The sequence below is a fragment of the Neofelis nebulosa genome, chromosome 15, assembly GCF_028018385.1.
Source record: "Neofelis nebulosa isolate mNeoNeb1 chromosome 15, mNeoNeb1.pri, whole genome shotgun sequence".
NCBI lineage: Eukaryota > Metazoa > Chordata > Mammalia > Carnivora > Felidae > Neofelis > Neofelis nebulosa.
Window position 1 is genome coordinate 20,449,004 of NC_080796.1, and position 72,089 is coordinate 20,521,092.

A 72,089-nucleotide genomic window follows, 5' to 3' on the forward strand; every position below is an offset into this window, starting at 1 on the left:
AGGACTTGCTATGCTTTCCTTGCTTGGAAATGGGCCGAATCGGCTCACCTCTCACCCTGCACTGGCTCGGAGCCTGTGAACAGGAAAGGAGGTAGGTAAGGGCACCATCAGGCGGGAGGCAAAAGATCTGATGAGTGTTTCATCAAAATAGTGTTTTTCCTAGTTACAACGATCTCTAAGGCTTAATTCCTTCACACAGGGCATTTTCCGGTCCCAATTCCCATTGACTTGGTTTTGTGAGAAAACCAAGTGATGCATACCCATCAGACAAGCAGGATTTATTTCCAGGACAGATTAGAGAAAGTAGATCTTATGCTAATCACTGATAAAGTAAAGCTTTAAACTTCCTCCTATTACATTTAGATTTCTCGAAATCCACACCCGTTTTGCATACAGATTCAAAACCCAGTTATTGGCTAGGAGGCACTCAATAAATGCTGATTGCCTGCACTTTTATTAACTGCAGTGAACAGTAGCAAGGATCTCCTGAGGCCAATAGGAGACTCAGAATGGTAAGCACGTGAGTTAGGCTAATTAGGCTAAGTGAGTCTGGGATAACTTGAGTTATTTTCACTTGTGAGCGCAGGTCTTTCTTCCCACAGACCCATGGCTCTGCCACAGGTTCTCTTCATGAGCGTGGGTGTTACGGCTCAACCCGGGGAGACTCGTAGCTCCTGAGAGATAGCAGATGGCAAGTTTCCTCCTCACGCCTCTCGTTCTTCTTCTCTCTTCCTCTGAAGGCGCCAGAGTTCAAGAGGTTGCTGTAGAGCTCCACTCGGACCAGTCTTCTGCACTGAGGTACAGCTATTCACGATGTTCTCGTTTGTTTGCTTATTATTTTTTATGTTGAGAGAGAGAGGACGTGTGAGCAGGAGAGAGGGGCAGAGGGAAGAGAGAGAGAGAGAGAGAGAGAGAGAGAGAGAGAGAGAGAGAGAATCTTAAGCAGGCTCCACGCTCAGCGCAGAGCCTGACGCCAGGCTCAATGCCAAGACCTTGGGATCATGACCTGAGCTAAAATCAAGAGTTGGATGCTCAACTGACTGAGCCACCCAGGCGTGCCCCGAACATTCTAATAGAGGTGATTTAATGTTGGTTTTGCACCAATCCCAGAGAGCAAGAGGGACCCTAAGGGGTGGCAATAGGTAGGATCTTGCTCTCTGGGCCAGGCTAATACCAGCCCATGGGTACATGTGAGTATAACTGTACTGATTTGAAATTACTGATATACTTCGTTCCCTTTGGCAAATAGCCACTGCCCTGAGCTCTGGAGGGTCCCCACCCTGGTCCTGGGCCTAGTATTCCCAAATATTTAAAAATATTTTGAATATTGCCTTGCCCAAGCTGGTGCTTTCAATGCTTTTCAACTAGTGACTGAGTTGTATTAAAAAAATTTCATTGAGGGGTGCCTGGCTGGACATGTGACTCATGATCTTAGGATTGTGAGTTCGAGTCCCACATTGGGCATACAGTTTACTTAAAATTTATTTTTTTAATTTTTAAAAAAAGGTTTGTAGTTGAGAGACAGTGTGTGTGCGCGCGCGTGCGCGTGGGTGCACGAGCAGGGGAGGGGCAGAGAAGGCAGACAGATGATCCAAGCAGGCTCTGCACTGACAGCACAGAGCCCGGTGCAGGGCTCGAACTCACAAACCAGGAGATCATGACCTGAGCTGAAGTCGGACGGACGCTCAACTGACTGAACCACCCAGGTGCCCCTAAAATTTTTTTCATTGAGTTTGCAGGTCATACCAAGATGGATAGAGTATTGAGGGGACAGGTTTGTCAATTGTATGGGATGGATGGCCAATAACAAATGGGAAGAGATTTCAAAGGAGTGGGATGGAAATTTGGTAATAATTTCCTTGTGCCTTGACATTTATGACAATCATCATCACTCCTCCTCCTTGATCTCAAGAGTGAGTGGAGACATGAGAAAGAGGAGGCCTGGTATAGAGTAGGTGTTCAATAAATATTTGTGACTGAACGATTGAAAACATGACTGAGTGACAAGTGGAAGTCACTACTGGACATTTGTTTCTCTGAGGGTTAAATAAGATAATCGTCAATGCGACAAATGTGAAACACCTGCTCTTTGGCAGGTTTGGGTGAGGATCCAGGGTTGAATCCAATCAAAGACTATTAATCAATTTAGAAGGGAAACAGAAGGTTGAGAAATGAGAAACTATCTGCAGCAAGGAAATCATGAGCCAGAGAAAAGTATTGTTTTTTTTTTTTTTTTAAAAGGAGATGAAAGTTAATGAACAGAGAATAAAATCAGTAACAGGGCAGTGGCATAAAAAAAAAATAAAGTTAGCATGACACTGGTATTAAGAGGAGTAGAACAGCCAGGCTCTGAGATAATCCTCCTACACCACTGCAGTTTACCAAACTTATATGGGCTCCATCTTTAAAGACAGATGTTGATACCATGTAAATAAATGCCCCAGAAGAATATAGCAGATGAGCAGGGATGGCTTCGTACGGGTGTGTGATGGGAGAACTAAGGGAGATGATTCATTTTCAGAAATACCAAATAAAAAGCTGTGCTGTCTAGTTAACAATAGGTTTACAACCTATTGGAAGTATGTATGAACCCCGCCCCCCCCTCCCCCCACTCAACAATGGAGTCCCAAACCCTTAGACGCTTCACTTCCTGGTTCTTCTTCCCCTCTCTGTTTATGGGCTTATTTTTACGCGCTTTGCATTGAGCATGTGCCAAAGGACAAATGGAGGAGGTAGTGAAAGTCTCTGCGTCCCCTCAAGGAATGTACATGTGTTCCAATCAGACTACTTTTTGCCTTACCTGAACACAGGTGACCGGTTGGGTAAGGCTGTAAGCTCTGTAGTACTCAGCCAATGAGGAAGCAAGGAAGGGACTTGTATGTGAGCAGATAAATTGTCCGCTGTGAGTGCCCCAGTGTGCCTGTCGCTCACACATCTGTTCTGTTTTTAATTTTTTAAATTTACATACAAGTTAGTTACCATACAGTGCAGCAGTGATTTCAGGATTCCTTCATGCCCCTTACCCATCTAGCCCATCCCCCCTCCCACAACCCCTCCGGTAACCCTCAGTTTGTTCTCTATATTTAAGAGTCTCTTGTGTTTTGTCCCCCTCCCTGTTTTTATATTACTTTTGCTTCCCTTCCCTTATATTCATCTGTTTTATATCTTAAAGTCCTCATATGAGTGAAGTCTTTCTTCTGACAAGTTTCACTTAGCATAATACCCTCTAGTTCCATCCACGTAGTTGCAAATGGCAAGATTTCATTCTTTTTGATTGCCAAGTAATACTCCATTGTGTGTGTGTGTGTGTGTGTGTGTGTGTGTGTGTATATATATATATATACACACTACATCTTCTTTATCCATTCATCCATCGATGGACATTTGGGCTCTTTCCATACTTTGGCTATTGTTGATAGTGCTGCTATAAACATGGGGATGTGTGTGCCCCTTCAAACTAGCGCACCTGTATCCCTTGGATAAATACAAGTAGTGCAATTCCTGGGTCGTAGGGTAGTTCTACTTTTAGTTTTTTGAGGCACCTCCATACTGTTTTCCAGAGTGGCTGCACCAGTTTGCATTCCTGCCAGCAATGCAAAAGAGATCCTCTTTGTCTGCATCTCGCTGACATCTGTTGTTGCCTGAGTTGTTAATGTTAGCCATTCCGACAGGTGTAAGGTGGTATCTCATTGTCGTTTTGATTTGTATTTCCCTGATGCTGAGCGATGTGGAGCATTTTTCCATGTGTTGGTTGGCCATCTGGATGTCTTCTTTGGAGAAGTGTCTATTCATGTCTTTTGCCCATTTCTTCACTGGATTATTTGTTTTTTGGGTGTTGAGTTTGATAAATTCTTTATAGATTTTTGGATACTAACCCTTTATCTGATAGGTCATTTGCAAATATCTTCTCCCATTCTGTCGGTTGCCTTTTAGTTTTGCTGATTGTTTCCTTCGCTGTGCAGAAGGTTTTTATTTTGATGAGGTCCCACTAGTTCATTTTTGCCTTTGTTTCCCTTGCCTCTGGAGACGTGTTGAGTAAGAAGTTGCTGCGGGCAAGGTCAGAGAGGTTTTTGCCTGCTTTCTCCTCGAGGATGTTGATGGTGTCCTGTCTTATGTTTAGGTCTTTCATCCATGTTGAGTTTATTTTTGTGTCTGGTGTGAGAAAGTGGTCCAGGTTCATTCTTCTGCATGTCGCTGTCTAGTTTTCCCAGCACCACTTGCCAAAGAGACTGTCTTTATTCCATTGGATATTCTTTCCTGCTTTGTCCAAGATTAGTTGGCCCTACGTTTGTGGGTCCATTTCTGGGTTCTCTATTCTGTTCTATTGATCAGACATCTGCTCTTGCAACAACATTGATCAAAGCTTCACTTCTCTGTACTCCAAATCGCTGTGTCCCTCCTTTGATTGGGTTGACGGGCTTATTTCTCACACGTGACACATGCAGTCACACCATGTGCTCTCGAAGGGCGCTACACTTGGTTAAAAGCTCTGTCACTGTCTTGAAATCCTTAATAATTATCTTTGAACTTGTGCTTGTAAGCGAAGTCCAAATGGGCATGCGTGGATCTCCGCGCCTTGCCATGCATTTGCATACAGCATTCATGACTGGTACTGCCACCTGGCTTCCACAGCACTTCCACCTGCACTTGCTTTGAGTCTCCCTGAACTCCCATTGATGGGGTTGCGGAGTGTGGGGGTCCAGAGCTGACGACCAGGAAATAATTGTTGAGCCATCTTTGGTGCAAAGAGGTGATTTTATTAAAGCATGGGGACAGGACCCGTGGGCAGAAAGAACTGCACTGGGGTTGTGAGGAGTGACTGGTTTATACTATGGAGTTGGGGGAGGTAGAGGCAAAAGGGAGGCCTCCAGAAGGACTTTGATATGCTAAAGAGGACTCCTAAGATACTGGGGGCCTGGCTGTTGTCAAGCTAGGGTTGTTTTTTCTCTAGTAAGGCATTAACATTAAGGCAGTAAGGAGTTCCTGGAGAAACCTTATACTCTGTATTTGCCTCAACTACTTGTCAGTGGGCAGCAGGTTGTAAGGAAAGTTAATTTTGCCTACCATTTCCTTCTTGCCTTTGTTCCCCACATCACTATGGAGAGGAGAGTGATAGCAGGGCTCCAGGCAACTGAGTCTATAGGTTTCTGGAGATTAGACTATTGGTAAGATTGCCTTTTTTCTTGTAATTTACTAAGACATTTATAAACTGACAGCGACACAGGTCCTGCATGACTGTGATCTCTATCAGTTAACCCTTTGTTTTCCCCGTTCCTTTGATGGGCAGCCAGGAGTGCCTGAGGGATGTCATAATAATCTCCCAGTGGTGGTGATGGTGGGGGTGGGGTTGTTAGCTTGCGCTTTGCCCTCAGCCTGCCTTACGATCCCTCATCACTGTTTGTATCCTGGGCCCAGTGGAATTCTGAGCTTGTGTCCAAATCAGCACAGCTACAACAGCAGGGGTGTTGACAGCCCCAGAGGCCACTCTTTCCATTAGAACCAGACCTTGCTTCCAATGCAGAAAGTGGGTAATGGCATTCAAGAGCCTTTCTCTCCTTCTCATACTTTTTTGATTGCCAAGTAATATTCCATCCTGTGTGTGTGTGTGTGTGTGTGTGTGTGTATACACACACACTACATCTTTATCCATTCATCTATCGGACATTTGGGCTCTTTCCATACTTGGGCTATTGTCAATAGTGCTGCTGTAAAGTTTGGGGTGCATGTGTCCCTTTGAAACAGCATACCTGTATCCTTTGGATAAATGCCTAGTAGTGCAATTGCTGGGTCCAGCAGTGCAGAGGTCATGGTGGCTCTGACAAGAGTAAGTTTGGTGGCAGGTGGAAGCAGATGCTCAGCTGTCCTGTTCAAGAGAATGAGTGAAGAACCACAGCAAATATGGGCAAATTCTCCCAAAGACTGTTGCCAGAAAGCGGAGCAAAGGGACGAGGTGGAAGCTGACAGGAGCAGTGGGGAGAAGGGCTGGTTGGGGTTTTTAAGAAGGAAGAAGCAACAGCCAATTTTTATGTTGCTGGGGAGGATCCAAGAGGACACCCTGTCCCTGTCCCTTGTTGCATTGTGCTCGTAGACCCTGCGTGCATCTTGGAAGACTCCTCAGTTGACAGCTAGTCCCCTCACTCAGCACATGGGTAAGCGCACTGCCCGTGGCCCCGCTCAGTTGGCTACTAGTCGGAACCCTTCCTATACCAGCAGCTGAAGAGCAGGCTGACGTTCACCTGCTCCACAGTGCTTTCTAGCACTTAATAGGCATTTTCGAAGTGTGGCTGTTGGATTCAGGTCCTCCGATACGACCTTCCTGACTGGTTCTCTCACACATTGAATTGTATTAAATACTATCGTTTTCAGAATGCACTTGCCAGGGTGCTCCCCGGCTCCCTAACTACAGCACTTTACTTGTGGACACTATAGATCTCCCGGTACAATGTGCCCCCAAATATCACCCCCCTCCCACACAGTTTTGGAATATTAAAAAGAGTAAATTTAGCGGGTAGGTGGATGGAGGTTGAAGAGAATGAACACTACTCTGGTTGTTTCTACCTTTAGAGACCAGCCGGCTGAAGGATACCTCAGGGTTTCTGACCGGGACATTTACGTCTGAGAGAAATTTCTCCTCCGTCCTCTCTTTCAAGTAGACGTGACGGAGGTACATCGTGAGTATTCCACCTCACGATGGAGGTGAGACTCTGTGATTTTACATGGAGAAATTCCTCCTGAACTCCATCGGTAGGTTGTGCATTGGGCATGGTTTTTAGACAACACTTTGTCTCTCATTTTCCCCTCCAGGTACTCTATTGGAAAGCTGGGATGGGTTAAATCAGGGTGATTAGCCAGATGTTATTTTAAATGCTTTGAAGGTAAGGCAAGTAACACATACTGAATAAGCCAAAGTGCTTAATTTTGTTTTCTACGAAATACTTTATTGTTTACTATGGAGGGGCTACAAATACAGATCTGATATGAACACAATGTCCTAAACTGTGTAACATTGGTGAGAATGGTGAGGAAGAACTCAGAAGCTAGAGACCAGGGCACATGGCATTTACATTTGCTCATCTCCACCATACATCTTAAAACATCAAAGGCACTTATCAAAATGGGTAAATAAGAGTGTGGAATTTCAAACAATGATACATACCCAAAGCATAAAAATCAAGTGGTTGAATTTTCTTTTGGGTTGATTTTTAACATTTTACTAACATTTTTGATACACAATTTACTTTGTAGCCTTGAAATCTAATCATTAAGACTTCTTCAAATGAAAACCTGATGGAATACCATAAAACTGGAATTTTTCTATACCCAATTATCAAAGAGCACTAATATTTCCTGGTAAGTCCAAAGGCCACTATTATGCGAATCATGTCCTCTCTATAGTGAGGACTACAGGAGCTGACTCTCACTAGCACACTGGTGTCTTTGTGACTTCCTAGGCACACGATCTAGAAACTGCCATGTACACAACATTGTGCTGGGTGCCATGGAGACACAGAAATATGGTTACCATCTGTGCTCTCACAAGCTTACATTTACCCACTTTAGTATATGTGCTGCCGAAGCGAGCACAACATTTACCCACTTCAAATGGGTCGGTCATGCTTTCAATTCCTACTGCCTTGTTCTAAGCAGTTTCTTCTAATAAAACAGGAACCAAAGAGTTTGTGTCCCCATCCCTTATTCTATTTGATTTTCAGAAAAAGAGTTAAGACCAAATCAAACTTAAAAAGACGGCCCAAGCCCTACATCAGTCCAAAGTGTGGTTCCATTTGCCTACAACATGAAAACAGCAGTGGACAGATTGAGACAGTATCTCAGCTCCACAGGACTGTCTTTACATTGCTTTGTGACAATTTCCTGCACAAATAGAAGCATGCAATGCATTCTACAACAAATGTATAAATGCTTTTGGACTGACTTTGCCCTTACTCCACACTCGCAGAAAAATGGACTTCAATCACATCTCCATGTCAAAACACAAAATTAGACTAGTAAAACAGCAGGTAGCTCTCCTTGACCTAGTGATACTCTGACTCCATACAATTAAGGACCTCTTCTAACGGCATCCCTTCTCAACATGAAAAACTATTTCTTGACTATCTTTCTTAAAAAAATAGTGGTTATTTTTGAGAGAGACAGAGCACGAGTGGGGGAGGGGCAGAGAGAGAGGAAGACACAGAATCCAAAGCAGGCTCCAGGCTCGAGCTGTCAGCACAGAGCCTGACGCGGGTCTCAAACTCATGAACTGTGAGATCAGGACCTGAGCCGAAGTTGGACGTTTAACAGACTAAGCCACCCAGGCACCCCTATTTCGTGCATATCTTCTAATCAGTGTATACACATACAGATGTAGAGTTAAGTGTGGGCAACAACACTGACAAAGCATCAACCGTGTTGAAGAGTGTACTAACAGTGAGAAATTTCTATTTCTTTTTATTCTGGCTTCCTTAATCTATACAAGTATAATTTTCAGGAAATCCCTATGCTATACAGAATTGAAAGATGTCAATTTTTGCTATAAAAATGATTTTCTAATGCAGAGTGATTGTACAGTAAGAATGTAATAAGTGGTCCACAGGAGAGCTAATACAATGTATTTCTATATCTGATGTATACTAATTATTATTCTTCCATTTTAGGTAATGTTCCATTTCCAATATTCAACTTTCTTCTCATCAAGGAACCCCCAAGTTCATGAACTCTAAGTGCAACTTCCAGTGAGCTTTATCAGTATAGAGAAGCCAAAGACCACAGGTATCACTGGGTTATAATCAGAGGGAGTTAATCAGTATTACAATCATGAAATTGCTTCTGGGCGATAGACTTTGGTAATTACACGTAAATCATAAGGGTATGATTCAGGCATTATAAAAATGACCTGATTTCACTAGGTATCAACTAGTATTTATTAAGCTACCTGAATTTTTCTGTTGATTTTTGTTGCTGTTAAATAATGATATTTTTGATAGTGGTAAAACTGCATTTTTCAAGTGCAGGATGATCTGAGCTGAATGAGAAAAAGAATGATTAAGGGAAGAAAGGCAGGCAGGTCTGGCATCAATTTGAACATATTTCGCTTCTGTTTTTGATTTTAAAAAGGCTCACGTGTCTAAGATTACCACAATAAAGTCATAAACATGCCAGCTATTTTCAGAGTCTCAGGATTAATCAGGACCAAGGAAGACAAAATGGTAAACTGTGAACCAGGCCACCACTAGTATGGAGAGCGACACACCTGCCACCAGTATTTTCGGCAGCAACATATTTAAATACAGAGAAAATTAATATATACGCTATTACATAAATCCTCTAAGGTTAAAATTTTTAAAAATAGTTTTATAATTTTATTTTTTATATTTAAGAGTGGCATACTTTATTAAAAGAAAACACTGGAGATGTGGATTCTTTTTGAGAAATAATCACATAGAAACCAGATTTCTACACCTACCCATGGAAAATTAACCACTGATGAATCTAGTTCCAATCCCAAATAAAAGAGACACATACATATGTTAGGAATGATTCTGTCCACTCTGTTAAAACATTTCCATTCCTGAACTATATTAGCTACTAAAATTCTAAGATGCTCATTTTCCTGGATATCCCCTATTTTATTAAAGGATTTAGTATTTATGTTATTTACATTAATTGACATTTACAAAGAGAGACCAGTGACAGTACCCTATAGTATGTAAGACTTTTACCTTTTTTAAAATATTCTTACTGGACTATAAAATTTAGTGATTATATTTACATCTTTGTAACTTGTAGGTGTCTTGAGTATCTCTTTTTTGTTGTCGTTGTCTTAGTGTTTATTTTGTGAGAAAGAGAGTGTGTGCAAAAAAGGGAGAGAGAGAGGATCCCAAGCAGGCTCTGTGATATGAGTGCAGAGCCCAATGCGGGGCTCCATCTCATGACTGTGAGATCAGGACCGAGCTGAAATCGAGTCGGACGCTTAACCGACTGAGCCACTCGGGTGCCCCTTGAGTATCTCCTAATATGCCTCCTCCCTTCATATTTCTTTCCATTTAAACAGAACATTTTGCCTCTTAGTACTGAGCCTATAGAATTAAAACAAAAACAGATTCTGTGTTTCATACATCCTGAATTAAAATGACCAAAGAAATAAAACCTACACAGGACCATTTTTCTTTCCTAAATACTGCTTCTTCTATTAACCCTATCTCAGATTTAGTTACATACATACAGTCAACATATCCATGTGCACCAGTGTCTGCAGAACCTCTAATGTTATGATAAAGCTTCCTCCCTGATAGAGAACTATGTATTTTCACTTTGACTTGTTGGCACATTTTAAAGTTAACAATACAGTTTATTGCTGTAAAAACAGTCTTAGATTAATGATGACTCTAGCTATTAGGTTAGTGACTGATAGATAACTCTCCTGGCTTTTTATAATCATTACTGGTGGCTAATTTGACACTTGATTGTACAACATGCATCTCTCAGGGGATGATCAGGAATGCAAAAGTAGCAAGTTCTAAGACGATTTTGCTACTTTTAGCACTTCTGGCAGAAGGACTAAAGAGGGAAGCTATCAAAGAAAACAAAATTAAGGAATAAGTTACCTGTGGAGTTCATTTACTCACATCAGGATTGTCCCTCCTTATTGCAGGCTAACTGGAAACAGACTGAACCATGCTATTCATGTTCAAACACTCCAATGATGTTCTCCAAAAATTTTATTATCTCCAGTTTTATGGTGCCATACTATGCTTTTCATATTGTTTAAATTTTCCAGTTCCATAATCCAAATGCCAAAAAATTACTACACATTCCCTTATACAGTCAAAAATAGGTTTACTGGAATGTTTTAGTTATAGCTGAAGGCAGCAACATTTACAACATTTAGCTTTTGTTACGCCCATAAACGTGGAAATTGCTCGCAAAGCAACTGTAATGTGTGAAGAATCTTGCAAATACCGATGGAACGACGGTGCATGTCCTAGCACAATGATCTGGTGCTCTCCATGGGCTTCTTTCTGGACTCCCGGTCTGACCCCAGGTCGATGCGATAATGCAGGTCCTTCTACTAACAGTCTGCAGTATCGCCATCACTGTTTAATTATGTATACAAACAATAAACTGGCAAGTATCCGGTTTCAAATTAGATCCTTGGAATATGGCAAAATAGAGGCTGGCTATCTTTGCCTTAAACATAATTTTTAAAGACACATTTTGTTAGAAGGGAAGAAGATAACTGGACATTCTCAATGCTCCAATTTGAAGTGATACTTGCCTCTTAGTTTCTTGAAAAAGAAGTTTTGAAAGTTATATACATGGGTTTCATTTAAATTATGCAGCAATCTTTTATTATTGTTGTCCCAGATCTTGCGTAATGAAGATCTCTGTCACCAAATCAAGTACGGTATTTCATGACTATAAGAACTGCAAAAGAAAGAAATGGGAAAGGAACATATCAAAATCAGATTCACATGCTATGTTAACAACAGTGCTCCTAAATGTAGCTGTGTCCACTTTTGGAAATAGGCAATGAAGAAGAAATTCGAGATGATCTGAGATGAAAGGTAACAAATGAGAATAAGCAAAAACATCATAAAACAAAGTAAATGTCTAACATTGGCCATTTAAAAAATTTATTTATCTATTTATTTTGAGAGGCTTGATCTCCTGACCCTGAGATCATGACCTCAGCTGAAATCAAAAGAGTCGGATGCTTAACCGACTGGTACCCCTGGCATTTTTTTTAAATGATTTTATTTTTAAGTAATCTCCACACCCAATGTGGGGCTCACACTTACAACCCCAAGACTAAGAGTCATATGCTCTACCAACCAAGCCAGCCAGGTACCCCTAATATTGGCATTTTGATCAAGCAGATTATGGCAGTATTACCATAGCAGACAGCTGCTAATTTAAATATTATAAATATTATCCACTTTATAAAAAAGTATATAGGATATATTTGAAAAGCATGTTTAATATATTAACAGTAGCTATCTGTGTAGTAAGATTACAGTTGAGTTTTACTAATGTTTTATTCCATATTTTCCAAATTATCCACCATAAATATATGGTCCATTCTTGGTATCTACAGTAGTTACGTTCTATAAAGTCACCACAAACATCGAATCAGTGAATACTGACTGAATCGTTGTTGGTAGGGAACATGCAGGGTTAAATTCTTGCAAGCTCCTGGTTACATTTCTGTCAACCAATCAATATATAACCTTGTGTTTTCTGTACCTTTTAATATATATTGTTGATTCATTAACATTAAGCTCCTGGCCAACAGCACTATATGACTCATGCCCAAATGAAGTTATCTAACACATTTATTTTCCATAGGGTACATCACAGCCTTCCTGAGGCTGGACAGCACTTCGGCACTACACTTGGGGGCCACTTTGAACAGTGAAATCAACAAGATGCACAAAAATGTGAGAAATGTGGCACTAAATACTTATTTTATGAGCTGAAACTAGAAAGGCAGACCATGGCCTCATTGGACATCAGCTGGGAACGTGCACGTCAGAAGCCTCAAATTTTTCTCTGCTCTCAACACGGCTGCCAATGACTGGGAAAGCACCTCGATACTGATTTCTGGTTTACCAATCAGTGTCACCCAGTGGGTGAATTCCCAAACACAGAATCCACGAATAACGAGGATCAGCAATATTTCTTTGGGACAAACTGTTCTGTTTAAAAGGGGTATCACCATGGAATTTTTCAAGTGGTTATTTTGAGACCCTTTCTAAATCTTCATAAAAATCCCTGTAAACATAGGTAAAGAGGCTTTGGAGAAAAAGAGATAATAAAAATGACCCGACTTTAATAAGAATACAAAGGAAAGGAGAAGACTAATGCTTAAATGCCTGAAATCAAGTTCAAATCCAAAACAAAAAGCAACAAAACAAAAAACTATCATATGGTGAAAATTTATCTGGATTTGTCTTCCAAACATAGTACAAAATACAAGCTTCCATACCTAAAGTTAGTAATAGAAAATGGGTGTAAGAGTAGCCATATCTGGCCTCAAAGAGCTTAGCCCTGTATTTGTGGGTGGGGGTGGGGGGTAGAAAGTTCTCTTTGAGAATCTGATAAAAGATATAGATTCTCTCCCATAAAAATGTACATATGCCAAAATGTAAAACTTTACATACAATTTACAAACATTGTCAGAGCTACAGATCCTAGGTTAAGAGGTCCTGACTTGGGTCAGAAGTCATTACTCAGTCCTGACATTAGTCATACTGGGTCAACTGAAAATAAGTTAAAAGGGAAATTAAAATGAACTCTAAAACAAATAATGCCCCACACAAAATTACTAGTCCAATAAATACTTACTGATAATCACTAGCAAAAGGGTAACAGCAACCAAAGCCATGATGGCTTTTATCTACAACACACAAAAAGGCATAAGATAGATATTAATGTTTGACTTGTTAATAAAGTCAAGATTATCTGCAGTGCTATTTATGATACTAACTCATCAATGAACAGGCTCAATCCTTGAAAGCTTTTCACATTTTTTCTCATGTGAACTTGCTGGCTATTTGCATCTTTTTGTAAATAATCAGAGTTCCCAAATTCAAGCATTTTGCTTGACTGGATTTTGTCCAAGGCTGTACTTACTGCACAGCAAACAGTTAACAATCAAAGCCCTCAAGAGCCTGAACATTTGTCTATGATTTCTCATGCTTCTAATATGAGACCAGGAAAAGTATGAAATTTTAGCAACTCTGTTCAAAAGTGTCAGGATATGGTGAATAACAAAGGCATTTAATACAACTGTTTCACTATATACAAAGCAGCGTTTTTTATGACACTTATACTCAAAGTATATGAGAATTCTGTTGGTCTTTGTTCCCTTACTCTCTTCTTGGCATTTTTTGTCTCCATTCTGAGGAATATAATTTCAATTCTTCATGAATAACCTCATTTAATAAGTGGCTTGCCTAAGGGCACTCCGTGTGCCAGTTTCTCAGTTGAGAGCAGAAACTTTTTTTTTTTTTTTAATTTACATCCAAATTCATTAGCAAGAGCAGAAACCTCTTAAGATTAGTCCACAGTCAGCTGCTTAATATTTTCAGGTCACTTCTCTATAAAATGGTCACATTCCTCATTTAATCCTAACATGCATAAGCTATAAATTGGTTTGATTTTCCTGATGAATTCAAATGAAAGTCTTGTTTTCATCAAACTTTCTCAGATAGTTGATTAAAGATGGTTCATTAATAAAAAAGATGCCCAGCTACTATAAACACATGAAACATTAGGAGTATCAGAAATAGCAACAAGAAGTAGCTATTGTTACGTTCCTGAAACATGTTTCTGGTAACATTTTAGTGGCATTGCACTTATGAGAAAAGCAGAGTGACCAAGAGAAGCCATGGAAGCTCTGCAATTTGGACACCAGGTGCCTATCAACATTATGATAACCAAAAGATGTAGAAATTCTCCCTCCCCACCTGTTGGATTAATTTTGCTCACTTATTTTTAAAGTCAGATTTATTGAAATACACTTTCTCTAGAATAAAATTCACCCTTTAAAGTTCATTCTGATGGGTTTTGACAAAGATATAGTTGTCAGCCACCACCACCAGTCAAACATAAGGTATTTCCACCACTCCAAAATTCCCTCATACCCAGTTATAGTCAGTATCCACCTCCCTGCCCTGAGCCATTGGCAACCTCTGATCTGTGCTCTGTCCCCATATCCCTTTTCTCAGCCTTTCCTAAAGTTAATCGAGAAAATGGCAGTGACATAGGGACCATTCAGAAATATAATTTAAAAATATAATTTCATTTTTCTCCTTAAAAGCATACTGTTCCTCTGATCTTCTGATCTGAAATCCAGTAAGTACAAAACCACAATTTAGATATTTAGATATGGCTAAAAAAAGCTAGTCACAATGCACATTATGATCATCTTTCTGTGGCTACACAAATGGGTCCTGTGTACGTATGGGGAAAGTGAGTGGCTCGTGGACCCTTTGCTCTTCCAAACCAGGTTATAGAACAGAGAATTTCTACGAAAGTGGAAAACTTAAAATGGAAAATTTATTCTTCAAAGGATACAAATTGACAACAAAATTCCAGACAAGGGGAACAATGAAACATGTTCCCTTCCTCAGTTCTATTTGTGAAACTATGACCTAACAGGTAGACAAAAATAAGTAACTCCACAACAATCCTGGGAAGAAATTCTTAGCATATGGCAAAGTCAAGTTTAGAAAGTTATCACTAAACTTGAAAGTGAGAGATTAAAAACAGTGAGTTTATGTCTAAGATTTTCAACAAAGCCAAAAATGACACGTGGAATTGGGAGGAAAAAGAAAACTGCTCGCATGACATGAAATTCACTATAAAATCTTAAGCATTTTCTGTTCAATGATTAGCAGCCATATTTAAGAGGTAAATTCATTCCTATAAAATTTTTGTTAAGAATATATTATTATGTACTGATTTTCATTTTTTTCCCCTTGTTAAACATTTCTCTTTTATTTCTTATTTCTCTGGAATAATAAAGGATAGTGAGATTTTTTTTTAAGCCCCATTTGTCATAATGGATTCTGACATAAACTACTTTTATTTTTCTCAACAGAAAATTCTTTTTCTCTAGCTTCCACTCCATCTTTTAAATATTTCTATATAATGCTAGAAGTGGCTCCAAAAAGGTACTAATAATAAATTAGATGAAAAATTTATATTTCTTATAAGGTAATAAGTCCACAAGAAGCTAAATCATTAATAAAATGTGGGTTACTTTCTGTGACGAAATCCATGGAAACATCCCTTTGGGAACTGCTTGATTCCTTTAGGTATTCCTGTCCCCAAAGCTATCAATTATTCAACAAATATTTACTGACTCCCAGCACATCCCAAGTTCAGGAGATAGAAGAAGCAAGGCAGCGGTGGTCCCTGCCCTCCCCCCAGAGCTTCAAATCTAGAGGCCCTATATTCTTCGAAGACCACCTGAGATGCTGGGCCACTTATCCAATAGCTTCTGACTTACTCTGCATCCACGCCACCACATTTGCCTTCGAAGTTGTTTCGATCTGTTGCTAAAAGCAGTTGCATTATCCGATAAGCTTTCTATATCACATAGAGGATGGAGAGAAGGATTAAACGACATAACAGGATTCTTTTATCTAGTCACACAAAGACAAGAAAATATTAATTTCTACTTCTGCAAATGCATTCCCTTTTAAGCACGAAAACAACATCCTCCCTCTCCTCCACCCACAAACTGGCAATCCGTGTTGGGAGAAAAGAAAGAGCACAAAAAGTACACAAAAGTACAGGTCAGTTTGCTCAGCCCATTTTTACAGTAAGATTAAGAGAAGTCTTCCCAGGGCCCTCAATGTTTTCACATAAACATATGAGTTCTGGTAAGAAAATACTCTTTAAAAATTCAAGTACTTGATACACCTATAGAAAAAAAATCTACATGTGGAGAAGGTTAGATTCTTAGAAGATACAAAAAGAGACTGACTTTGAAGGAAAACAATGAATTTTAAAAGTGGTTAAGTTTTTTGGTTAGACAAGTCTGTCCAGGATTAATCAGGTATTTAGCTATTCATCATTGAAACAATATTTGAATACCTAACATGTGACAGCAACTGTTACAAGAGAGACTAACATTTGGCAGTAAAGAAATGTTGCTGAGTCGCCAGAAAAAGCATAAGATAAAAACATCAGATTAAATTTGACATAAGTGTTGAAAATAAGTGATTAGACTTCCTCCCTGAGAGTATGAGAAACACAAAGCATATCAACATAATAAGGCAAAAAAATTTCTACTCTATTCAACAATAAATTTTAAAAATTTCCATCTTCAACCAAACAAATAATGCAGTAAGATGATTCAAATAAAGGGAGCTAAAATTAAAGTACTAAAATCACAAACTTAAGGACCAAATATCATTGTCCTAAATCAAGATTCCTAAACTTTGGCTAGAGGAATGTGAGGAGAAAAAAACTATCAAAACACAGATTAACAATATCAAGAAATATATGAGGTAGCTGTACCTGATTTGTCCTGTAGTTCATCTAGTCTCTCCCCTCTTTCAATTACCTTTGTAATATTTTCTTGCATGACATCAATAACTTCATCCACCTGATTCTGAACACTAGTTTAAAAGAAAGATTTAAAAATTATTTTTTCTTTTAAGAATTTTATAATTGCTGAAACTTTCATTAGAAAACTTCCATGATAGAAAATAGCAAGTTCTCAGACAATTATTCAACTCAAAACATTTTTATGTAGCAATGCCCTTCCATTTGTGGGCTTGAATACCCAGGCAATTAAAGATAAGTAAAAGTAATATTTAACTTAAAGATGGCTTGTTTTTAGCCCTGTTCCTGCAAATTAAATGTACTGCCAGAATGTCCAGTAATTTTAGAATTTAGTCAAATAGCTTGACTCTAATCCAGTTTAATCTGCTTTTCAACAGGCTACTGGGGCATCACAGACACAGCTATAACGTACTTCTGCTGTGTTTATACACTAAGGCTAACAAAGGAGTTTGCCTAGGATGTTATCAGCTTATAAAAATATTCAGTTTCCAAAATGGAAATGTACACTGATAATCAGGGGCTATAACCATTCACTGCTCATCAGTTTTCTCATAAACAAACAGGGTTTAAGACACTGGCACACCTGGAAAGGTTTTGAAGCGGCCAAGAGAGAGCAGAAAGGAAAAATTGTTTTGCTGTTTTTCAAAATGAAAATATAATTTCCTCCTTTATGTCTGGTGATGAGGGCCTGTTCTAACCAAATTTCAGACTGTCTAATAAAGATTTAATCTTTGGGGTGCCTGGATGGCTCAGTCGGTTGAGCATCCATCCGACTCTTGATTTCTCGGCTCAGGTCATGGTCTCAGGGTCGGGAGATCGAGCCCCGTGTCAGGATTCATCTTCACTGGTTCTTAGCTGCCTGCTCTCACTCAAGAGTAACTTCAAGTACATAAACACAGAAGCATTAAGTAACTTACAGTGTTTAGTTTTCCTCTGTTCTGTTACACAAAAATTACCTTAAATTACTTCTTAAAATTGTCATACCAGTGAAATATTTAAAAGGAGAAATAAAATGAACTCATGGTTCTTACAACTCAAAATATGTTTAAAATGCATTGGATTATATATCTCTTTATATATACTATGTACATACACTATATAGTGTGTATGTGTGTGTGTATATACATATATATTATATATATGGCATATATAAGGACATGTAATTGTTGTTTCTAGTTGGGGAAGAAAGAACTGTGTCAATTATCACAATTTCACAATGTCACAATTGTAAGGTTTTTTAAAAAAAACTCACAATACACCTCTTGTCTCTGTCCTCTATTCCACACTACCCCTCAAACTAACCCATTGAGTCAGGAGTAAGGCATGGATGTGTAATTTTTAAAAAAGAGTTCTATCTCTTCCCTATCACAGAGCTGTATCTTCAAAAAATTTGCTTTAAAATCAAAATGGAGGCCCCATTAGACATAGGTGGGTTCAGAAGTAGTCTCAGATTCAAGTAGCAATTGCTATGTGTGATGACAGTCCTTCCTTCTTATGGTATACCCACTGACTATCCACACACAGACTCAGGGTTCACCACAGCTCCCCAGAGTTCTGTGCCTCAGATTCTACTGAATATTAGACTGAAGCAGATCTAAGCTGGGACAAGCAGAACTCTCTTCTGCCCAAAAAGATCTAACAAGTCCCTGAATCCCTAAGATGTCTTGTTGCAATTCCTAACCATCTAAACAAAGAGCTAAAGATGTTCACCCTATCTAAGAACAATAGCACAAATACTTAAGCAACTAATTAATATATCTAATAATTAATGAGAGCCCACTATGTATTGTTTCAGGCACTGGGAAGACAGTACTGAAGAAAGCAGACAATTCTGGCTCTCATGGAACTTAAGTTCAAATGTGCAAGGAGCGTACTGCACTAACTCTTAGAGCTGTGACACAGCCCGTCCCCATCCCACTTCTCCATTTAGAGCATTTAACACTAAGTGAAAGTACATACCGATTTTCTGCCTTTCCCCCACTAAGCTCGATGAATGCAGAAAACGTGCCTATCTTGTTCACTTTTGCAGCCCTAGTACCAGCCACGGTGCTCAGAGCAGAGTACCCATTCAATGAACATTTGTTGAATAAGCAAACAATTTGAGTATAAATCCTGCAAAAGCATACCCAGTTACCTGAGGAAGATATAATGAGGCAGTATACCTGGAGGTCTTTATTTTTTTTAAATGTTTTTATATTTGACAGAGAGAGAGAGAGAGAGAGAGAAAGAGAGAGAGAGAGAGAGAGAAAGAGAGAGAGAGAGAGAAAGAGAGAGAGAGAGAGAGAGAGAGAGAAAGAGAGAGAGAGAGAGAGAGAGAGAGAGAGAGAGAGGAGAGAGAGAGAGAGAGAGAGAGAAAGAGAGAGAGAGAGAGAGAGAGAGAGAGAGAGAGAGAAAGAGAGAGAGAGAGAAAGAGAGAGAGAGAGAGAGAGAGAGAGAGAGAGAGAGAGAGAGAGAGAGAGAGAGAGAGAGCGAGGGCACGCATGAGTGGGGGAGGGGCAGAGAGAGAGGGAGATACAGAATCTGAAGCAGGCTCCAGGCTCTGAGCTGTCAGCACAGAGCCCAATGCGGGGCTCTAACTCACGAACTGTGAGGTCATGACCTTAGCCAAAGTTGGACGCTCAACCGACTGAGCCACCCAGGCGCCCCTGGAGGTCTCCATTTCACTGTGACAACTGTAACAGAAACACAGCTATTGTTCATCAACGACTAGTTTTGAAATACCCAAGTAGCTATTTTCAACATTTGCAGGAGATGACAACAGCCTAAAGTAAGGCGGTTCTGCAGGGTAGGAATGGACAACATGTGCTGCAGCCCTACACATGATCAGATGATGGCTCCTATAGACATTTAATACACTACACGATTCTAAAGCAAAATAAAGTTCACCATCCACTGGTATAACACTCAATCCAGCTACTATAAAACCCTTATTTAATAATGGACAATCTCATAATTGGGTTTCTGTATTTTAAGATGTTCTCATGCCCAGAACACAACTTCCATAGAAGTTTAGTTCATAGAAGATAAAAAATTATCTATTTGTTTTAATATAAAGGGTAATTTTTTAAAAACAAGCAATAACCTATTTTGCAATTACCTTTTACATTTTCACAGCAGTTAACAGTACTGGGTTCTATTTGTATTTTATGTTGATCCTATCCTCATCATTACACTTCAAATGCCTTCAAAGCAGAGACTGTCCCACTTGTCCTTTTATTTCCTAGGTCATGTGAAATGTGCCCAGTAGGCATTCAACAAATATTTTCGGATCTGAATGAAATATCTCATTCATTCAAAAAACATTTATTAAGGAATTATTATGATACTATTTATTGAGGACACCAATGTGAAGGTTTTAAGTCCAGTCTTTAGAAAGATTACAGTCTACTGGGGAAAACTGGTATCCATGATTATACTACATGTGTTAAGTGCCACAATGGAAGGAAGCCCATGGTACCAGTCATGCAGCCTAGATGAATTCAGCCTGGATCAGAGAGAGATGGCGTCGAGATCCTGGTACTGAGTTTTGAGGGGAGAAGTATGAATTGGGCAGAGTAATGAAAGTGGTTGATGGTAGGAAAGTTCTAGGTAAGAGGAGGGGATATTTCAAGTATCGAGTGATTCACTGGACATTGGTGAAGAAGCTGGGGCAAGAAAAGGGTGCAGGACTTCTAGATTTATAATTTGAGCAACTGAGCGTCCGTAGATGATGAGCATTGACTGAAAGAAAAAATTAAGAACTCAAAGGAAAAGCAAGTTTGTATAGGAGGGTGTGGAGATTTATATCATTTCCAGTTAAAGGAGAGTCGGATGGTAGAAGAAAGGACACAAGAGAGAACATACCCAGGAAAGGATAAAACATGCAGAAAGGAAAAGGTATTTCAACGTTGACTTAAGTCATCCTTAGAGTCTGACACAACTTGTATTCCTGAAACGTCCCTATTCTAATCAACAGGGAAGCTGCGGTGTTGTGGAGTCTGTCACAAACCTCTTGGAGCCTCATATTTTCCCACATGATCGTCTCTCACGTGTGAGAATTAGATGTAATAATGTTTAAACGCTTAGCACAATGCCTAACCCTTACCCTGTGCTTACTGTCAGTGTTCTTCCATTAAGAAGAGAAAAGTGCTCAGCAACACTTTTCCCTTATTTTATAAAGAAAATATTTATTTTTACAGTTAACACCCCCATCTTGTGGCTTTTTAAGGTACTGTTAACAAAAGAAGGTTTAAAGTTATGCTGTATTTTTGCAACTATATTGCTGTTACATCATGGAACATTCCTTGGGGGCCTTTTTATAAAGTTAAACTGATTGGACCAAGACTATAGTTAGGAAATTCTCTACCCAGAACAGAGAATGACTGTAATCCATTAGAGTTGCATTTATAAAGCTATTTAACTTAAAAGCAAAGAAAACATTCCAAAGAGAATCATACATTTTATACAGGCAAGTGATTACTTTAAATCTAACCAGAAAAAAAATCTTCCCTCAAACACTTGAATATTTTTTGTGAAAATAATCTGGTGGCAACATGCCAATCGAATTCAAACAAAGTAATAATGTTGCTGATCCATGAGGTCAAGAAACACCCTGTATTAAAATGTTATAAATTACATGGTGATAACAGCTTAAAGAACTCACCAGCGCTAACAGCGCTAACAATTTTGGTTACTCGACTAATGCCAGGTATCTGTCCATGGGCAAGCTGTCTGGTAGATTGTGCTCTGCCATCTTGGGGCATTCTGGGCACACACATGGAGTCATGCCCTGGTTAAATAAGCATCCATGAGTCTGTGCCCACAAGGTTTAGATGACTGACCACCTTTTAAGTCTGGCAAGATTTTAGCTCTAGAGTGAGAACCATTATACTTACTCAACAATTCCTTACTTTTCTAAAATTCTGTGATCACCAAAGATATTGTGCTAATTAATATGTACATATACATATTCATGTGTGTGTGCCTGGCACTTGTTCACATAGACATATGCTTTGTTTGCAATGCCTATTTGGTACAACCAGCAGCGGTTTGGGGTTCGGCTGGAAAATCATATTCAGAACACTCAATAGGCCATACTCAGTACTAGGCTCACTCTGCAGAAGGATATCAGAGACAAAAGCAAGCATATGGGCAGGACAAAAAACAAGTGTGTCATCAATGGAGTCCTTTTCTCTAGAGCAGCTTAGGTATGAGAACTATGTGGGTGAACAGAAGTCACTCTGGCTCAGTGTAGAGGAACAGCTCTGCCATGGCATCCTGATGACCCTGAATGTTTTGTAGCCCTCCCAGGACATGAGAAGATGAATGGCTTGTGAAGCCATCTCTCACTCATCTCCCTAGAAGATTGTCCACAGACAATTTCTTACCACCTCCCAGGTTCTGATGATGTATGAGGCTTTCTGCAGGGCGTATCTGCCGACTATAAAACCGCCGAGCTACAGTGCAGAACCGGCTCCTCTGTAACAGGGTACCCTGCAACTCCTATTACAGCCATGCGGCCCCTTTTGTTTTGGAATCATCATTTTTGGTGTGTCCGAGAACCCAGAGGGTCTGGCAATTCTTCCTTTTACTGCCTACATGTTATGGACTGCCTGAATCTAAGCAGTCCTTTGTATCTTTACTGGCCAACAGAGACTTGGAGCAGCAGACTCTTCTGCTGGCCTTGAAGGAGCAAGTATCATGGGTTCTCCAACTGCAAGGAAAAGAATCCTGTCAATACTACTTGAGCTCAGTCAGTAAATAGATCACAGCCCTGGCAAAACCTTGATTTCAGGCTTGTGAGACCCTGTGCAGACAGCCCACCTAAGCAGTGACTGAACTCCTGACCCATGGAAAACGTGAGATGATAAATACGTATTGTTTTAGACTGTTAAGTTCAGGGCAATCTGTCAGACAGTAAGAGAAAATGAAAACGTCCTGTCCAGAACTCAGTTTGTTGGAACCTTGGTTCTGATTTCAGAATCCATTAGCTAGGATTAGGTGAAGTGTGGATATTTTTTTCTTCATACCAATGGCTACCTTACTAAAGCCCAAGTATCTTAACAGTAACTTGATTTCCTATCACAGCACCCTTCCCACTATGTGCCAACTATAGCCTGAACTAGAGCAGTGGCTATCCCTCCTGAGATCCTGAATCCATTTAGTTTACTGTCCATAGTTAGTATTCAAAACTTAGTCTGTTTCCAAAGCTGTTTCACTGCTCTGCCCATTCTGTCTCCCTTCTTGTCAGGACTCAGATCCTTCTGACATTAGATACATTTACTACCACATTACCCATCACCCACCACCACCAACATATACAGATAAAGGTTTAAACGGAAAATTAATTACCCATAAAACTTAGATCAATATATGTATTAGAATAAGTAACAGATATGACAACATTCTGGAGGGATACAAAAAACAACTGCACTTCCAAAAACCAAACCTATGATATTACATCTATTATTCTGAAAATGGGACTCAAGCACAGATTTAAACCAAAACTGACCTTGAGATTATGCTAAATAAATGCATCTGACATAAAGTAATCAAGTTAAGAAAACCAACAAACAGGCACCAGATTTCCTTAGCTATGATTCAGAGGTAGCCTTGTGAAAATAGAAAGTTACTGGATTTTTACAATCCTGTAGTTATAGTCAGTCTACATCTGGGCTCAGCAAAGTTTTTTCTGTAAAGGGCCAGACAGACAATAGGTATTTTAGATTCTGTGGGCCATAAGGTCTTTGTCACAGCTACTCAAATCTGCCATGGTAGTTTGAAAGCAGCCACTGGCAATAAGAAAACAGGCATGGCTGTGTTCCGATAAAACTTTATTTAGAAAAACAGGCAGTAACCAGATTTGGCTCCTAGGCTGTAGTTTGCCAACTCTGGGTCCACACAGAAATATGATAAAATCACTTAAACAAATGAGTATCTCAGGAACTTACTGCTTAATTTTATCATTTCTAGGTCCAAATCTTGGTCCAGATGGTCCCCTTCTGAAAACAAAATACCAAGTACATATTAATGAGAGCATTAAAATAAAAAATAGAAAGCACATACACACAATCAGGCTTAATTCTAAACATGGACCAGTAATTTACCCCAAGGAACCACACATAACTGGTATTGCTGGAACGTGATGTGTAATCACATCTGCACTTCACTGGCCACAACTAACCTCATTCTTCTGAATGTTAAAACTTTCACAGAAAATAGAGTTTATATAACCTTAAGTTACACACAGGTTGTTGTAATCACTAAACTCTGAAACATCGTAACAAGAGTGCCAGTGACTATGAATAGCTTTCTGATCAGTTATAGACAGAAAAAGTAAATTCACCTTTGAATTAGGTTATAATAAATGCTGATTATCAAAAATGAATACAGAAAAAAATCCATTCAAAACACTCTTTTTTGTTGCTCATCTTAAATTTATCAACAAAGCTAACGGGAAATTCAGGTCTATGAAAATACCAACATTTCTCAAACTGTTATTTGTTAGTCAAGTGTTGTATCATTTCAACCAATCCATTTTAATATTGGGGAAATAAAAACTTGTGGATAATCCATTTTGAGTAATTAGCATTCCTCTGATGATTGAGAATAAGGTATAAATTATAAAACTTAAAAAAAAATAGAATTGGGGAGACTGGCTCAGTTGGTGGAGCATACGACTCTTGATCTCAGGGTTGTGAGTTTGAGCCCCATGTTAGGCATAGCGCTTACTTAGAAAAAAAAAATTACAAAAAAGAAAAAGATCTCTACCAATTAATCACTAACTCCCCATTCCTCCTCCTCCTAGCCCCTGGCAATCTCCATCCTGCTTTGTGTCTCCATGAATTTGTCTACTCTAGGTACTTCATATAAGTGGAATCATATAAAATTTATCCTTTTGTGAACAGCTTCTTTCACTTAGCATAGGTTCTTGGAGATTCATCCATGTTGTAAACATATGTCAGAATTTCCTCCCCCCCCCCCTTTTTTTAATATTTGGAAAGAGAAGAGAGAGAGAGAGAGAGAGAGAGAGAGAGAGAGAGAGAGAGAGTGTGTGTGTGAGCAGGGGAGGGGCAGAGAGAGAGGGGGAGAGAGAGAATCCCACGCAGGCTCTGCGCACTCTGCACAGAGCCTGATGTGGGACTCGATCTCAAGAAACGTGAGATCATGACCCGAACCAAAATCAAGTCAGACAATTAACTGACTGAGCCACCCAGGCGCCCCAGAACTTCCTTCCTTTTTAAGACTAATATTCTACTATATCCATACACCACACTTTGCTTATCCATTCACCTGCTGATGGACATTTAGGTTGCTCCATCTTTTGGCTCTTGAGAATATTGCTGGGTGTTGATAAACTGCTGGGTGATAAACCTGGATTTTGATTTCTTTTTTAAAAATTTATTTGGTTTGTCTCCTCTTCAACACCCAAACAGACCCACAGTGTGTGGAAGCTGTATTTTGAGCAAGTGTGCTAGCTGCTTGTCAGGCCCTCTGCAAAAGGTACATTATTGGGAGTGGACTTCCAGGGGTACGTTGCAGGTCTGAAGAATTAGTGTTTCTCACAAGGTATCTCGCTGACATTGAGAGAATCATTTATGTAACCTTTTCAATACGAGGCCTTTTCAATACGAGGTCCTTTCTGACGGGTAGCTAGTGCTCTAGGTCTAAGGCTTTTTACCATATTTGCCACTGTGGCAATTAGCTTTGTGACTCTTGGGAAATCTTGTCACATGTAGGAGGTATCTTCCCACATCATCTGACCTTGCCAAAATGATACTATTTCCTATTAATGGATTTGTTTCTTATGTTGTTCACTGCTTCATGGCTGTCAATGATTTTTATAAAATGTTTTTATGTAGGGGAAAAGCCTCTACAAAAATCTTACAAAATTATAACACAAAAGGGAGACAAATGTTTGGGGGAGGAGGGGGCACATCTGCCTACACCAATCTCTAGAGAAAACTCCTGCCACATACGTCCTCCTTCCTGCCTTTGCAAATACAACTTAGGTCTATATGATGACAGCCCTTTCTAATTATAACTGTAGATGACTGATCAGATCAATTAACTGACAAAGTATCAAGGCAATTCAATGGGAAAAGGATAATCTTTTCATCAGCTGGATGGATAGCCACATGCCAAAAAAAATAATAATTATCCTTCACCCTTACCTCAACCATACATAAAAATTTACTTGAAACAGATTATAGAGCTAAATGTGAAAGCCAAAACTAGAAAATTCCTAGAAGAAAACATAGGAGGGGATGCCTGGGTGGCTCAGTCAGTTAAGCATCCGACTCTTGGTTTTGGCTCAGGTCTCAATCTCATGGCTGGTGGGATCAAGCCCCGCACTGGACTCTGTGCTGACAGCACGGAGCCTGCTTCGGATTCTCTCTCTCCTTCTCTCTTTGTCCCTCCCATTTTCATGCATACTCTCTCTCTCAAAACAAACTTTTAAAAAATTAAAATAAAGAAGAAGAAAACATAGGAGAAAATCTTAGTAAACGTGGGTTTGGCAAAGATCTCTTAAATAAGCAAAAACAGTAAAAGAAAAATGTAATAAATTGATTTCATCAAAATCAACACTTTGATCTTCAAAAGATACTGTCATGAAAATGAAAAGATTAAGTCACCAGATGAAAAGTAAATGTCTGTAAAACACATCTGACAAAGAACTTGTATCCCGAATACATAAACAACTACATAAAAAGACAAAAGATTTTAACATGTACTTAATCCAAGATATGGGGGTGACAAATACACAAAAAAGAGGTCCAACGTAACTTGTCATTAGGGAAATGCAAATTGAAACGATAGTGAGATACCACCACACATCTGCAAGAATGACTAAAATTTAAAAACTGACCATATATAGTACTGACGAGGATTTAGAGCAACTAGAACTCTTATACGATGCTGGTGGGAATATAAAATGGTGCATCACTTTGGAAAACAGCTGTAAATATATACCGGCCACTCGACTATCTCCTAAGTATTTTCCCAAGAGAACTGAAAGCATCAATCCACACAAAAACTTGCACATAGACGTTTAGAGTAGCTTTATTCACAATAGCTAAAACTTATAAACACCACAAATATCCATCAATAAGTGAATGGATGAATGAACTACAGTATATTCACACAATAGAATACTTCTCAGAAATAAACTATCGATACATGGGGTAGTGTGGATAAATCTCAAAATAATTATGCAAAGGGAATGATACCAGGAAAAAAAAGGCATACTGTGGGATACCATTTAAAAAATTCTAGAAAACACAAACTACGGTGAAAGAAAGTAGACCAGTGGTTGCCTGGGGATTGGGAGGGTGACAGATTACAAAGGGTATGAGGAAATTTCAGAGGTGACGGTCATGTTCATTACTTGATTTTGGTGATAATTTCACAGGCGTATAGTACATGTACCAAAACTCATATTATATACTCTATATGCATTTTACTGGATGTTAATTATACTCCAATAAAGCTATTTAAAAAAAACTTACAGAAAAAAGTCTTCTTCTTCATCTGAATCATCTTCCAAAAGATTCCTCTGTCAAAAAAAGAGGGGGAAAAAAAAAAAGATGTGAGTTTTCAGATTCAGACGTCTTGCAAACTGTCAGGGAGGAGTAATGAAAGGAGTTCTATTCTGGTGAAATTTCTTAACTCTAAGCTTCCAGACAGAGGGAAGAGTGGTTACATGTGCTTTATCGTAAGCTGAAAGAACCACATTTGCCAACTTTCCGAAGAAAATGCTTGCAATACCAGAATCCTATCACTGACAACACGGTAGAAAGGTCACTGAAACCAGCAGGGAACTGAGGAACTGTAGGCAGTCAGGAAGACATTAAGTCCCGTCTCCTTCCCCTGTCTTCCAGTCTCTCTCCACTGGCAGAACCTAATAGTAAGCCACGCAGCAAAGGAGAAATGCAGTTGCTGAGTCCAACTCTAGCATCAGACAGAAGGGTATAGAGGACAGGTTGGGAGCTGAGACACAAGGGTTTAAGAATTGGCACAGTCCACCTACTGCCTTCACAGTTCACAAATAACCTTCTACACATATGTGAACTTCCAAACAAAAACCACTTTATAGTTTTACTTTATAAGATGCAACTATTTTCCTTAAAATGAAGATGATCTCACCCTCTCCCCAAAAGGGGAAGATATAAAGTTCTAAAAGGAGCCTAATGAAGAGCAGCAACCAGACTTTCCCGCATGGAAGAACTTCAATAGTACACAGCTTGTACACAGAATAACAGCTCCCCAAGACAGAAACCAGAAACCGTGACTGTTTCCTCACATGCTAAGAGGGCCTCTGCAGGTGCGACTGAGTTACGGGTCTTGAGATGGGAAGATCAATAAGGATTATTCATGTGGGCCCAACATAATCCCAAGAGTTCTTAAAAGAGGGAGGCAGAAGTGCCAGAGAGAGAGGGAGGGAGAGAGAGGAAAGAGGGACAGACGAGTGGGGGAGAGAGAGGGAATAGAAGATGTTATACTGCTGGCTTTAAAGACAGTGGAAGGAGCATGAGCCAAAGATGATGGGAAGCTTTTAGAAGCTGGCAAAGACAAGGAAACAGACCCTCCCTTACAGCTTCCAGAAGGAACACAGCCTGGCCAGAGCCTTGATTTTAGCCCAGGAAAACCCACTTTGGACTTCTAGTCACCAGAACTAGAAGATAATAGATTTGTGTTGTTTTGAGTTTGTGGTAATTTGTTACAACAGCAATAGGAAACAAATACATCACCTATTGCCTTTTCTGAGAAAATTACTCAAGGATTTGCACCAGCCCAAACAACAACAAAACCCAATTAAATCAGAGCAAAGATTCTAAGACAGAGATCGATACAATCAATGAACCTAATAAAATGTGTGGTCAATTTTGAATAAATATGGTAATGTGATTGTGAACTACTTATAGCTACTGAAAAAGAAAAGGTATAATATAAGGAGAAACTTTAAAAGAGCCCCAAACCATTCTAATAAAACCTAGAAGCTGGGAGCGGAAGAGTGAAGCAAGGAAGTAACATGACAGTTGCACCTGCTGGGGAGACAAGTGGAGGCAGGGAAAGTGGGCCAGAATGAGGAGGTAAAACAATGGAAGGGACATGGTGTTTGGTATGTTGACAGAGAAAACAGATTTAAACATCACTGTTAAAATATGAAGTTAATAACAAAAAAGAGATACAAAGGGAGAAAGGAAGGATACTTTTAAACTGCCTAGTGATACTGAGGCCGGGGAGATGAGGAAAAACAATCAATCTGCCAAAGAAGTCAGGGAAAAGAGGAAAAATATATGAAACATAATGATCTATGCATAATGATATATAACCTATCACAGAGAAAAAATGAAAATAGGATGTATTCAATATTTTTTTAATGAATATGTGTGAGCATCTTCTATGTGTCAGGCACTGTTCTAGGTACCAAGACAGCTTTGAACAAGACAAAGTCTGAGCTCTCACAGAAAAATATTCGATGGTAACAAATGCTATGCAGAGGGGCGCCTGGGTGGCTCAATCGGTTAAGTGTCTGACTTCAGCTCAAGTCACGATCTCACGGTTCATGGGTTCGAGCCCCACATCAGGCTCTGTGCAGACAGCTCAGAGCGTGGAGCCTGCTTCAGATTCTGTGTCTCCCCCTCTCTGCCTCTACCCTGCTCATACTCTGTCTGTCTCTCTACAAGTAAAATAAATGTTTAAAAAAAAACAAAAAACAAATGCTACGCAGAGAACTGAAACAGAGATAGGATAGAAAGTGACAGGGTGACTAAATGAGATTAGGTTGTCATGGAAAATCACTCTCAAGAAGTGAAACTTAAGCTGAGATCCAAATGATAACAAAGGGCCAACCAAAGATCGGGGGAAAGGCATTCACTGGCATCAGAGGGACTGGCTAGCACAGAAAAAGTCCAAATACGTTAGTTGTTGTAACAAATGTGAATGGTATGAATGCTCCCGTGGGGGATAAGCTTAGGAATTCCCTGGGCCTACACCAATGGGTTAACGAGGCACAAAGAAACACAAAATCATAAAATGCTCACACCCGAGTTTGGATAACCAGATTGGCACTCCAAGAATAGGGAGGTGCAAAGGCACCCCAAAATAGGGAGGGGTGCTGAACCCCCAAAAATATATAGAGAGAGGCAAAGGCCTGAAATAGAATCAGCGCAAAGGTGCCCAATACATAGGAGTAACAAGATTAGATATTCAGGGTGAAAGCACCCCAAGTTTACTACTACAGCAGAAAGCTGCTTTCATAGAATAGGGCCAGGGCAGGTAAATTGGTGAATTGGACTTTGGACCACTACACTGCAGGCAAAGCAGCCCAAGGTGGCTTATTAACCCTGAGGTTATTCCCCCTATCTGTCTCATCTCCTAGGCTGGCAAAGATAAACAGGCACAGCGCCTCCTGTCTGCTGTTAACAACCATCTACCCATCTGCCTGGCACCTGGAATTTATTTTATATTGAGCCAAACCCCAAACACTGTGTATCCTCAAAATCCCCCTTTCCCCCTCACATCCACAAGTTAATGTTCCTAGTTTCTTTGTCTCTTTATACACACCCATCACGTTTGCAAGCCTTCTGATCTAAATAAATATGGGGCAAGGACCCTTATTCGGGGCTCTTGCCTTTTTCCCGGACATTAGCCATCTCTTGTTTTAATCCTGCTTCGCTCTTTTGCTAGACAAAAGAGAACTTTAGACTTAGAGTCTACGACATGCTCCTATTAAAAAAAAAGAACTACATGTGATTGGAGTTCAAAAATTCCAGCCAATATCTGTTTACAAAAAATTCACCTAAAACAAATTATCAAATAAAGGAAGAAAAGAAGAGGTGGGAAAAAATACATCAGCAAATTCTAACAAAAAGAATGTTAGAGTTAGCAATATTAATACAAAGACGAATTTAGGACAAAAGCATTAAACAATCAAATTTAAGATTTTATAATGATAAAATGCATAGTCCACCAAAAAGATTTAACAGCAATGAATGTTTATATATAACAACATAGTTGCAAAAGATATAAAGCAAAAGCTGCTCAAATTATAAAGAAAGAAATGGATACATTCAAAATCATAGGGAAGATTTAACATACCCTTCAGAGATAGAGAAACTAAGAAGACAAACAATAATCTAGAACTTTATATTTAGCAAATTTTAATTTCAAATATCCAAGAAACAGATGTGCCACAAAAGAATTTTAATAAATTCCAAAAACTAGAAATTACATAGGTCACATTCTCCAGGCATAATGCAGTGGAAATTAAAACAGGTAACAGAAGGGGCACCTGGGTGGCTCAGTCGACCAAGTGTCTGACTCTTGATCTAGGCTCAGGTCATGATCTCACAGTTCGTGTGTTTGAACACAGAGCCTGCTTGGAATTCTCTTTCCCTCTCTGTCTACCTCACTTGTGTGCGCGCGCTCGCTCTCTCTCTCTCTCTCAGAAATAAGTAAAGAAACTTAAAAAAAAAGTAACAAAACTTTAAAACACTCTTCTAATTAACACATTAAAATGTAATGGAAATTTAACAGACTATTTAGAAATAAGTGACACGGGGAACACTAGAGAACAAAATCTGTAGGTTATGGGTCATAGCAGCACTTAAAGGAAAATGCATTTATTTATGAAATCACAAAAACCGAATATATATGAAATAAGTATTTAACTCTTAAGGTGGTTGAATTATTCCTAAGCAACACACAACTCCAGAAGTTTAAGAGAAAAAGATCAATGGATAACATAAAAATGTTAAACATGAAAAACTATCATAAACAAAGTTAACTGGCAAGTAACAGATTGGGCAAAAAAATCTGCAACATACTTTCAGAAAAGGTCTGACATCTGTATTATATCAAGAGCTCTGAGGAACCAGTAAGAAAAAGACGGCAAGGGAGAAAAATAGTCAATGGAGAGAGATAGGCAATTCCAGACAGAAGAAGAAATGACCAATGATCACATGAAAAGATGTTGAAAGTCGGTAACAGTCAGGGAGATGCATTAATTAATTCCTTCAACAAATATTTCTTGAATGCTATTCTAGCTAGTAAGTTTAACAGTCACTATATTTATGAAACAGTTTATGTGCCTTAAAAGATAATGACACTGATGATAAAATATATTTATTACAGTTGTACTATAAGAAACACACATGAAAATCAATGTCTTTACACCCATTCATTGAACAAACACAAGGGCTAGTGAGACACTATCAAAAAAAGAGAACAGGACACAATGAGATAACGCTTTACACCCACTAGGCAGATAATAATAGCAAGTGTTAGGAGGAAAAATTGGTGGTGAGGAGAAACTGGTTGGTAGAAGAAATGCAGAGAAATTGGAATCCACATACAGTGCTGGTAGGAATGTAAAAATTGTGCAGCCACTCTGGAAAACAATTGGGCAATTCTTCAAAAAGTTGAATAGAGAGTTACTATAATGCCCAACAATTCCACTCCTAGGTATTCACACAAGAGAACTGAAAACATGTTCACACAAAAACCTGTACATGAATGTTCATAACACTGCTATTCTTAATAGTCAAATAGCCAAGAGTCAAAAGCAGCATGCAAGAAGTCCTTAATATTAAAAAAAAAAACCCAAATGTCCGTCAAGTGATGAACAGATGTGATATATCCATATAACGGAATATTATTCAGCAATAAAAAGGAATGGCATACTGGTCTATGCTACAATATGGATGAACTTCAAAAACATTATGATTTAAGTCCAAAATGCCAATTACAAAAGACAACATATCGCATGATTCCATGTATATAAAATGTCCAGAGTAGACAAATCTATAGATTGGTGGTTGCAAGGTTGAGGGGATGAAGAGATGGGGGATGACTGCTAAAAGGTACAGGGTTTCTTTCCAGAATAATGAAAATGTCCTAAAATTGACTGCAGTGATAGTTGCATAATTCTGCAAATATACTAAAAACCATTGAGTTGCACACACTTTAAAAGAGTGAACTGTATGGCATATGAATTTTATCTCAATAAACCTGTTACTAAAAAAGGTGGAATGGGCAAGTGGAATAAAACTTTAAAGTTTTAAAAAGTAATTTATAGATTATTAGAACCAGTTATCAAATTTCACCATCTGGTAACTATTCAAAAGGAGGTCTCTATTTAAACAGCCAATTTTGTTCAATTCTGATTCAATACCCTATTTTTACAATAAATCATAGTAGTAATCAACCAACAACAGTTACAGTTACAAGTCTCAGTGGTGGATTGAGACTCTGTATTTTATAATTTTAAGTCTATATATAAAGTTTATTTTACAAGCAATTAGTCTATTGGTGGATTATACCTCCTTCAAGTAAAAACTACAGAAAGTTAGGATAAAGGGAAGACACATTTCCTGTATTATACTAAAAGACACTTTTAAATTGTAAGATGTTGGGCAGAGTGAATAATAGGAGGTTCAGAGCTTGTACAAAAAAGGAACGTGTAAAATGAAGTCAAGTAGACTATAAGCTCTATATGGGCCCTCCAGTTTTTAGCACAATAGCAGGTGGTCAATAAATGAATCAGTAAATGAAGGAACAGCAATGAGATAGGAAGTGAGCAAGGGCTTTAGGTTGCTGGATAAAAAAGAATACCATTAATTCCTTCCCTAATAAATATTTAGTGAGTGCTTATTCTAAAAGTAACCTATCTACAACATTCATATCAAATGCTGTCTTCCAAAATTCAGATTTATACACATCTGCATAGAATGTTCTGGGATAAATAGGAAATTGAACATTATATAAAAACTACTCTGGACTCCAAGGACAGTTACAGAACAAGAATTCTTTATCTGCAATTTCAAAAATCTAAAAAGTTCTGAAAACCTAGAGGTTTTGTAAGTTTAGAGCCAAAACTCATTTGGAGGAAAACCTGGCCTGAACTGATGTTAGCTTTACTTACTAATCAGACATTTCTCTGAGAAATACTAACATACTTGGAGGTGCTGCTCCAGACACTAAAAAGGCTGTTATATAATATGCACTTAACTACCTTACTAAAATCTTAAAAACTCTCAATTCCAACCAATTTTGGCCCAGAGTTCTGAATAAGAGCCTGTGTATTTAACATTCTCTTTGAAAGACTAGAAAGAAGCAGTGAGCATAATCTGATCAATGAATGCAGGATTCAGATGAATCACCAATCTAAGGAACATATACCTTTAAATATTTACTATGAAGAAAAAAATATAAAGTAGAATACAGCCATAAAATTTAGATTTTTCTAAAACAATTTACAAAAGGAATGAAAGCATATTTTTAATCTGTTTAAAAACTGAAGATTCTGAACTTACCCTTTCACTTTTCACAGAACCAGTGACATCATCGTCATTTAGGTGGCGCTTGAACTTGGGAGGCATATTTTTTACTCAAGAGGTACTTCTCTGTTTCCCAGCAGAACAAGTATTCGCCACCTTAAGGGAAAATGCATGTCATCATATTTGAGACTTGAGGGTGAAAGCTAAAGTGCTTAAATAGTGTTCAAAGCCTTGTATGGTGGAGCCTCCTTGACTTCTCTGACTTCAACCACTGCCTTCCCACTTGCTTCATTCTGGGTGATGCTGTCCTCCATGCCAGGCCTTGATACATAAAAAAGTTAAAAACTGTGAGAAAATGGATGTAACTTGTAACTTGTGAAAGAGAACATGTGGGGGAAATCAGTGATTTTTTTTTTTTTTTTTTAATATTTATTTTGAGAGAGATGGAGCACATGTGCGAGCAGGGAAGGGACAGAGAGAGGGGGAATCCCAAGCTCCTTGCTGTCAGTGCAGAGCCCAATTCGGGGCCCGATCTCAGGCACTGAGAGATCATGACCCGAGCTGAAATTAAGACTCGGAAGCTAAACCGACTTCTGAACTACCCAGGTGCCCCTAGTGAAAGTTTTTATAAAATTAAAGAGCAGATTGCCTAGGAGTGGGGGAAATTTGGAGAAAATGAGGCATTAAATGCTTTAAGAGTTTAACCTGGAATTAGAAGACAGAACACTCCTAGTTCTCTAATTTTTAGTTAGTTGATTAAACCATGATTCCGTTTCAAGTGTGAAATAGTGATTTCTAGGCTTCTGCATGGAGTTGGCACGGTCAATCAGATAATTCATGCAAAAACATTCTGTAAATTATAACACCCTATTCTAAAGCACAGAACTAGGCTCTAAGAAAAGGGATGTTTATTAAATACTGTGTTAAACAGAGCCAGGATGCTGTTTTGAAGGGTTTTTTTGGTTGTTGTTATTGGTTTTCTTTGGTTTTGGTTTTATTTCTTTTTTTCCTACAGAAAGTTTCACAGCTTTTCATATGCTAATATGCATTGTGGTTTTCCAAGAAAATGCTTGAGTATGCAGCTTATTCAAAATTTCTGGAGAAAAAGCTGACATGCAAACATGAGTTTTCAGTTTCTTGGATTAGAAGATGGATAAAAAATGAGAATAGCTACTAGCTAAAGTACTGAATCTTTTACTATGTGGTATGCACTGTGCTCAGTGATTTACATGTATTTTCTTTTAGTCTATATGATACTTTTTTTTTTTTTAATATGATACTCCTTTAATGTAGGCACTAAGAAGCTAAAAGAGAATTTAATTTAGGAAAAGTAAGTAACTAATATTCCCTCTACCAATTGAAACAGCAGACACATAGACCCAAATTAACCAATGGCTATGCATGATCACTTTTTTTTTTTTTTTTTTTTTTTTTTTATTTTTTTTTTATTTTTGGGACAGAGAGAGACATAGCATGAACGGGGGAGGGCCAGAGAGAGGGAGACACAGAATCGGAAACAGGCTCCAGGCTCCGAGCCATCAGCCCAGAGCCTGACGCGGGGCTCGAACTCACGGACCGCGAGATCGTGACCTGGCTGAAGTCGGACGCTTAACCGACTGCGCCACCCAGGCGCCCCCATGATCACTTTTAATATTTATTCAATTAGCTGCCTATCAAGTTACACAGTTCTGTTCTAGAAAGACCACTTCCCTATAAACAACCCAGCAGCCCTCTTTCCCCTTCCATAAGAAATCACCTCTAAGATCTTTAATTAGGCATCAGTTTGCTAGTTAACATATACAAGCCCAGAGTCCAGTTTCATAAACCAAATAAAAGTAATATTTTAAGGTAGTGTCCTATCAAAACAAATTGATACACTTTTCTTTGATAAGAAATGCTTCTAAATCAGAAACCTAATCACTTGTAACAAAAATCAAATTCTTGCTACCTAAGTAACAGTTCTAGAGTTCATCCCACAATATTTCTGTCATGTACATCTGGCCCATTTCATTCCTCATACTTTGATTTCAGAATAATTCATTCACACAGAAATATTACAGACTCCAGGAAAAAACAGGAAGCAAGTGAAAAATCTGAGCTTTTAATTATACCTGTATGTTATTTATATTTTAAACCCAACAAAGGTGCTTCTTTAATACCCCCCAAACAGGCAGACTTACATCTTTATGAAATATACAGTAAAGCTACAAGTTTAATGATGAGCAAACACCATAATCAGGTCCTATAATCCAAGGACCACCTCACGGAGACAAGAAAAGTGTCTGACAACAGAAAAGCCATCAGCAAAGCATCAGGCAAGATTAACTATGCAACTGATGATTTGTGTCAAATAACTAGTAGAAATAAAGAATGTTCAGAAATCAGGCATATATTTCTACCTACACTTTCCCCTGCAAAAATTACACATGAATTCAGGGATTTGTGTCTGGGTAAATATGTAAATAAGAGAGCTTTCATCATGCATTTCATACTGAGAGTGGAAGAGCAATACACAATTCACTCTAAAAATGTCACATCACCATATGCTTATGTCATGACCATACGTTTACAATTTCGTGTATATATATTTTTTAAGAGGCAGCAGTTTTCTATTCAATGTCTTTACATGTAATACACTTCTAACTTGTTTAGCAAACGTTGGCCTCTTTTTTGCTTTAGGCACAGAACAAAAACCCCTATGTATTTCATTTCACACAAAGCTTGAATCTGGGCAGAGGGTTCCCTTTTCCCCGCCTCCATTCCCTTCTGACTCCTCTTCCTTATCTCCATCAACAGTCTTGACTGGTGCAGTTTCACGTAAATATGTGACTTGGACACAGCTTGGAGATGTTACAAAAACTATCAAACTGTAATGATTCACGTCACCTGGACGTTATAAAACACAGCAGCGTTGGCGCTCTTTCTCCCTTGACTTTAAATAATGAAACAAATCCATCCCCTCCAGCAAGTAGCTCGGTTCCCCGCCCCCCCCTCCACCCCAATTGTCGCACCAGGCCTCGTCCTCCGACATCTGCTCCTAACTCTGGTCCTTTCTACCTCAAGATACCCACTCACATTCCAGGGTGCCTCCCACTCTTCTCAAACCCTCCCCACGCCCTCCACTGTTCCATCTCCCAGAGCACCCTTCAATTGCCATTCTTCTCCCCCTCTCCCCCCCTCCCGCACACCCCCGTCCAGGTCGTCCTCCTCCACGACACCTGGCCCGAATCCAGCCTTTCCCCAGTCGGGGGTCCCTCCCCGCCCCCCGCCCCAGGCGGGTCTCGCCGCCCAACGCGGACGTTGGGACGCGGCGGAACAGGGGCGTCGTCTCCGTTTCCTTCCTCCTCACATCAGCCCCTCCCGTCGAGAGGGCCGGCGCCAGTACCTGAGTCTCCCGGGAAGCTCCGGGCAGCTCTGCGGGGCCGACAGCGCTGGGAGGGCGGGGGAAGGAGTGGGAAGCGCAGAAAGAAAACGGGGAGGGGGAGACGGTGGACGCGGACTCGGCGTCGGCCGCTCCGCCGCAGCTGCGCCCCCGCTCATCGAGCCGATCGGCGCTCCGCGGCCTGGCGCCGGGCGAGGGGGCGGGCCCAGGCGGCAGAGATGGTCGAAGGAATCGAGTGAGTGGAGCGCCTCCAGGGGAGGCGGAGGAAGCTGGGAGAAGTCCCTCAGGGCGCGCGCTGTACAAGCCCGGGACTGGGGTGGAAGAGGCTTTTAGGAGATGCTTTAGGCGCAGCCCATCACCCTTGGCTAAAGAAACCCAGTAGAAAACAAGGGGGATGGTTCGCAGCCCCGGAACTACTTCGGATTGTCTGGGCCTTTCCGGAAGCTCTAAGTGACCCCTTGTTTATCGATGCAGTTAGACTAGCAGGGAGATATTGAGGGTTGCGAATCCCACCTCATTTTAGACGTTAGGAATCTCTGGTCTAGATTTACTTGCGGCTGCAAGCTAGTTTGGTCAGATTTGGGACGAGGACTCAGTGCTCTTTCCCCTGTATTCTTTTTAACCTAAAATAACTAGGTCCAGACACCGGAGCCTTCAGGTTTCAGGTAGGAAATCACCCTTGTATGGCCTGTCCACTGTTCTTTTCACCCTTCCCCTTCACCCCCTCAGTATCATATTTAAACTTCCAAGCCTGAATTAGGTGGGCATAGTAATCCAAAACCATTCCAGACTATGCTTTTACGGTCCCTTGTTTCACTTAGCCATTCCTCCCACACACGCCGCTGCTGGACTGTTTTACTCATTCCCCCCACCCCGATCATTTGTGCATTACGCATCGTTTTCACTTAATACGTGTGGGTCCCTTGTTGATACAGCGTTGCAGGCATTTTCCAGTTAAAACGTACCTAACTGGAAGATGCCCTGGCTGGGATGACTCTGATTATCTAAAGTTCAATCACCTGGAAAGCTTTAAAAACTACAATGCCCAAACACTACTTTGAGATTCTGATTCAATCATCCTGGGATGCTGAGAAACAGCCGTGGGTTGTCAGTTGAAGTTTCTGAAAACCTGGCGTTAGACTCGCTGTGAGTTTACTACTCAGACCCAGGCTGACTTGGAAAGACACCACCCACCTAGAAGGAAAGCTTCTTACAGTTTCTCTGCTTAGGCATAATGGTGACACTACCCTAGACCCCACAGGTGACCCAAAAGTTATTTCCTTCTTCCACAGGTGTTTTACGTCTGTAAATCTGCTTGTTATGGGGTGTCTCCCTCCTTTGGTGCCTTAGCCAGTTAGAGTCTGAGGCACTTACAGCATCAGCCTTTCTTACTTACACAACTTAAGAGTGTGATTGAGCTGTAGGAGCACCTCACTGTGTAACTTGTATAACTAATTCTTTTTGTTTTAACCATAATTTTTTAGTTCTGCCAACCATTTTGGTAAGATTGCTTAGGGGAGGGGTAATGCCAGTCCCACCCCTTAATCACCTGAACAAAGTCCCTTTGACTCTCCCCTATATTTTGGAAAGGGTAGAAAATGTCACTTTACAGTTACTATGAATCAGATATACCAGTAAGCCTGAAAGGATATAAACAGCACTGGATGTAAGGTCAGAACAGGGTTCCAGGTTCACCAACTTGAATTATTTGGTTATTTTTACTCTATTTTCTCTTTCTTGAGCTTCAATTAATTATTCAGATGTTCATCTTCCAATTTTCTTATAATTTCTCTTTCATCTGATATATTTATTTTCTTGAAGTAGGCTTCCCACCCAGCGGAACACAAAGCGCCTGAACTCATGACCCTTAGATCAAGACCAGAGCCCAATTCAAGAGTGGAATGCCTAACCGACTGAGCCACCCAGGTGCCCCTGAGTATCTGATTGATTCTTAAACTTTCTATTATTCCTCCTGTTTTTAGCTCACATCATGCTCAGAGTTACCTAGCACTTCTAATTCCCGAGTCTTATTTATGCAGGGTTTAGCCGTGTAAATCAGGTTGCTTCATGGCCTGCTTAGGATTCTTGTTTCTTAAGTCTGCTAAAGTAATTGTCACTGATTCATCTACTTTGCAGGTTTCAATATTTTGTTGTTGTTGTCTCTGTTCCCATAAGGCAGAAAAAAAAGTACAAAACAATTCTAAGCATGTGAACAACTGTTCAAAATCAGCCAAAATGTAAATCAAATACCATTTTTCATCTATCACTGACCGGGAAGGAAGGAATTTAGCAGCAGATTTGCAATACATCCTCTCCCCTTATAGAGGAATACCCCTAGAAAAGCAAGCAAGCATGTAATTCTTAGAAATATGGAATAACAGACCTCCTGACAAACAAACTAATAGTATTTGCTAGTAAGGAGAGTTGATATGTATGGAATTCCTTCAGTAAGATATTCCTGGGCTGGGACTGTTTATGGTAAACACCCCCGAAATCTGTGGATTTGAGGTGCATGACTGGAAAATATCATGTAATTTATGTAACTCAGCATGTAATGGAGATGTTCCAAAACTGAGTTGGTTGCTTCTGCGTAACTGAGGTGACTACATACCTTATTTAGAAACCACATCTATGATCTTAGGCAGAGGTGCACCCAACGCAGGAAGAAAGGACCTGGGAAATAGCACTGAGTCCTGAACCTCTCCCTATTTTGTGCCTTTTGGTCAGTGGTATCTTTGAAATTAGTAGAGTTTAAAATGGTAAGATCTCTGATTTCTGAGTCTAATTTGAAAATTTGATCCTTTTGCTAGCTCAATGGCAAAGATTAAAAAGTTTGACAACACAGTGATGGAGATGTGTACATGCGGTATTGTGGTGTGGGAGGTGGGAAGAACAAGCTTTCTTCAACACTTGGTGGAAGTATAAATTGGTACAAATTTTTTTAAGTTCAGGGTGGTAAAACACGTCAAAAATTATATTAAGTTCCTTTTGACCTAACAATTCTATTTCTAAAATTTATCCCACTGATATACTTACCCAAGTTGTATAAAGGCATTTTCTAAGAATATTCTTCAAAGGATTTTTGCAACAAGCATGGAAAAAAAAAAAGAAGCTTTAACTGTCCAGCAATAGGAAATAAGTTTGGAATATCCATTTAAGGTAACAGTATATAGTGATTAAACTGAAGTAGATATACATGCACTCACTTAGAATATCTCTATGTGGTTTTTAAAATATTTTATTTATTTATTTATTTATTTATTTATTTATTTATTTAATTTATTTATTTAGAGAGACAGGGAGAGAGAACACGTGAGCATGAGTGGGGGAGGAGCAGAGAGAAAGGGAGAGAGAGGATCCAAAGCAGGCTCGGCATTATTGTGAGATCATGACCTGAGCCAAAATCAAGAGTTAGACGCTTAACCAACTGAGCCGTGCAGGTGCCTCTCTGTATGTTACCGTAAAGTGAGAAAAGGTGCAGAACAGTACATGGTCTCTGCTTCCATTTGAGCATCACATACAAAAGAACCCAGAAGGGCTGAGAATCTGGCATGGAATTTGGCATGAATTGTGTCCTCCCGAACCCCTCCCAATTCATACGCTGAAGCCCTAACCCACAATGTGACTGTATGTAGAAACTGGGCCTTAGGTAGATAATAAGGTTTAAATGACGTTGGTCATAAGGGTGACGCCCTAATCTGATAGGGCTGGTGTCCATGTGTGTGTGGGCATGGAGATGAGGCCATGTGAGGCCACATTGAGAAAGTGGCTTGCAAGCCAGATGAAAAGGTCAGGAAGAAAGGTCTCACCAGAAACCAATCCTGATGGCACCGTGGTTTTGGACGTTTAGCCTCTAGAAAATTTCTGTTGTTTAAGCCATCTGGTCTGTGGTATTTTAACAACCTCAACGGACAAACACAGAAAGGAAACCTTTTCTCATTGTGTGGTATTTTGTACCATTTGTATACTACAGGAGAGATTCTCTTTCCCACTGAAATTGAGACCAGATGTTCATTGGTTAATTTAAAAAGTCAGGAGGCACCTGGGTGGCTCAGTCGGTTAAGTATCCAACTTCGGTTCAGGTCATGATCTCATGAGTTGTGGGTTTGAGGCCCACAGTGCAGAGCCTGCTTGGGATCCTCTCTCTCTGCTGCTCCACCACTCACTTGCTCTCTCAAAAATAAACAAACATTTAAAAAAGTCAGTTAAAGTGGTAAGCATTTTAAAAAGCAGATTAATCTTTTTATTTTGACTCAAAGGTTATCATCATACATTTACTCACTAATCTTTGAAATAGGGCCAAGACCTTGTATCTGAAAATGAATCTGTTGGTTGGAGTGCCCCAGTGTCTTTATTATAAATTGCACTGCTTAAATTGTTTATAATTCCCAGAGCATGGGAATCCTCGGCTTCAACTATTATCTCTATGAAGAAGAATCCACGGAAGAATGTATTTAAGGGAAAGGGCACTTAGGAGAAGGCAGACGTTAGAGATAGGGAGAGCAGTCCATGAGAAGCGGTTGGAGCAGCAGACATGACAAGACAGGGCAGTGTAAAAGAAAGAGGAAGGGTTATTAGCATCAAACTTCATGGGTGCCTGGATGGCTGTTGGAAGAGCATGGACTCTAGATCTCAGGGTGGTGAGTTTGAGCCCCACATTAGGTGTAGAGATTAATAATAATAAAAAAAACCTTAAAAACCCCGTTAAAAAAATAATAAAAACTTCAGGGGTGCTTGGGTGGCTCAGTCAGTTGAGCATGCAACTCCTGATTTTGGCTCAGGTCATGATCCCAGGGTGGTGGGATTGAGCCCTGTACTGGGGCTCAGTGCAGAGCCTGCTCAAGATTGTCTCTCTCCCCTGGCCCCTCTCCCCAGCTCACGCATGTTCTCTATCTCTCTCTCTAAAATAAAAAAAATAAAAAGACTTCAGAGAAATTGGAGGGGGGTGGAGGAAAGTGGGAATGAAGGCTAGAAAAAGCCATTAGATTTGCTGACTCACAGAACATTATTGATTTTCAAGAAGTATTTCAGTAACATTGTGGATGTGGAATGCATCTTGTAAGAGTTATTTTTTAGTGGAATTGCAGATTATAGATTCCACTTCCAAGAAATTTAATTGTAAAGGGAAATGGCACACGAAATTGCAGTTCGAGCAGCAGCACAATCAAGGTACTATCAGAAATGACCAAGTTATACATAGGAATGGGAAGTAAGGAGCCACAAAGAGAGTGAGACTATAACGCAAAATCAAAACAAAATAAGGATGGGTGATGTCCCTTGCAGAGGTGGGAGGATCAGGGTTAGAAGAGTACCAGAGGTATATTCTGGGCAGGATGGAGAGAGAATCCTTTCTTGGAGGCAAGAAGAAAGGAAGTGACTGATAAAGATACAGAGAAATTTTGAAATGGAAAAGAGAAGAAGTTAGGGAAACTCACAAGATCACCTAGAAATGTTCAGTAAAACTCAAGAGTCAATGTGAAGGGTCAAGGAAGCAGTGTTACAGTTGGGAGTGTAAAGAAAATGGAGAAGTTTTGGAACTTAACACAGTGAACAAAAGGATGGCTCAGCAGCTGAGAAGATCCAGGCTAGAATGGTCATTTTGACTGCTCCTTTAAATCAAGGATGTGGACTTAGATTCCTTTTTATCCTCCATCATATCTTGCACAGTACAAGCACACAATGAATTTATTGAGTGGGTTATGCTTTTTAAAGTTTGCTTTTGAAGGAGCAAAAAGACACAAGAAAGAAGAAAATAAGAGAAGTGATAGTTAGAGAAAAGTTTTAGCATTCCCAGGGCATGGGGATCCTACAAGCACTTAACCTGCTGCATGACTTCACGGTCACTAACTTTCAATACCAGTTTTATTTCTCAGGCAGCAAACAAGGAGTAATCTCTGCCTCCTTATTATCTTCTAAGAATATCACAAGCTCTTAGTAAAACAATATTTATACATTCTTGTCACCTTATAAACAATATAGAGTTTTTCCATTTTTACAGATTTGCTTTTCTCTGAACTGTTTCATTGTTATTATAGCTTGACTAGCAAGAGTCTGGCCTATTGGCACTGATTTTCTTTTGGCATTTCAAGGTAACAGGAGGGGGAAGAAAGAATATGAGCAATGTAAGTTTGTGACTCATAAAAATAAAATCAAGAAATCAAGAAACAGAGGCAACGTGATTACTTTAAACCTTAGTCAATATCATTGCCTTTAAATATTTAAATAAATATTGATTTTGGGATTCCACAGTCATTTCAGCTCATTACTCAAGTCAAGTTACACTTGAACTTCATTGGCATTTCAAAATGCATTTCTTGGAGACACTTTATCTTTGTATCTTACTTATAAAGTGTAAACAAAATACTTTAATTTTAATTAGCATTAACTAGAAAACAACTTTCTGAATCATCCATAGCTTGCCATATCCTATCCAGTTTTCCCCCATGTTGTGGTAGATTGCATGTCTATTTTTCATCATTAATAATGAATCAGTTTTGGGGTGCCTGGGTGGCTCAGTCAGTTGGGCGTCTGACTTTGGCTCAGGTCATAATCTCAAGGTTTGTGAGTTCGAGCCCCGCATCCGGCTCTGTGCTGACAGCTCAGAGCCTGGACCTGATTCAGACTGTGTCTCCCCCTCTCTCTGCCCCTCCCCCGCTCATGCTCTGTCTCTGTCTCTCTCTCAAATAAATAAACATTAAAAAAAATAATAAAGCAGTAGTTTTCCTTCTGGCTCTACTTATGCTTGTTGTTTGAGTTTATTGAGCATCCAACTCTCCCCACTTGAAAAGAAAAAAAAAAAAAGAATTAACAGAAAAATTCACAGTATCTTTTCTGTGACTCTGAATTCATCACATCTGCTTGGAATGTATACTTTAATGTTAAGCAGTCCCAGGACTGGAACATGGCATATGGGATTAACTATAGGATATCTGTCTGGGATCAAACTCAATGATAACCATCCTTATGGAATGTTTTAAGGAAATTCTTTGGCAATCACTGAACCCCTGTCCCCATCCTTCATAGATAGAGCAATAAGTTTTCCAATTACTTTCTAAAATGTCATGATAGTATACTTGAAAACATACTTGTGCTTAGAATTATTTGGAGAATTATTGAGAAATTATTCTTGAAAAAAGAATGCATCTTTATGTTCTGGAACCTATTTACTGCAACACAGTATACTCTTTTTTTTTTTTTTTTAAGTTTTATTTATTTAAGTAATCTCTACACCCGATGTGGGGCTTGAACTCAGGACCCCGAGAGCTCTTCCAACAGAGCCAGCCAGGCGCCTCAACAGTATATTCTTGAAGACAAGTGTATGAACTTCTATTTTAAAAGTTTGGTCTTCTGGGGTGCCTGGGTGGCTGAGTCAGTTAAGCATCTGACTTAGGCTCAGGTCTTGATCTCATGGTTCTTGAATTTGAGCTCTCCATCTCTGTGGTCAGCACAGAGCCAGTTTCAGATTCTCTGTCCCCCTCTCCCTCTGCGTCTCCCCAACTCGCATTCTCTCTCTCAAAAATAAACATTAAAAATTTTTTTTAATTAAAAAAAAAATAGAAGTTTGGTTTTTTAAAATGTGTGTACAAATCCTCTGAGTCTGCACTAGTTTTTAGGGCTTTGGCACTGACAACAGGGCTCCAGAGCTGCAGCTGAGGCATATGCCCCAAAGCAATGGCAGTAGCCATGGGCACAGACAGATTTCCTGCTTCCTCATTTCCCAGGCCCCCTTCACTTCAGTTCCTGTATTTTTGGTTCCAGAATTTCCATTAAAAAGTAGATTTTAAGTCTCCAGTGAAATTGTCCGTGTTTCATCTATTTTTATGAACATTTTAATCAGAGTCCTTGTCTGTTAATCTAATCCTGGATTAGTTATGGGCTGGATTCTATTGTCTATTTTTCTCTTGGTTTTTGGTCGTAAGACTCTTATCTTGGCATACCTAATAGTTGTGTTTGTTTCTTTTTTTTTTTTTTTTTTTTGAGAGAGAGCACATGCATTTGGGAGGAGGGAGGGAGGGAGGGAGAGAGAGAGAGGGAGGGAGGGAGAGAGAGAGAGGGAGGGAGGGAGGGAGGGAGGGAGGGAGGGAGGTAATCTTAAGCAGGCTCTTCACCCAGCACAAATCCCCATGCAGGGCTCAATCCCATGACCATGAGATCATGACTGGAGCCAAAATCAAGAGTCAGATGCTCAATCAACTGAGCCACCCAGGCACCCAACCTAATAGTTTTTGATATTCAGTACTGATTATTGAGTATAAAATAATTGAGTATTAAAAATGGAATATAAAATACTGAATGTAAGAAATATTGTGTATGTATGTGATATTATCCTCCAAAATCTTCTAAAGAAGATTCACTCTCATCTCTGCTGATAAAGATGCTAAGCAAAAAGCCTCTGAAGAACAGTGGTTTGATCATCTCAGCCTCCCACCCCAAAACAGCTTTAGAATTCAGCAAAATTTTGAGGAGAAAAATATCTGAGTCCCTCAATTCATTATTGTTTCCTTCTCCCTGAGATCCTGGCTCTCTAAGATTGCAGTTTTGTCTTTCTGGTCCTGGGAAACCCCAAAGTGTCACTGGTTTGCTTGTTTGTTTTGTCCCCACAACAGTCCTCGGCCCAGGCAAAGCCCAGATGCTTGCTCAGCAGCTTTCCCTGCACCCGAAATCTGTAAGTGTCTCCAGGGCAATCGCAGACCACCTTTTCGCAGTTCCTTCTCTGGAATCTTGGCCCTTTCTCTCTTCCTGCTTAAACAGTCTTCTGACTGCTTCATAGAGATGTTTTTGGTATTTATCTGGTTTTCTATTAATTGTTAGAGGGACAAATGGTCTGTCTCAATTTACTGCATCATACCTGAAAGGGAACTTTATCTAAGCTGCACTTAAAGTACTGTAAAGGGATAAGCTCATTTGCTAGCAACTATGCAAGAAAGTAGAGAGGGTTTTCTAAACGGGAGAGTTTCTTAGGTCCTCCCAGACACACCTCAGTAGTCAGAAGTCATCACTTTTCATGGCTTCTGACTGGGGGAGAGCGAGCGTGAGAAGAGGATTCTGGTTTCTTCTGGCAATGAAGGCACATTTAATCAGAGATCCTTGAACCAGCTCCCCTTCTGCCACAGATCACAGATTTCTTAGACAAGAATCTCCTTTTACTTCATATTTCTATCTGTACGTAGGCTATATCTAAACCTCTATATGTATGATATATATGCATTTATCATTCCTATTTTCCTTTATTAGAGTTGTGAATATATTTTCATTTTTAATCTTTTTCTTTTAAGCAAAGAAAATTCTGCATCACTGCTCACACTCATTTCTAAGCTTAAGACACGATCCTTGAAAAGCTAGGTCTTAGAATCACAGTCACACTTCACTGAGTTAAAGTAATATCACAAATCACAGTTCCCCACTTTAGATGCTATGGTCATTGGGGCGCCTGGGTGGCTCAGTCGGTTAAATGTCCGACTTCGGCTCAGGTCATGATCTTGGCGGTTTGTGAGTTCGAGCCCTGCATCGGGCTCTGTGCTGACAGCTCGAGCCTGGAGCCTGCTTCGGATTCTGTGTTTCCCTCTCTCTCTGCCCCTCCCCGACTTGTGCTCTGTCTCTATCAAAAATAAATAAAATGTAAAAAAAAAAATTTTTTTAGATGCTATGGTCACAAGTATACATGAACAGTTAGGTAGAAGGAATGGAATTATATCATCCAAATACCTTTAATAGATGTATTTCAAACTTTCTTCAGAGAATGAAAAGTTAAAGTGAAATAATAAATCTCTAACAACGTTTTTCTAAAAGAATGTAATCAGGTTTTCGCTAAGGACCAAGCAAGCCTTTCTGGTTTATTCTTTGCATAATTATAGATTCAAAGCAGTAACAAAAGCATAGGAGAAATTCTCTCAACCACGAAAAAACATTCACAATGCTCCTGTTAAGTGACAGGCATTGTGCACCAAGAACCGTTGCCAATCTGGTCAAGTCTAGGGACCTCTTATCAGAGTAACATTTCTAAATGCATCAAAATAAAATACACAGCGCCACCTGGGTGGCTCAGTTGGTTGAGCATCCAACTTCAGCTCAGGTCTTGACCTCACAGTTCGTGAGTTAGATCCCCGCATCAGGCTCTGTGCTGACAGCTCAGAGCCTGGAGCCTGCTTCGGATTCTGTGTCTCCCTCTCTCTCTGCCCCTCCCCTGCTTGTGCTCTCTCTCCCAAAAATAAATAAACATTAAAAAAAATTTTTTTAAATAATAAACTACACAGAATTGCAAAGCAAGGCAATTTATAATGCTATAAAATATTTTAAAAGTAAAATTTCTGATACACTAAGGTATGTGCTTTATTAACTCCTTAAACCACAAAATCTAGTGTCATACTCAACATCTACCATGATTTTGAATTAGTAACGAGCATAAACAATATTTCAAGATATCTATTTTTGTTTTTTAAATAATTTATTATTTTTTAATTTAAATCCAAGTTAGTTAACATATAGCGTAGTAATGATTTCAGGAACAGAATTTAGTGATTCATCACTTACATATAACACCCAGTGCTCTCCCAACAAGTGCGCAACCCCCCACCCAACACCCTGACAACAACCTTCAGTTTGTTCTCTGTATTTAAGAGTCTCTTGTGGTTTGTCTCCTTCTCTGTTTTTATATCATTTTTGCTTGCCTTCTCTTTTGTTCATCTGTTTTGTACCTTAATTCCACATATGAGTATATTTCAAGATATCTATGATTGTAATGTGATACAAGAATCTTAGTGATTCCAATTGGTAATAAAATCACAGGTACAGCTAGTACTACTGACAGGGTTTACTTTTGTGGAGAGGGGTCTCCGTCTATAGTTAAAGGAAATGCTAAATTTGTTAGAGGTTAGTGGAAATAAAGATATAATTTTTTCCCCATCGAAGTCCACAGACCCTCTGAATTCTATTCATGGGTCCTCAAGGGTCCCCAGATTCAGAACTCCTGTTTTAAGTATTCCACCCTCTCCCATAAGGCATGGATGGCCCTAAGGATATCGTGAGTTCTGAGCAAAAAACAAACAACTACTTCTGTACCTGTTTTTCCCAGGCATGAAAAATCCTACTTTTTGGTAAGGTTGCTCTTACTGACTAGAATACAGGGGTTCTGCTTACTAACATGCACATACTTGCCTTGCCCAGGGTCCTGTACCATCCCTGAGAAGCCTGGAGTTAGATCAGACTTGAAAGGTCATCTGGGACAATAAAAATGTCTGTCCCTAGAAACTAGAGGTATGTGCCAGGCCCTCTGCCAATATGTTACTGCATCTGATTCTCACGGCAATCCCATGTTATTATTCCCAGCTTATACAGACTCATTTGTTCACTCACAAAAAGTATACTGGACGTTTATTGTATCTCTTACTAAATTAAGTTGTGTGCCTTAAATATAAGCACAGCTGCTGTCTTCAGACTTTATAGTATAGCAGGAAAGAAAGGCAGAAATAAATTATATGTTGTGATAAATGTTTTGAAAAGAACAAACAAGTGGCTATTTCAAAAGATAGGGCTGTCAGGGGGGATTTTTCCGGAGTGGGGTGGTGGTGGGGTAACATTTAGGCTGAAACCAGAAATATGAGAAGGAATCAGTCATGCAAAAAGCAGCAAGAACAAAGGCTCTTAGGCAGGAAAGTTTAGTACGTGTGTGTATGCATGTGTGTATTTAATTTCCTGATTTTTAAAAAAAGTTTTTTTAAGTAAGCTCTACACCCAACATGGGGCTCAAGCTCATGACCCTGAGATCAAGAGTCACATGCTCTACTGAATGAGCCAGCCAGGTGCTGTCCCTCTTAACCACTTTTTAATGTTTATTTATATTTGGGGCGGGGGGTTGGGCAGAGAGAGAGGGAAAGAGTGAATCTTTTTTTTTTTTTTAATTTTTTTTTTTTTTAACGTTTATTTATTTTTGAGACAGAGAGAGACACAGCATGAACGAGGGAGGGGCAGAGAGAGAGGGAGACACAGAATCGGAAGCAAGCTCCAGGCTCTGAGCCATCAGCCCAGAGCCCGACGTGGGGCTCGAACTCGCGGACCGCAAGATCGTGACCTGAGCTGAAGTCGGACGCCCAACCGAGCCACCCAGGCGCCCCGGGAAAGAGTGAATCTTAAGCAGGCTCCGTGCAGTCAGTGTAGAGCCCAACATGGAGTTCTATCCCATGAACCCTGAAATCATGACCTGAGCTGAAATCAAGAGTTGGACACTTAACTGGCTGACTGAGCCACCCAGGGCCCCCCTCTTAACTATTTTAAAGTGTACCGTTTAGTAGTGTTAGCAATAGCCACATTACAACAGATCTCTAAAACTTTATGTAAAACTAAAACTCTATGGCCACTGAACAACTCCCCATTTCCCTCTCTCTCAAAACCTTGGCAATGACAGTTCTACTTTGTTTCTAAGAATTTGACTACTTCATATACCCCACTCAAGTGGAATCCTATAGTACCTGTCTTTTTGTGATTGGCTTATTTCACTTAGCACAACATCCTCAAACATTATCCATGTTGTAGCATATGTCAAGATTTCATTCACTTTAAAGGATGATTAGTATTCTACTGTATGTAAATAGTACATTTTCTTTATGCATTTGCACATCGGTGGATATTTGGGCTGCTTCACCTCTTAGCTATTGTGAATAGTGGGACACACGTAGCACCACTGGGTGGTGGAGAAGCCAGCAATGCCGTCAGGCAGCTAACCCCAAATTGGGCTGTCTGCCCTCCATTTCCAGCTGCTGTCTCAGAAGGCCTTTTTGGGCTGGGATCCCTGCGCTCACGAGGCTCAGCAGGTGGCTGTGCATGGGCAGCCAGAAGCCAGGAGGAGGGCAACTGTGTGGAGAGGCGACAGGGGAGCAGGCTGTCCCGGCCACAGGTATGTGGATAAATCCCAGACGCAGCCTACTCCAGTGTGCACACTCACCTAAAGGGAAAGCTAGAGGACGTCTAGACTTCAGGGCCACCACCTGGGGCAGTGTTCAACAAGAGACCCCTGGAGACCTGATTATTGGTAAGCCCCAAGCACCCCCCATTGGCGGCCAGTCCAATGGGAGACTGACTGCTGCCTGTTGAGAGCAGCTCCCTGAGAAAGATTTGTGGTGGCTGGTGGGCTCTCTCGGGGCTGCAGGCTTGGCAGGTGGTCTGAGACCACCCTAAACTCCCCAGGCCTGGAGGGCCCAAACTGCCTTCCGCAAGCAACCTGGGTGCACACTGCGCCCCAGCCACCCACAGCCAAGGCAGAAGGGACGTGGACCTGGACCAGGCCCAGTGTCTGGAGAGGCCAGGTCGCCAGTGCAGGCTCTGAGGGGCGGGGAGGCACGTGCCTCATGCTCCTGGCAAACATAAACCTTCCCAAACGTGCAGGTTCCTCCTGGGGGCAGAGGTAGAGGAATCTGGGCTTCACACCAGGGCAGGGACTACTTATAAAAGCCCCCAAAAGGAAACAATCAAAATACCAACAGCAGAATGGAGAAATGAATAATGAATGTGGTATGGCCACACAATGACACTGCACAGCAATATAAGGTACAACTTAAACACGACACTATGGGTGATTCTCACAAACATCGTGTTAATGAAAGAAATCAAAGAATATATTCTGTAAGATTCCATTTATACAAAAACCAAAAATGGGCAAAACTAAGCCGTGCTGCCTTAAGTTAGGATAGTTGTTATCCCTGAGAGGAGGATGAGTTACTGGAAGGACGAAAGATGACTTTCTGGACTTCTGGAAATGTTCCGTGTTTGGTGCCCAAGAGTGGGTGTATTCAATTTAGGAAAATTCATCAAGCTACACACTTCTGACATGAGCATTTTTCATTTGAAAAGAACAACAAATTTAAAGGACCCACCCCTCCTCCCTCCCCAACCTTTGTCTTCCTACCTTCAGGAGTCAAGATGCTTTTGACCTTCTGTAGGAAAGGCTGGTCCACAAAAGCCGGACGCGGACAACTCATCCCCAGTGTTGGGTCCTTACTGTCTACGTCAAACATGACGATGCTGTAGTGGGGCCGCACTGGGAAAGAGAAGCAAACAAGTCTCTGCCTGACACCACTTACATGTCTACACCGCATCTCCCCTGTGACCTGTGGGGGCCGCAGCGGCTCAGTTAGGATGACGTGGAGGCTGTGGTTCGCCTGTAAGGGCACTGATGTCACTGTCAGGGGAGTCGTTGTCAGTCAGGGTTTTACTGTGAGGACCCCACCTGAGAGGGCATTCATCTCATCTACTTCCACATTTGAAAGCACTTACCAAAGGCTTCCAAATAAATTAACGGGACCCATCCTAGCATGATTGCTACTTGGTTGAGAGTCTATCTATATAGCAATTTTCAATCCCAACAGAACATTAGATTCACCCTGGGAACGTCCTAAATACTTCGAGAACCTGGGCTCCATTCCTGACCAATTGAGTCAAAACCCTAAAGTGGGATGGAACAGGTGTGAGGGGAGATGGGAAGCTTCTGGTGTTTTTCTTCAACCCCCAGGTAATTCTAAAAACATTCAAGAAAGAAAGATTTTGCTAAATGGTTGAGAAAGTACTGATGATGAATCAGATGTACTCCTTGCTATGAAGAAAATGGTTTTTACAAGGAATAAGCCTGCAATGCCACTGATTTTTAGCAAACTTTGAGACTATGATAATGATTATTCAATAAGTAATAAATCATGACGTAATCGGCACCTGGGTGGCTTAGTCGGTTAAGCGTCTGACTGCGGCTCAGGTCATGATCTCGTGGTTCATGAGTTCAAGCCCCGCGTTGGGCTCTGTGCTAACAGCTCAGAGCCTGAAGCCTGCTTTGGATTCTGTGTCTCCCTCTCTCTCTGCCCCTATGTCTCTCTTTCCCTCTCTCTAAAATAAATAAAAATATTAAAAAAATAAAATTAAATAAATAAAATAAATCTTGACTTAGGACTCCCACAAGCCTGTTAGTATCCACAACACAGATCTCATTTTGGTTTCTTAGCAGAACATGTTGGCTCATCAAAGTCCAAGGACGACCATTGCCCACATTTGTAGCACTGAGCCCTCCAACAATCTGGAAGGTGGCTGTTAGACATGATCGCCAGGCTGTTCAACACTGACCGACAGGCAGTCACAATGGCAACACATCACGCACGAAGTGCCTGCCAGGAGCCTAGCACGGTTTTAAGTGTTTCCCATGTATTGGCTAGGTTGGGCCTGGGCCCCCACACTGGCCCCAGACTCAGACAGGTAACCTGTGAAACTCTGATATAGTTCAGTTCAGTTTGCAATGACCGTGAAGCACCATCTGTCCACCCAGCACCAAAGGACTCACCCCCGGCATCCTGATTTGCCACACCCTCCTGGGAGCTACTCTAATCCAGCGAGAGCCAGAGTATCAGGTATGGAACAGGCAGGCCAGGAGGGGTGGGTGGCCTAAGCTCCCCAGGTTCCCTTAAGCCTGGACCAGCCTGACTGACTTCTCCCTGAGGGACACACACTCCGGAAAGCACCAGTCACGGGAGCCTACATGTAAAGTGGCAGAAGGACCAGAGGAGCGACTGCAGAACATTAACATGCCTTTTGTCCTCCGTCTGGGATACGAATCATTAGAGCAAAACGGAGCCTTCACTCCATCAGAATCCCCGCCGAGTGGCATTTGTATCAGGGTTTCACATCCTCAGCATGACTGCCATCTGGGGCCAGACGATTCTTTGTCGTGGGTGGCCGTCCTGGGCACTGTAGGATGTTTAGCAGCATCTTCAGGCTCTACTCACGCGCTGCCCGGAGCAGCCCTACCTGGTGGTTACAACCACCAAACACCCGTCTGCAGCCACTGCCCAGCGCCCCGCAGGTTTAGTCACCGGGCTACACGCACGCTATCTCTGGCTTCACCTCCAGCTGAAAGATTTACAAAACACCTCCTGACACACACCCCAAATCTTTTCCCCCTTCTACTCACCTGACTACAGACGTTAGGTTCCATGGGAAGGTGAGGAAGTGGCAAGGACACAGGGTCAGAAGAGAATCAGGAGAGAAGCCCACTGATCTGTTAGCGCCACAAGGGCAGAAACGGTGTGGGGTTTTTCATTGTTGTTGTTTTTATTATTTATTTATTTATTTGGGCGAGAGAGAGAGAGAGAGAGACAGACAGACAGACAGAGAAGGGGAGGGAGAGAGGGAGATAGAGAATCTTAAGTAAGCTCCACGCCTGGCGTAGAGCTCAATGTTGGGCTCGATCTCACAACCATGAGATCATGGCCTGAGCCGAAATCAAGAGTCAGACGCTTAATCAACTGAGCCACCCAGGCGCCCCAGAAGTGAGTTCTCCTAGCACAGTGCTGAGCATATGGCTAGCACTCTATATTTACTGAATCAATATGTCCACCAATGAATGAAGAAATGAACAGGTGAAAGACTGGGACGATCCTAACGCTGCTCTCTTACAGAGGAATTCTAGAAGCCCTTGCAGGTCTGCCAAGCTTGGATTACTCTTCCCTCAACATCCCTCCGAGTTCTCCAATTGCAGTACCTTCTCTTCCTGCCAGGCTGGTAATATAGTCCAGGCCATCTGCAATGTGGACCTTCATCCGGTCGCTCTGGGAGAAGCCAAACCATTGGGTGGCCACTTCCAACATGGAGGGGTCGATCTCCACAGCATCAATGCAGGACTTCGGGAAATGATCGTGGACAAACAGGGGGAGGCTGCCCCCGCCCAGGCCTACCACCAACAATGCCAGTGGGGTCTCTGCAATAAAGGAAGAAAGCATCATTTTACTATCTTCTCATGAACAGTTTTGTACTAGCCTCGGGGAGAGTAAAGAGGGCAGGGGGAGTCGGATCACTGGCTCTGCCCAGAGGATACAAGATTTAAAGGCCTAGCTTCTCCGTCTCATCCCAAAAACTCAGGAGCCAATCTGACATCTACATCTGAAAACTCAACCCTGGCCTCACAATCCTTCCTTTACTAGATCCAGAAGAGGAACCAGTACATGGTTCTTTGGGGACCCTTAAAGTCCCAAGGCACTCAGCTGACATCATACCAAGAGTCCCCACCATGAGCATTATTAGATTCCCCCCTAGGAATTGAGAGGGACAACAGCCAACATCTTGCTCATGATCACAAGGCAGTGTAGATGCAATGCCCTCTGCCCAGCTTTCAACTCAAAGGCCACAACTGCCCTCTCAGACACATCAACCAAGTGAGGGCAATAAATCCAAGTTCCAGAAATCACAGGAAAACAAAGGCCCACATCCTAGTCCTAAGTACAGAGAAACCACAGAAAACACAGGGGGATAGAAGTAGGCAAGAAACAAGAAAGAATCACCAAAAGGAGACGTTAAACATAGATTAATGTCTGAGGATTAAACATAAGAACTTACACTCTAGGGACACACATCAACACCAAGACGGGCCAAAAGTACAGGGTGTTTCAATAAGATATACTCAGGACTCTGGGTGAAGACAGTGACAATCTAGACAGGAACATGAACATTTTTGCTACTGTGGTCAGATCCAAACCTGTTATTAGTAGTACAGCTATGATTATACTACCCACAATAAGGTTTTTTTTGTTGTTGTTTAAGTAAAAATTCAAGAAAGAATTGCATCGGGTGCTCAAATAATGCATTACCAAAAGCCAGAAATTCTCCTAGTGCAAAGGTATTTCTGGAGTCATGATTCTTAAGTGTTCTACCTGGTTACAGGAGCAGATACATATGCAAACACTCACCAAACTGAAATACTTAAAATCCGTGTACTTCACCTATCTCATTGAATATATTTCATCGCCTTTTTAAATAAACGAACAAAAAAAATTTAGACATCAACACATGCAGCCTTTTCCAGATTACAATTTGAGGGGAAAGTAACTGGACACTTATGAACTTAGAAGATGGTTGGAAAGAAGAAAGATAAGAATGTATGTGCCTTTGCTGGTCTGTAATCACTGTTCTCAGACCACAAGACAGTTGACGCTGATGACTTCTGTAATCTTACACGCCCCTACTGTCGGAGGCAGTGGCATATGAGAAACTATAATCCTTTTCTAACCGAGGGTCCCGATACCAGGCTGGCCAGCAAAAACGTCAAAGATTTGCCATTCTATTAAAGAACCTCCTGGGGCGCCTGGGTGGCGCAGTCGGTTAAGCCTCCGACTTCAGCCAGGTCACGATCTTGCGGTCCATGAGTTCGAGCCCCGCGTCAGGCTCTGGGCTGATGGCTCGGAGCCTGGAGCCTGTTTCCGATTCTGTGTCTCCCTCTCTCTCTGCCCCTCCCCCGTTCATGCTTTGTCTCTCTCTGTCCCAAAAATGAATAAAAAACGTTGAAAAAAAATTTTTTTTATTAAAGAACCTCCTGGGGCCGTTCCATAGATCACAAAACGTTTAATTCACTTTTTCTGAAAATGAGGTGAACATATAAAGATCCCCCAAACCATTAGTGAAATGCAACTGGTTCTCCCTAAGAAAAACATGAATTTCTCAATTCCTAAAAGGACTTTCCTTAAAAGCTAGAGGTAATACGCAGGAGGGGACTATAACTATGAAGAAGGAATCTAAACAGGGAAAAAAATAACATATCCAGAGGGAAAGCAACCATTCCAAGTGTGGACAGATTTCTCCCCCCAATTATTCTCATCTTCTTTCTCATTTTTCTAAACAGGAGAAAAAATTAGGAGAAAAATACATTTTCCCCATAGACTTTTCCATTTCCCTTCCCAATCTTCACATCTATTTCTTTTTTTTAAAGACTTTATTTTTAACTAATCCCTACACCCAAAGTAGGGCTTCAACCACAAACCTGGTATCACGAGCCGCACATTCCACTGAGCCAGCCAGGCATCCCTCACATCCATTTCTTTGTAAAGACTTTCAAGAGTATTTACCAATCACCAGGGACCCCTTATATCGCAGAGATGCAGGTCCTGGAGAGAAGGTCACAAATGAACTTCCCTACAGGATCTGCATCTCTGATGGACCAACAGCAAAGTCTCAGCAAAGTCTGCCAGGAAGAATCAAACACACATTCATCTGTAAACACAAGTCAGCCTAGTGAGCAGAAGCACAGGCGAGAACCAGGGGTCTAGGTTCATCTTTTCAGATCTGTCACTACTGCAAAGAGCCTCCAGGCACCTTGGCTTTCCTATCAGGAAGGATAAATTCCTTACTATAAAGTGCCTACAAAAAAGTCACCTGTCAACTACCCTTCTGAGCAGGATGGAACAAGACAGACAGTGTCAATGGACAACACATCACTCTTTTGGCAAAAACTTTCAGTTTCCTTACCAGTAAAATACCAGGCCAGCAATGGTAATGTCATAAAAAAGAACCTGAGCTGTTTTGGCTCTTTTCCATTCTACACTCGATGATTCTAAAAAGCAAAATGGTCAAGGAGTGGTCAAGGCCTACACAAAGAGGGAAAAGAGAAACACAGTCTGTACAATCCACAGTAGAAAGAGCTGGAGCCTGCAAGGTGGACAGCATTTCCTCTGTGCCATCTATGAGGAGTCTCGAGGCCCCACACACAGATGCTACCCTGGGTCTCAATGGTCTCAAGAAAAGCCACCGCTCACCTTCCTCTCACTGCCCGGGGCAAGAGAACATAAGCTCTGCCCACTTAGCTCGCAGCTATTGATATGCCCTCCAGGAATAGACAGGGGCACAGACACTGGTCCTAGCTCCTTCCAAGACACTCTCCGCCTTCCTGGCTGCTAATACGACTTGTCTAGAGATCCGTGTATGCTGCTGCCGAAGCTCTGTTACCTGCTGCTGGGTGGGCATCCCGGCAGGGGCCAGTTCCAGGACTCTGGCTGACAGCTCGGCCTGGATGCTGTCCATGCCTTCGTACTGCTGACCTCGGTGAAGGGCCACGGTGATCAGTCTCTTGAAGCCCACTGATCCTTCAAAACTCTGTCCCAATGTCACCATCTCTGGAAAAGTTTGGTGAGAAGTGCATACGCTGGGACTAGATGGGCCTGAGTTTAAACTCCCATGTGACCACATACTACATATATGATCTTGGGCAAGAAACTGGATCTCAGAGCCTCAGTTTCCATGTCCTACAATGAATGAACCTGACAGAGTTTATTATGAGAATTCAACTCCTGAACAGACACACACACACACACACACACACACGCAGCATCCAGCATGTCTGGCACGTAAAGCATCCTCCACGAAGGTTAGTTTGCTCCCTTCCTTTTTTCCTACCTCCAGTACAATTCCATCTCTATCCACCCCGTCGTTGCATTGACCACTTGTCACTTCCGGAAGGTTTACGCCAAGGTTTACGCCTTGCTGCTCTTGTTGCTTATGGGCTGAGCACAGTGCCTGCAATTCAGTGTGCCCACAACAACGATTTGGCTAACAGATTCCTGTATCAGTAAAGCCACAGGTACTATCTGCTCTACACGGATGGACGGTGACAGAAAAGCACAGGGTCTCTCTAGGAGGCCATACCTAGCTTGCCCAACTAACGAAGTCACTGTCCCAATGAGCCTGTTAGTTCAGCGGTGAGCTGGGCGCCACATGTCTGTTATCCGAAAGCCTTTACAAGAACATTTTTAAATTGCCTACTTTGGGCCGGAATGACGCGGAGAAGCCTGAAAACATGGGCCCAATTGGCGCCCTCACGCCTGTCTCTATCCACCAGGAGTAAAGTTATCATCTGCCACGTTCCCGAGCACACACTCAGGACCGCCAGGCCGCGCGTACCTTTTCCCTGGGTTTGATGTATTTGTGCAGCACGCCGCACAGTTCCAGGTAGGTTCCGTACCACTCGAAAGCTTTCTTTCCTCGCTGCTGGAAGAACTTCTCCCAATAGTCCACGGAGCCAAACTCCTTGGAGCTCTTAGGTAAGAGGTTCATATTCTCACTGTCCGACCACGCTCGTCTCTCCTAGTCCCTGTGAGGTACCATCGGATGGGCTTCCACGCACGCTGGTCCCGGCACCCTCGGTGGAATTCTTTTCACGACTAATGACCACATTGATTTCTCCCCCGCTCAAACCCCAAGGAGACGACGCTTACACACCACCCCCACGCACGACACACTGAACCAAACACACACTCAGCCCTCCTGCCGGCTGCCAGCCCCAGCCCCAGCCCCAGCCTCAGCCCCACGTGCGGAGCCCCTCACACTTGCCCACAGATGGGCTTCAGAACGGGCAAGCACATCCGGGTGCGCAGCGTCGCGATTGGTCGGCCACCCGGGCCCTCCCAGCGCCTCATTGGTCATTGCTTTTGGTTCCTGGCACCTCATTGGCTGCGAGTTGCACGCCGCACGCCTGCGGCAGCGCCGCAGTCGCCCAGCGTTTATCTACGCGCGGCAGCAGGGGGCGTGGCCGCGGGTGTGAGTCTGAGTGGAGGCGGTGTCCGGGTCTTGGCGGCGGGGCCTCGGCGGCGGGGCCTCGGCGGCGGGTTTGCCCCCGAGCGCCGCGCGGGGGCAGCCTACCTGAGTCCCGGCTTCTCCGCCGACTCTGAGAGCGCGCGCGTCCCGGGCTGTGTGTTCGCCTTCTCTCCGAGCCGGCGCGGTGGCCACTTCTGATGTTGAAGGGCCGAGCCGTCTGACCGAGGGACCCGAGGAAGAGTAGGCCCCAGGAGCTTAGAGGGAATGAGGGAAGGAAAGAGTGGAGCCCGACCTTGGCAAAAGAAAGTAGTCCCAGCCAGGTTACCTGCTGCATCTCCCGCCCCGCCCTCCCTTAGTTTAACGACTTTATTTGTGTCATTGAGGTTTAATTTGGAGAAAATTGGCACTTGGCGGTACTTTTTCTGCACCAAAATGCAGGATCCCACTACTAATGTAATGACCTGAAAATTCAGAAGAGTAACAAGTATGTATTGAGAGGTGCCGGCTCACCCTGTACTCCCCCGAAAGCACGGTATGCAAAATGTAACCCTCCTTTTGAGAAACAGCCTTCTTAGGCTGTCGTTCTGATGTCATCTATCAGTAGGTGCTACCGACTACTTGGTGTGTTTAATGAATAAACTTTACTTTCAGATGCTCATCTTATCCTAATGTCCTAAGGGTGTTCTGTAAGGACACTGGTGCCAAATATGTGCATCGCTGAGCTTTTAACAACGCTGTAAATTGCCGGGAAAACAGACTGAGCAAGGGAGATAGGCTTGGAATGAGCATCTATAGCCCGGGCTATTCTAGACCTTACTAGCATAGGTGGCCAATGTAGAGGTCGCTTTTAGGCAAACAGACTTGAGCAATGGAATGCAGAAAAGGCCATGGTGACCACCTGGCTGAATACAAACCGACCATCAGGCAACCCACCCCGAAATATCCTTAGGCTTTAACTGACCAATGGGTTACTTACAACTAGGCACACTTACCAAAGAAGGGAAAATTCCATATGTCATCATACCTCCTCACTTCCCCTCCTTAAAAGCAGCTTCCTACCAATGCCTCCTTGCAGATTGCTTCTCCGCTACTGTCCTGCGACGCCCCCCTGCGGTGTATTCCATAAACTCGTATCTCCTTAGTTTGGCTCAGGTGAATTCACCTCCCAAGCCACTGGCTTCCACCTGAACATGGCCCCATATTTGGAGGCCAAGAGACACGGCATTTGACACCGCAGACAAGCAGACTGTTAATTTGTTAAAGTGGGCTTAAACTTTGGTAGGGGTAGTTCTCAAACTTTGGCATGCCTCAGAATCACCTGGAGGACATTAAATCAGATTGCTGAGCCTCAACCCCACAGTTTCTGATTCATCAGGTCTAATGAGGTCTAAGGATTTGCATTTTAATGATGTTGGTGCAGTTTGTAGTCTTATTTCACTTAAACATGAGGTTTTTTTTATACCATCTTCAATTGATTGTTGCTGGAAAAATTGGGAAATGAGGCATAGATAATTAAAAGCAGTTCTGATAATGTGGGGGACAGAGGATCGGATAGAGCATGTGGGAGGCAGAATAACATTCCCCGGAAGACATCTATGTCCAATTCCCAGAACTCGTGAATAAGTTAGTCTACATGGAAAGGGGAATTAAGGTTACTTGTCATCTGACATTAAAATAGGGACACCCTGGGTGGCTCAGTCGGATAAGCTTCCTACTCTTTATTTCAGCTCAGGTCGTGATCTCGCAGTTTGTGGGTTTGAGCCTAGCATCGGGCTCCGTGCTGCTGGTGCTAATGGTGCAGAGCTTTCTTGAGATTCTCTCTGTCCCTACCTCTCTCTGCCACATGTGCGCACGCTCTCTCTCTAAAAACAAATAAATAAACTTTAAAAAAAATAGTGAGACCAGTCTGGATTATCCAGGTGTGCCCAATGGAATCACAAGAGTCCCTGAACATGGAAAAGGGAGACCAGGCATGAGAAGGATTGGTGCAGCATTGCTGGCTTTGAGATGGAGGAGGGGTTGTGAGCCAAAGAGAGGGCCTTCCAGCCTATGGGAGCTGGAAAAGTCAAGGCAATTCTCCCTTAGAGCCTCCGGAAGGAACTCAGCCCTGGAGACACCTTGATTTTAGTCCGGTAAGACCCCATCAGGCTTCTGACCTCTAGAACTGGGAGATAATCAATTTGTACCGTTTAGGTTCCTAGGTTTTGGTAACTTGTACAGTCATAACAGGAAAGTAGTACAGAGCACACCCATGGGAGGACATGTGTGGTTGGGCAGAAGGTTACAGTGTGTGGATGCAGCAGAAGACAAAACTGGGAACTGAGGTGAGCAGCAGGTTTTGAGAAGTCTTCCACTTTGAGCATTTAGATTAAAGCTGTCAGGCCAGAAGATGCCAGTGGAGAACTAGGGTCATGACAGTTAGAAAGAACTAATACAAAAGATGTTCTCGGGAATGACTGAAGCATTTGATGTCTGATCCTATAGAGGGAGTATAAGACCTGAGGACTGAAAATGGCTTCCACATTGGCCTCTGGATGACTGGGGAAATTGCCTATACAAAGGAATAGGGAAGGAGCAGGGGGTCATGTGGAGAACTGTTGCTTGAGAGGAATTCAGAGGTCATCGTGCTAGCCATGACTGGGTAGAAGCCAGTATCCTCACCCTGCACGCCTATCCCAGGGCTCATACCCTTCTCAAATTCTGGCAGAGGTATCCAGTTGGACTTAGTGGCCCAAGTAATGAAAATACTTCATGAGTAGGGCATAAAACTATTTAAAGGGAATCTCTCCTTGGTGTCTAGGGAGTGACACATATAATCCTGGAAACAATTTCACACTGGAAATCTTTGCAAATGAGTTTGTTTTTCACATTTGAGAAAATAAGAATTGAATGGTCTCCTATGTCTTAGAATAATGGAAGGCAAGCATGACTTTCTTAAAGGTATTATTGACCTGAGAAGTAATTCTCAAGCTGACATTGGATTTGTAAGATTGGTATAATCATAATAGAATTTGTTAGTTTGCATAGCACTTGGGACTTGCCAAGAATTTCCTCATACAGTACTTGAATTCATGAGATGGACACACACACACACACACACACACACCCATAATTGAGACAAAATTCTAATTGATTAAAAAGAAATTTAAAAGTTAAGTATGATGGAGTGAATTCAGCCATGCCTGGCTCTGAGTATTATATTCGATTCCCAGGTTTCTCCTTGTTCAATAGTTTCTTCTGTCACTGTGGACACCTGTAGGGGCACTAGTTTCCTGACATGGGTGGACTGCATATCGACTTTGGTGGGGGAAAGGAAGGGGCATAGCATATAATGCAAGTTGTTTGCCTTTGGGGCCAGTGGGCAATAACATTTTGAAAACTAGAAAAGGTGAGGACATGGTGTTAAGGATGAAGGCCTGTGCCTGGTGCATGGGATCTCTACGTGAGGAGGCTGACCAGGCCTCTTTCTGGTCCTCATCTTTGTTTTTTTGCAGCCTGGATACTGAGAAAGATTACAAGGGCACACTATTACAATGTTTTCTCCATTATTCTATTCTATTCTAAACTTGAGTTCCCTTGCAGGGGAAAAAAAAAAAACCAACCTTGGAAACCAAGTTGTTTTTTCCACACTCTAGCACTCAGCACATCTACCATGAGATTCTCACGTATCCCATTTTTATTGGATATTCTCTGTCCTCCGCCCGTAACAAAATATGTTTCTCCCACCAAAGAAAAGGACATTAAAGTAGCACTTTATGAATAAAAATCCCTTAAGTGTCCCACCCTAGATAATTTTTTTTTTTTTTAACATTCAGGTCAAGATCCTTGAACAAATCCAGGAGAACAAAATTCCCATTATTCCAAGAAAGAAGTCCTCTGTAATCCTTCTGTAAAACTGAAACACTTTTCTTGCCATGAGGGTGCAAGAAAGTTCTCCTAAGAAGAATCCCAATGTATGGTGCCAGAACTCTTTACTGCCCCTGATCTATCTCATCTCTGATCAGTAGATCTTCATGCTGATTGTTCTGATTTGAAGAAGGAAAGGAGATTTCCTCAGTCTGTCGCAATTGCATCCAAACAGCAGCTCTAGTGCTTGAAGGCTCAACAGAGAAATGGCCTCAGGAAACATGGTGTGAGTACTTCTGGAGATAGATGGCATGAAAGGGCACCTAAGTGGCATAATTCAAGGCCCTTTCCTTATGTCAACCTATACAGCATAGAGGTAAGAACATGGGATTTGGAATCAAACATCTAACAGGTTCTCAGTGTGTGAATTTGGTCAGACTTCCTGCCTTCAGGTCCTTTGCCTAACAGCCTCCACTGTTCCTGCCCAACACAATCCATTTGCTACTCAGCGCCCACCGTGAATTTTCAACTATATATCTAATGGCATCTTTTCCCATTGAAATATACCTCACATAACAAAATCCACCATTTAAAAATGTGCAGTTCAGTGGTTTCCAGCATATTCACAATGCTGTACAATCATCACCACTACCTAATTCCAGAACATCTCCATCATCCTGAAAAAAAATCCCCTCCCTATTAGCAGTTAGTTGTATTTTCCTCTCCCTGCACCCTCTCTCAGCCACTGATCTACTTTCTGTCTCCATAGATTTGCCTATTCTGGAGATTTCATAAAAAGGAGTCATATAGTATGTGGTCTTTTGTGGCTAGCTTCTTTCAATTAACATCTGTTTTCAAGGTTCATATATGTTGGAGCATGGAACAGTAGCTCATTCCACTTCACTGAACAATACATATTTCATTTCTTGATGAACAATATGTGATGTATCTATTCATCAAAATATGGCCATTTGGGTCGTTGACCCATTTTGCATTATAGTACTGCCATCAATACTTATGTACAAGTTTTTGTATGAATGTGCCTATTTTCAGTTATCCAGGATATCTGCCTAGCAGTGGAATTGCTCAGTCGTATGACCACTCTATGTTTAACTTTTTGAGGAAAACAGTGATCATTCAAACATGTGATTCTGTTTATATCACTCTCCAGTGGCTTCCCTCAAGTATGAAATGGAGATTCCCTGCAGGTGTTACAGAGATTTTTTTATGATCCTGGCTTTGCCTGCATCTCCAATCTCCCCTTCCACCACTCACCCCTTTTGCCAAATCCCGGGCATACTGGCTTCCTCCCTCATCCTCAAAAATGCCAGACTCCTGGAGCTGGGAAAAATGGATATCTACAATGCAAGAGAATGAAACTGGATCCTTCACCATATACAAAAATTAACTGTAAATGCATTAAAGACCTAAGCGTAAGACCTATATTATCAAACTGAACGAAAATACAGGGGGAAATCTTCATGACTTTGGATTTGTCACTGACTTCCTGCATATGACACCAAAACCACTGCAACTAAAGGAAATATACATAAATGGATTTATTCAAACTTTGGCACGTCAAAGGAAACCATAAGCAGGGTGAAAAGACACCCTTTGGGTGGGACAAATATTTGCAAATTATGTGTCTGATAAGGGGTTACTATCCAGAATATGCAAAGAACTACAACGTAATGACAACCACAAAAACCCAAATAAGCATGGACAAAGGACTAGAATAGACACATCTCCAAACAAGATACCCAAAAGGCCAACAAGCATATGAGAAGATGCTCATCATCACAGATCACTAGAGAAATGCAACTCAACATTACAATGAGATATTACCATAGCCCATTAGGATGGCTGCTAACAAAAACCAAAATAACAACAAGCACAAAACATTCAGCCAGGAGCAGAGACTTGAGAGGGGAGTGAGGCCACCTCCTCCCAGAAAAATCCCTCCCCGCCACAAGCCTGTGTTTCAAATTGGCAGCAGTCAGTCCCCATTTGGACGTGCTGCCCTATCAGGTCTAGGGTTTCTATGGCAGTCTGGGGCTCCCAAGGAGTCTTTTATTGAAAATTTCAGCTGCCCTTGCTCTGCCCCAGAAAAGCAGGCTAGTATTTTCCAGCTCTGTGTGTGTGTGTGTGTGTGTGTGTGTGTGTGTGTGTGCGCGCGCGCGCGCGCGCACGTGTGTTTGCGATGTGGAGAATACAAATGTCTGCATAATTTGTGATTTAGGCATAGGTTTTGTCTACCAAAGCTGGATCCCATGCCGGGCCTCTCCACACCCTTGCTCTACTCCAGATCCTGGGCAATCCTGTCTACACTGCATACATATGCACAATAAACACCCCTTCAGCAAGTCTTGGTTCATCAGTGTCCTGAAGGTCTGGGGAGGTAGGGCCTGGCTGCAACCACCTGCCTAGCCTCCAGGTGGAGGGAGCCCAGCCCTGCTAAAAGTCACTCTTCAGGCAGCACCTAAAAATTGGCAACAGTCATTCACCAGTTAGACTTATTGGAGGGTTCCACTAGAAGTGAGGCATCCTCCAGCCCTGCCTTCAAGGGGAATATGCACATTTGTGTTCCCTACAGCTTGCAGTTAGGCATAGGCCTTGTCCCCCAAGGGCTTGCTTCTGTGACCTGACCTCTCCAGACCCTTGCCGTCTTCTAGATCCAAGGCAACCCTGAGCTGCTCCGCAGAGTGTGTGCACAGTAACATTCTTTTAGGAAGACTTGGGAAGCTGGGGCCCTCCAGCTGTGGAGCTAACGCCCATTCAGCACCACCTGCATAGACTTAAGTGTGGAGGGAACCCATTCCTGAAATCTCTCTTAGGCAGCCACTGTAATGGGTGAAAGTAGATTTGCTTAGTCCCATGTCATTGAGATGGAACAGTCCTAGCAAATCATGTCCCACATCAGAGGATATTTTAAGTCTCTGATATTTGCTTCTAGGGGTCACTGTCATTAGGGTTAGGCCACATTTGAGTAACAAAATAGCAGTCAGGAAATGGTTTAGGCAGTTTCCTCATCTGGGAACTTTATTAACCACCTGGAGGTCAGATGAATCAACCCACTGAGTGGCCATAATCTTGGTAGTTGTAGAAGTTCTGGATTCCAAAACCACCAGCCTATTAAAGTGGACCTTTCTTACCAAGGTGATGAGCATAAGAGAGCAATTACCAATTATAATGTCTGAAAATCTCATGGACATCGTGCATATTAATATAGATAACTAGTAAATTGTTAAGAATATTGAGTTAAGTATCTAAAGTGAAATAGAGTAGATCTAAGGAAATAAAAAGAAAACTCACATCAGTTTATCAATAAGCATGATCAGGGGAGGGGCAGAGAGAGAGGAAGAGAGAGAATCCTAAGCAGGTTCTGCACTGTCAGCATGGAGCCTAACGTGGGGCTGGATCCCATGACCCTGGGATCATAACCTGAGCCCAAATCAAGAGCGGAGGCTCAACTGACTGAGCCACCCAGGCACCCCTAAAGCATGGTTATCTTGAATAGAAGCAATTAAGAAGCAATAGAAGCCTTCATAATGTCGAAATATATCTCCTTTTATCAACTGTGGATCAAAGAAGCAGGGGTTGGGTGTATTGGGTATCCTGTTACAAGAAGTATAGATTCTTATTGAACTTAAGCTAATATATACATTGTCATGAATAATAAGGTATTTAATAAGAGAGGTATTTAATTAATATTAATTAATTAATAAGAGAGGTACTTAATTAATATTAATTAATTAATTATTATTGAACTTAATCAATTAATCAATGAATTTAATCAATTCTTATTGAACTTAAGCTAATATATACATTGTCATGAATAATAAGGTATTTAATAAGAGAGGTATTTAATTAATATTAATTAATATTTCAGAATTCTGGGACGTCTGGGTGGCTCAGTTGGTTAAGTATCTGACACTAGATTTCTGTTCAGGTCATGATTTCATGGTGTGTGGGATCAAGCCCCATGTCAGGCTCTGCGCTGACAGTGCGGAGCCTGCTTGGGATTCTCTGTCCTCCTCTGTCTCTGCCCCTCCCCTGCTTGTGCTCACGCTCTCTCTCTCTCAGAATAAATAAACATTAAGAAAAAGTTTCAGAATTCTGGTGGAATCTGGTAGGGAGAAAAAGATAAATGTTTCAAACTTTGTCGTAAGATACAATTTACCAAACTGATGTAGGTTATAAATGGTTTAAGGGAGAAGAGAAACAGGGATCCTCTCAATCTGGAAAATAAAAGCATTAAATCAATTATTTATCCATTAGTGTTTTAGCAGTTCCTAGTTATATGTTCATAACTAAGTTCAGTGCTATGATCTTAAATTCATCAAAATCTGTGTTTTACCGTATTTATTAAAGTCTTTCCCATGAGATTCTTTGAAGATGAAGCACTTAAAAGGATAACTACCTTCAAAAGACTTAAAAATAGCAATGGTTAGAGATCTAATGAGAATTCATTATGATGTAATTGACAAGGAAATTTGGTTATTTCTGTGACACATAACATTTTAAGATAATAACTAAAATTGTGACTGAAAACATTATACCAGGACATATCCAAATTTTAGGACTTTTATATACATTTCTAGGGCACTTACAAATACACTTATACAAATACATCATTAAGGCTTAGTATCACTTTTTTCTTTGGCATTTTTAGACAATGCTTCCCACGTAATTCGACATATCAAATAACGCTAATTAGTGTAAGATCTCCTTTTTTATAAAGAGAGGGAACAAATCTTTTGAGAAGTTCCAGGAACCCTCTGAGAATTCTTGTTTACTTTTAGGTCAAAAAGAATTCATTTAGAATTTGATTGTGGACAGTTTGTCAAAAATCAAAAGGTTTTGGACACTTGATCAAATAGGATTATAGATCATTATGAAACAATATTTAATTATCTACTTGACCAAGAGACAACAAAAGATTCTGGAGGCAAATACAAAGGGTCACATGGTTGTAAACAAAACTTAGCTCTCTAAGTACCCAGAAGGCGCAGTATATGTGAATAATCAAAGACCTGATGAAGACAAAACATAGAATCTTTGTTTTACAGGTAGATCCCCTAAAGGTAAATAAAAATCATTTACAATTTCTTATTTAGAGCAGACCAATAACCCAAGAAAACTTGTCCTTTTAGCAGAAAAAAAAACAAATTTTGTTGAAGCACCAGTGTACTTCTGGTATTAAAACTCGCTCTTCAGCTTAAATAAATCCATTCCAATCTTAGCTTGCCTATATATAAAATTCCCTTCTCAATATTCTGTTAACCTCCCTCCTTGGAAGCTACAGTATGAGATTCGTTTGTCTCTAGATTCATCCTGCTCTGTTAGTCTGAAAATAGAAGAACAGGCAGGCAACATGTTCCTCACGGTATTGGTGAAGGGAGTTGGTTGATCTAAGTGGGGTAAGCAGAATAAAGATTTGAAAAATGGGACAACTTCTGAATTGATGGCAAAGCTATAAATCTTTGGGAAGCCACCATAGATCCCTAGTCTTGCAGGCAGTTACAAAAAGTGGAGGAAGCACTGAATAAAGATTCCTGCTTGGCTGCAAACCTGAAAAGACAAGGCAACAAAGTATGAGTCTATCAGAGTGATTATAATTTGGCCTTGAGAAGCTATCACCCTGTATGCACAGAACAGAAAGGGTGGTTTTCATTGTATCGGCCTTTTCAGCTGATTGCACAGACTCTTTCGTGGATCAATTTACTGTGATTTAAGAGCAGTGGCTTTCGAGCATGTTGGATCATTCCACAGTAAGAAATACTGTATATTTTATGGCCCAGCACACATACCTACGTGTGTGTGAGATGCATGTGTGTGTATATGACCATATAAGTAACTGAAAAAGGCAGCTCAAGTTCGAGGCTCTGTCAGCGGAACAGGATATTTAATTAAGGTCCTTTGCATCTGCCACATTCCAAGCCATATACCACATTCCCCGGAAGGAGGAGCTGGAGGAAACTGGTTGCCTTGCCAGCCTCAGGTGGGGTCCTGGCGACCCCTGCACGGCCCTGCTGGCTGAGGCATCCTCCACCAGGGGACACCTGGGAGCATGGATGCTGGAGAGGCCAGGAATGGGCCAGGCAGCCAGGCCAGCAGTGGAATGACTGCCCCCACTTTAAAGATGCCACCTCAGAAGATTTTCTGGTGTGGGACTCCTCCACCCGGCAGGCTGTGCAGGTGCTTTGGCACCAGGAGAATCTCTACAGGCCTAAAGGGCCCTGTTTGATGTACGAGGGGTGCGTGCTGCGCATGTGCAAGCCCAGGCAGGGACACGGGGAACATGGGACAAGGCTCAGTAGGTGCTTGCACACCGCCAGGAGCTCACCAGGCCTGGAGGGCCCGGGCTGATGTCCCTGGGCCCGGGGGGTACATGGTGCGCATGTGTGAGCCGCTCACGTCAGAGGAGCCAGGGACCCAGACTGGGGCAAGGGTCCGGAGAGGCCGGGTTACTGGTTCCCGTGGTCAGTGGCCGGGAGGCATGTGCGTCATTGCAGATACCTACATTCCCAAATGCACAGGTTCCTCCTGAGCCCTGACATGGAGGAATCTGGGGGATTCCTGGGGGACTGGGGGGAGGTGAGTGAGATGTCCGCCACTCTCTGATAAGGGACACCTGGGGACACTGACCGATTTCTGGAGAAGTATGGAAACCATCCAGCAAGCTGGTCCCGTTGAGCACTGTAGGTCCCTTGTATCCAAAGGAGTCTGACAAGGTTTTGGTGGGTGGATTTTCCACACCATGAAGCCATTGTGTTGGCCCTGGAGGTGCAGAGTTTTCTGTACCCTGGGTGCTCCATGCAGGGTGAGGGCAGCTCAGAAGCTACAGACTGTGTCTGCAGGGGCAGACTCAGCTCTGGGGATGCAAACAACAGTCCTGGGACAGGGCTGGGTGGGCTTGGGTCATTTCATGGATTGGGGGCCATGGAGGATGTCTGGCATGTGCCTCCCTCCAGGCTCCTGCCTACACGGGGTGCATATTCCTGCTGTTGGGAAGCCTGGACAGGGTCTGGACTGCTTTGTCAGGGCAGCGCTGCTACGGATGATCTGGGTGTTCTTGAAGAAACACCCGAGGGCTTGTGTGGTGGCCATGCTTGTGACCCAATCAGGCAGCCAGCCCGATAAGGGACTCTGCGCTGCAAATTTAAACCTGTCGCCTCAGAAGGAAAGTTTTGCTGTGGACTTTCCCTTCTCTGAGCCCATTCAGGTGGTTGGGGTTTCCCCTGAACCCCACAAGCCCTGAGCACCTCTTGCAGGCAAAGCCAGCTGAGGTGCTGAGGCCTGCTAAAGCTCAGGCCCCTCGGTCTGGGGAGCCCCTGTACCTGGAAAAGGGCAGACGTAGGGAGAGGCTGGTCACCTGAGCCGGCTATTCGGTGTCCCTGGCATCTGCCTCATTCTAAGCCCTGTCCTACATTCCCTTTGAAGGCAGAGCTGCAGGAAATTGGGCGGCCTGGCCAAGCCGTGTTGTGCTGGTGATGTGCCGGGCTAATGCAACTGGCCTGGGCATCATTTCATGAGAGGCACATGGGGGCGCTGATTCTGGAGTAGTCCAGGGCCGGCTCAGGTAGCTTGACCAAAGGTGGACTGACTGCCTAAAGTTCACTGCTGCCATCTCACAGGTTTTCAGGGATGGGATCCCGCCCACCAAGGAGACTATGACGATGTTTCAGCATCTGCAGGGGCTCCATTAGCCTGGGGCGCCCTGGCTCACCTCCACGGCTGAGGGAAACACACTGAGCATACGCGAGAGCCACAAGGCAGGGGAGTCAGGGCCACAAAAGGCAAGTGTCTGGAATAGGGGCTAGGGGGTACACACATGCACCTGATTCCAAGAACTAAGTGACACCCATGTACACATTCCCCCTGTAGGTAAGGCTGAGGAGTCTGGACTCCCTGGCCAGCATGGGGCCTACGATGCCACCTGTGTGTCCTTTACCAAGAGACACCTGGGAGACTTGATGCCCGGGAAGTCTGGGGCACCATGGGCAGCAGGTCCAAGTGAGGACTGACTGCTGTTCATTCAAAGCAGCAGCTTCAAAAAGGGTTCTTGGAGGTGGGTTCCCTCTGGCCTGGAGCTCTGTGGGAGTCATGGGACTGACCCAAATTCCATAGGCTTTGAAGCACCCTCAGTGGGTGAAAGGCTGCTCGCTTCATCCCCCAGAGCGGGGCAGTTCAGGGGAACCAGGGATCTGGAACACGCCAGTGTATGCTCTTCACCTGGGTGTCCTTTCGGGGTTTGATGCCTCTGCTCGGTTTTAAATGCTTACCTGCAGAAACGGGTACCTGCCTTTGCAGGCTGTTTTGTCTGGGGAAGCAAATTAATGCTTAGAGTGGTAGTTTCTCTTGGCTGGCAATTATTTTCACCCTCTTTCACAAGCCATATTTGCAGGCAGGGTATTGTCTTTCGATGAGGCAATAAACAAATAACGCACTCCAAACCCGTGTTTGATTAACCACTATAGAGGTTAAGACAGTGGAGATGGAAGGAGTAAAATCCCTGTTAGGTTCCTGTATCATTCCGTGAGTTAATACTGGGGAGACGTAGCTTAGCCAAGTAGCACTCACGTCCATCCGCCGGTACAAGAGGAAAAGTGGCGTGCTGGTGAGGCTCGCTGCTATGGGACGCGGGAGCTGGTGCTGGGGGACAAGTTGATCTTTTCAGGAGGCGGCTGCTGGACAGTCACCACTGCCAGTAAGAGGGTCCCCTTCACCAGGGTAAGAGCGAATAGCCCCAGGGTTTTCAGACAGCTATTTTAGAAACGCAAAATGTACCCTTGCCCAGACTGAACCTTCTTGGAGAGTCCTCAGATGCTCCCGGTATTTATGGTCTACGTACATTTGCTTCTACACGTTTCCATTGGTAAGCTCCCAGCGAGGCCTCTCGGCAGCTGCAATACTGAGTTCTCATGGGGTAGACCAGAGGGGATGATGGCGTCCTGACACACCTTGCTTCGTATATCCGAGCAAAGTTACTTTTAAAGACCACCCTTTTCGGTCTTTGTCTGAAAGAAGTGGATTTGGAATCACCAGTGTGATACACATCCGCCTACCCTGGGACTTTACTTACACCCTAATGAATAGTAAGTTAACTCCCTACACAAATCTAAGTTCACGGAAGTACCACTCCTGTGATTCTACATCACGTGCGATCTTAATCACAATCGTATTTTGCGAGAACT

General features: G+C 41.9%; 1 protein-coding gene across 2 annotated transcripts; it reads right to left on the minus strand.

Annotated features, from left to right (window-relative positions):
• Nucleotides 1–10,196: 10,196 nt before the first annotated feature.
• VAMP4 (vesicle associated membrane protein 4) lies at nt 10,197–58,809 on the minus strand. 2 transcript variants are annotated; one of them, XM_058702319.1, is made up of 10 exons: nt 58,414–58,809; nt 54,233–54,448; nt 51,620–51,751; nt 34,377–34,496; nt 27,567–27,613; nt 24,009–24,059; nt 17,032–17,132; nt 16,016–16,095; nt 13,345–13,396; nt 10,197–11,424 (listed from the first exon to the last, which is right to left on the minus strand). In XM_058702319.1, the coding sequence occupies exons 4-10, from the start codon at nt 34,440–34,442 to the stop codon at nt 11,396–11,398; spliced, it is 426 nt and encodes a 141-aa protein (XP_058558302.1). In that variant the 5' UTR covers nt 34,443–34,496; nt 51,620–51,751; nt 54,233–54,448; nt 58,414–58,809; the 3' UTR covers nt 10,197–11,395. The 2 variants fall into 2 exon arrangements, with proteins under 2 accessions (XP_058558302.1, XP_058558301.1); XM_058702318.1 differs by lacking the exons at nt 51,620–51,751; nt 54,233–54,448; nt 58,414–58,809 and adding an exon at nt 37,726–37,909.
• Nucleotides 58,810–72,089: the final 13,280 nt, after the last annotated feature.

Coding starts and splice junctions, on each gene's coding strand:
- VAMP4 (XM_058702319.1), bottom strand. CDS start 34,442: ATGCCTCCCAAGTTCAAGCGCCACCTAAATGACGATGATGTCACTGGT. Junction 17,133..24,008: donor AGAAATGATAAAATTAAGCA/GTAAGTTCCTGA, acceptor CTTTTAAACTAG/TGTTCAGAATCAGGTGGATG. Junction 11,425..13,344: donor CCTTTTGCTAGTGATTATCA/GTAAGTATTTAT, acceptor TTTCTTTTGCAG/TTCTTATAGTCATGAAATAC.